A 71,652-nucleotide genomic window follows, 5' to 3' on the forward strand; every position below is an offset into this window, starting at 1 on the left:
TTTCACCTTTTTTTGTTAAGTACATAACTCCACATGTGTTCATTCATAGTTTTGATGCCTTCAGTGAGAATCTACAATGTAAATAGTCATGAAAATAAAGAAAACGCATTGAATAAGAAGGTGTGTCCAAACTTTTGGCCTGTACTGTATATATATATATATATATATATATATACATATATATATATATATATATACATATAATCTGAAGATGTATGATACATTTATACAAGAGCGCACACACACACATTAGAGCACAAGCAGCTATTGTCTGTTGAGTACATGCTGTTCTCAAATGTACTCTGTTTTCCACTCTGAAACCGGTGGTGGAGATTGTAGGTGAGGGACTTGACTTCCTACACTGATACACACAATGGCATGGGTAGTGTTTGTCACCACGGAAACCATTAGTTTCTTGGCAACATTCCTATCATCTCTAGCCGACTAAAATCAAATCTAATGATGGGATTCCAGCAGTCGGCTGAAAGAGGAATGTTTGCGAGCAAAGTGCTGGTAAAGGCTCTGGCAGTATGAAAAAGCACACAGGTGAGAGGGAAAATAATGATGAGGTACAACAAACTTTTTCTGTTTTTGTCCCTGCATAATGGGTCGACACAGACTTCCTGCTGACAGGTGGCTTTCTTAAGACCAGACGTTTAGGCTTGAATCCTGTCATCTGAAATGTTCTTGAATGAAAAGTGTGAGAGGGTTAACATGCATCTCCATCACTGAATGTTAGCCTATAAAATGCAATAACATTTTTCGTATGCAGCAGTAACAGAGCCACAAGTTGTTTACCCACATTGGTAATTCACATTCTCACACTGACCTCTGCACCTCACAAGCAGATACATGTTTTTAATTAGTCATTTGTAAGTAACTGCACAGAGAGAGATTAGGGCTGATCCTCTCAACTACCACCATCTCAATCCACTATGGAGTCAACATAAGCCTCTACATTCAAAGATCCATATTTCTGTCATCATCATTACTAATATACATTTATTTTTGTTTCAAATCTCTTTATTTGCATAAAATGTTGTGGAAGGTCCTCTCTTAAATACATCTCCCTGCGTATTTCTTCCCTGTAGCGCCATCACATTCCCTAAGGGTAAACCAATTTACATTCTTGTTTTGCTCTTCAGATCCATGCCAGTTTCCATGACAACATAGTTTCACTTTCTCATCCTCTCTGTCTCACTCTCTCTGTCTCCCACCTCTCTCTCCCCTGTTCTCTCATTCCCCACTGCTCCTTTCTTATGTTCTCTTGACCTTCCTCCAATGTTTCATTTTCTATCTCTCCAAATACCGGGCTCCAAATTCCTCCTCTCCTCATTTCCTCACCTAATTGAGCTCATTCCTCTGCTTGCCATATACCAGCAGAGAATAATGGACTCAGATAAAATATATCTCAGGGGAGAACGGCGAGATAGAATTCCCAGCATTTTTTTGCATTTTCATCATAAAATACAAATGCTGCATACTCTGTCTGCAGGCTGTTTTATTCTCTCTTAAATATCCCTGGGCTGGTCTATTTGGCAGGAGTGATGCCTCAAGCCCAGAATTATTGAATCAAAACAATGTGGAGCAGAGTTTTCTTTCTTCTGATTGAAATAATACTCTTGTTTGGCAATTAGTGTCTACACAATAGCACACACAACTTAAAGCGGGGTAGGACAATGATAAAGACAAGATGCCTCAGTCAAATAACCATATACGTTTCCTAATCTGTTAATTTAGTTGTCCAAACATTAACAACAACAACAACAACAACAACAACAAAAGCTTTCATCCTAAACCCAGCCTGAGCTTTTTTTTTCATTCAGTTTGGCATATAATGACAGAACAATATGAAGTGCACATCTCTAACCAATGACATAATTAAAATCTCAAGCTATTTAATTACTCAATGATTAAAAATGTCTGGTGCCAACAGGTGTGATGGCACTTCCTCGGCTGATTAATGCCAGTCCTTTCTGCCTTGTCTGGAAGGAGAAGGTCATGAAGACAGTGGTCCATCTCCTGCACGACTTTGACCAGTCTGCCTGCTCACGCTCCATGTCTGCAGGTCAGGGAGTCTCAGCAAGGCACTTTTGTGGTTTGTGATTATTTTTGCTTCTCCACTCTGACTCACATCCACTGCAGATTGCCATTTCATTTCTCTTCATCTCAGTATACATCACTGCAGCTCCCCTCTCAATGATCTATGACTTTATTGTATGTGTCCTTCCCTATATTCAACTGGTTGCCTTATAAAAAAATCAGGGTTTCTTATTCATTCTTTCAGCAAAAAAGGGGAAAAAATCCCAATACTAAGGATGGTCTACAAACCTACATCCTAAGCAACTGTTGCAGGTGCAAATCTTTGCAACATCTGAACAAGAAAAGCATATGAGATATGCTCTTCACTTGAACAATGTCTTAAGTTGCCTTGATTTTGACAATTACTTTGGTAGAGCTTAGTTGTAGCCAGTACTGGAAAGGTGTAGATGTTTCATACTGCTCCTACATATAGTCTAATGTAAGTGTTCTTCCTTGTATAAATTGCTGCACTAAAACACATCTGCCCTGTCAGCCTTTTCGAGATAACAAATAATGTATGAAACATAAGGCTCCTTAAACTCCCATCTAAATTCAAAAACACAATCAGTGTATTCGCAAAAAAGGCCTTTATCCCATGTTCACTTGAGTGTATGTTGCCAAGCCTACGCTGCTACCCATACCACCAGAGGGAGTATTCAACTAAAAAAAGAGCAGGTTTAACAGTGAAACAACTGGATCTTCACTCTGAGTAACTTTATAATGGTTCCCCCAAACCTGAAGTGTCTGAATTCAGTTTGCAGTGTCTCTGATTTACTTCTACTTTGAATTTGAAATCTTTTGCAGGATAGTGTCCCATAGGGATGTGGCTTGAGGTGGAGAGGGTGATTTGCTGGATCAGATAGGCCCAATAAAATAGAAATAAAACACCTAATATTTGCTATTTTAATGATTATTTTATTCTTACAAGTTCAGGAAAGCACCTACAGTGTATTTCATGTCTGAAAGACAGCATTTTATTTCAGGGTGTTGCCATGTTCATCATCTGAAAATATTATAAATATCAATAATTTTGAAGTGGCATTCATGTAACCCTTAGTGAGATTTAAAAAAGACTGTCAGCCAGCACAGAAGTCCAGTATGACATATCAGTACAGTGACATACGGATACCCGTGTGGCCACACTAATTATTGTCAGCGGCTGGGAGTGATATGGACTCGCAGAGAAATGCAACGTCCTGCCCTTCTACATCTTGAATAGTGGGAGTCATGAACCGCTGCAAGGTGACGCGTCCCCTGATTTCAACCGAAACTTCAACCTAGACACGCCGTGTTATTTATCACCATTTGAACCTCCCGTCAAACTGCACCAGCTCCTTTCTTATCAAACATCGGGATCGGGACCATCTTGCGCAGTGGTACGGCGAACGGAGCAAGCGGTGGCGGCGGCCACTCCGGGGAATGTCGACTGGCCGTCAGTCCTGACATCGGCCTCTTCTGATCTCACACACCAGGTAGAGTACACAGCATTTCAAAACACTGTCACTGCTGAAGCATGCTAGCTGTTCGCCTATTTCGGAGTCGTCTCCCTAACGTGTGGACTCGTATAACTTTCTCTTCCTTTTATGAAGTCTTCGGGTCGCTAGCAAGCCAATAACAAAGTTCAAATCCCGTTAGCTAGCATTGGTTCGCATGCAGATGTGTGCTACAGCAACGTCAGTTTACAAGCAAGTAGCCTAGCGAAGACATGAATTAGCATGCTAAGTTAGCCCATGGACCTGGCTAGCGCAGCAAGTCTCCACTCATGAGCGCAGGGGTTCACACCAGGGGCATGTGTCCTTAAATTCTCCTAACAAGAATGCGGTGCTTGCTCAACTTCTATGCTTTCACGTGGCGTTACGAACATGTAAATCCACAGTGTGTATATCACTAATATTAGCTTGTCAGGAAGCTAATCTGACAGATGCAGCCTTTGAATGGTTTTGTGCTAAGCAGCTACACCGTGTTCGGTAAGGTGACAGACTGCGTAACGATACCTGTCACTTCAACACAGACTCAGCGTGGGCATGTGGAGACCAACATGCTGTTAATAATGCCGCCGCTGCTTAACACTATCTGCCCCCTTTACTGCCACCGTGGTGAACGTTAGCTGTAATGTTGAAAAATTATGTCTGTGTACTTTAAAAATATTTATTTTCAAGAGGCATTTCCTGTTCCCGCTGTGATTCAGTGTCACAGAGGGGAGCAGAATGTGCACCTGGAGTTTATTCCTGAAAACCTAAAACGTTGTCTGGTTAACTGTCAAAAATATATATGTTGAAATAATTATTACCATTATCATAATTGTAGTTATTACAATTGTATAGATAAATACTGCCATACAGTCTATGAAGTGTCATACACACCCTTTTTCCTGTCTTTCTTCCTCTCTCTCTCTCTCTGTATGTATTTATGTACATATGTGTGTGTGCGTGTGTGTGTGTGTGTGGTCTCAGTTCAGTAACCTTATGACAACCCATGACCCCGCTCAGTTCAGCCTGTTGAATATGGTGTGATAATGCTGTGCTTCAACCTGTTCACAGAGAGATACTACAGCTTTCTTCTTTTGCTACACATCCTTTCTGTGTGTGTGTGTGTGTGTGTGTGTGTGTGCGCGCGCGCGAGCACCCAGGCGCTTCATGCTGTTTGTGTATCTACAATATCCTGGTGAGCTATATATAGCACCTAACAGAGTTTGCAACTTGATCTGAATTGTCTTTCAGGGCTACAGTACACTGTGCGTTGCTTTCCACTGGAGGTCAGATATCTTTGAGTTCAGAGCATCTTCTTTTTTTGTCTTTTTTGTTGTAAGAAAAGGACAGTCTGCTGCCTACCTGTAGGCCTAATGCAAGTTTTATGTTGCACTTTTGTTGTGTTTTATCCTTTGGTATCCCTGTAAATGGGGTTCAGGTGGATAATAATAGAAACTTAATCTAACATGTCAGGGCTTAATGGACCAAATATCATTTTGTTTTTACTCCATCCTGTTCTCAGAACTTTACAAACTAATATTTTAGTAATCAACCATGTACACTTCTGTACATTTTGCTTGGACAAAACGTGACAGAAAATTGGATGATGAACCAGTCTTCTAGTAAAAATGAGAAAGCTAATGTGTCTATAATTGTACAGAAGAGCAAACTGTCAGCCTGCATGAATTAATTAACATATCCTAGGTGTGAAAACTCTACTTCTGCCTTTTTTTGCATTGTCCAAAGTTGATCTGAATGAATTAACATGTGGCAGCCCCTGCATGTCCACACAGACTGCTCTAGTGCAAGCAGAGACAGATTTGGTGAGCTGCTGACAAAGTGTTTCTTATCTGGTTAGGTGATCTGAGAACTTTGGGGTGAGTTACAGGGAGCACTGCTAAGGTGAGCTATGAAAGAATAATGTGATATTGAGAACGTTTCCACACGACAGAATATACAAAGACACTTATGTACTGGACTCTGTAGGTCTAGTGACAAAAGCGAGGCCCCACTCTAATCCCTAAATAGGAAGCATTTAGACAGAGCATTTTCATTACGCTTGCATTATGGTTCATATTTATGTCCCATGTCTGTTTTAGTTCTGTGCCTTTCACTGTGCTTATCTGTTGCATATTTTTGCATACAATTTTTGTAGACAAAATTACTCAGTCCACACTGCTTCTGAGCCTGAACCTTTCAAATTGCATTGATATATTTTGTCACACCAGGCGGTATATTCAGACTATTAATGTTAGTTTGTCTGGTGAGGTAAGAACAATACCACTTGAGCTCAGCTGTATACAAAATAACCACAGTGAAACCTTGTTAGCATGCAGGTCTTGGGCAAACTGTGGTGCTGCTTGCTAGAAGTACGAATGTTATATGAACCAAATACAGGATTTAACCCTCAGATACTGTGCCCAGCTTCATAATTGCAAGAGGACAGATGTTCCCCTCTGTTTGTTAGCACTTACTTGTCCTTGGAAAGCCTTGTGTAACAAATTGAGTCTCAGTGGATGCTTATATTAGGATATTTCCTCATGTGTTCAAAGCTGATGTGAACCCAAGAAAATGTATGATTTAATAAAGAGCAGAGCCAAGTGTATCTCACTTGGTTCCAATTACAGGGAGAGGAATTTTGATTTGTTTTGACTCCTGTCACACTGCCAAATTGTGCTAATATCCAATACATTAGATAATTGTGGGTCTGTGTGACTTTTGTTTACAAGTTTGAAACATGTGACACTAGATGACTCAAACAGGAAAATGCATCAAAGTAAACCTTTCCATACACAAAACCAACTGTGGGTGTGATCACAGGCTTGGTGATCAATACGCTCACATTTCACCTTTACCATAAGGCCTGAGCTCTGATCGGATCTTACCAATCATCAAAGCTTTTTTTCAATATCACAAACAGAGTGAACTAAGTAAGCTAAATCTGCACTGTGAAACAAAAATGTGGGAACTGAGGGTTGGCGTCACATTATGCAAGATTGATATGATAAATACAAGCCTTATTGAGGATGTAGAGAGAATCTTATTTTTGCTGTGGCTGCATGGCACAATGCATTTTCACCCACTGATGCCTCAACACTTAGTCTCAAAAACTTGAGTATTTGAACATAATATCATCATCTTATCTTAAAATCATTTGAAGGATTGTGTGATAGCTCGGTGCTTGAATGTATTTATTGCACATGCTCAGAATGATTAGCTCAAAGCTGCTTTAAAGTCCTTTGCCAAAGACAAAATTTTAAAGGCTCCATTAGAGGCCTCTTGGGTCTAGTGGTGCTTCTTACACCCAAACCAACCACTGTGTTTTGAACAGAGCTCCTCACAGTGCCCTTATTTCCTTTAGCAGGGCTAAAAATGTTTGTATTTGAGGAACTGACATTGTTCACAAGCTTAATACCTGTTTGACTATTAAAAAGACCAAAGAACTGTGAGTGCTGTTGGAGAATCGACACACAAAAATTTAATTCATGCAAGTTACTTCCTGGTATGTGAATGCTGAACTCTTCACAAGTTAACTCGCACTGCCTGCTGTAAGAATGCACAATAGTATTTTATCTTTGCGTGCGTCTCATGAAGCTCTGTGTGGCTTTAACAATGGATACCATTATTCCCTCAAAGCAGTGTGTATTGCATTTTGTATTACATACAAATGCGCAAACAAACAGACTCTAACTGGGATTCTACAGCCAGATGATGCATCTGTCACCACCTCTATCCTCCCTAAGCTCTCTTGCTTTTGTAATCACACAATTACATACAGTTAGTGTGTGATATTAATGTTTGTTAGACACTTTATGTACCCAACAAATATGTTCTTAGAAAGGACACCACTTTCAAATTGAGGTTTATTTCTTTACAAAGTGTGTGTTAGAGTGCATACTGTAAATTGACCAGCAAAGGCCAAAAGTGTGCAAACACTTCGATGATCTGGAGGTAATTTCCCACTTTGTTTATGTCTGTTGCAATAATTACTAGTATGCTTGTTTATCCAGGTGAATTTTCCTCTTTTTTTGGGACTTACTTTAATCTCATCTTCATTTTAAGCTCACAGCTCGCGTCATAGCTCAGGACACTTAGCTTTCTTTTTTTTACCTTCACCACTTTTTATTCAGTTATGCCTCATTGTAGGGCCATGTCTAGTTTAGATGCAACTGGTATCTATTTTGTGCTTCTAATTGGAGCAAATCTGTTCTCCAATTTGTTAAATTCTAGGATAATTTATTTTAGTTAAGGTCAGGTTATGTTTAGGCTAATGTTTTGGTCACTGTTTATGGATAGTTCAGTGTTGTTTTGGGAAAAAGATGCCGTGCACAACCTCTAATGCTCCCCAGGGAAACAACAGATACATTTCTAGTTCTGCTTGGTTAATTTGCCAAATCTTAAAAAAGGGGACAGATGTAAAAAAAATTAAAAAAAAACAAAACAATGTATTGTACGATAAATCATGTGGAGTGATGTGTGGAGTGCATTCTTACATGATGATGATGATGATCTTTGACCTGTGGGAAAAACCAAGACAGTGTATCTAATTGGACAGACTGGTTTTCCTGTCCTAAGCAGACTGGGAGGTGTGTGTTCAGTTTGACACTGGATGGCTTCTGTCCATTCAGCCTACTGCTTCTGTGCCATAATGTCTGCCTTCTGTCTGTTCTAAGGCTGCACTTTGGTCGTTTTCCTTGCTCTAGTTGGCTTTTTTCCCAGAATGTGTTGGAAAGGATACAACCCTTGACCCTATGTACAAAATGAGCCCAGTACTCCCCTATCCCTGAGCTGAGGCAAAGCTATGGACTAGGTGCCCACGGTCTTCTTATGACTTAATTTCCAGCCCATTGAGAAGGTCTTTATTGGTGTTTGTATTGAATCGCCAACAAATCCTGTGTAAATTGCTCACATTGCCATGCCTACTCTAGTTCAGTCAGTCCTGAACACACGTTACAAACATGTCTGATATCCACCCTGATAGTTGCACATATAAACCAGAGGTGGCTTCGTTGAATCAGATAATATTTTAGCTAAAATGTCATCTTTCCTCCTCTGCTTAACTCAGGGCTTTTTGTGCAGTTCATAATGTTTTCTCCTGGTGTGAAAAGAAAGGTACATCTTAGGTCATCTCTTTTGTCATCACTGTTCAGCGAGGCCTGTTACATCAAAAGACAGCGATGCTTTGAGATCTTCACAAATGTCTCACTTTTCCTTTTTTTCCTGTGGCCTTTTCTCTGTTGCAAGCCCTTCACTCCGCACATCGCCTACTGGTTAGCCTATATTTACTCAGCCCCGTGACATGTTTTGTTGCCACAGCAACCTGCCACAGCCCCCCCCCCCAGTGTGCTGATTTTTTTGTTGGCTGTCACCTGTGAACTGTCCCACAATGCATTGCAGTTTAACCCCAGCAAGCATTATGAGCAGACTGAGAACTGCGAGTGCAGAGAAGGCAGCTAGTAACCTCTTGTTATGCTTGTGGACTAATACATTCCTACAACACCAGGCTGCAGAAAAACAAAGTGTGTGTTGGGAGAAGAGAACAAGCGTGCGATTGAAGGAGAGTGGGGAGGAAAGAGAAAAAAAAAGTTATAGCAAAGACGATAAAAAGCAAGAAATAGATATGGCTATGGGGCTGAATGTGGTCAATAATCCATGAACAGGGTTCTCCTGCCTATTATACTCTTAGCAGTCCCACTCCACTGCTCTGACCAAAAATGCCAAACATGCAGTATACTTTTTTTCCTCCTGCAAGACTTTTGAACAAGTTCCAGTTGTGTCCTTTCCTTGCCTACAGCCCCTGACAGCATACAAATATAGTCTTCTCTCAACTTAAAAGTTATGAGTTTTGAATGTACCTTCTCTGTACAAAAAAAACATTCACACTGGCTGCATCAACACCAGATCAGACAGTAGTTTCTCAGTCCCTGATCTGGAATCAGCTGCCATATGATCAGAAATGGGATGGTTGGTGCTTTCCAATGAAGTGACCCTTTAGTGGTCACATTGTTAAGAGATGCTTGAGGGAAATAGGTATTTTTTTACATGCAAAATCTGAACCTGCATTCATCAGCGAGAGTCCAAAAGTTGTATTCTATTGGGTGCTGGCACCAATAATCACTCAAAATGTACTGATGGCTGTAACTTGGAAGCACTGTCACATTATTGGTGTCAGTTGATTTTTCCATGAGTGGAAGTTGGCAGGGGCTTGATAACTGATTAAACATCTTAAAACCTAGCAGAGCTTGCCTGTCATCATCCTTGTTGATTTTCTAAAGTCGCATGGCTTTCAAATCAAGCTGGCTTTTACATCAGAATGGTAGCTGACTGAAACATTTAAAATGCAGTCATTATAAGGAAGTAAAGAAAAGCTCACTATTGATGTCATATCAGAGGAGTGTCCGTTTTGATATTTAAAATTCATTAGCAGATCTTAAGACAATTCTCACTGAGTTGTGGGGTTTATTTTATATAGTGTTTTAGTTTATGGCACTCGAACATGCTTATTTAATATGCAGGAGGGATTTGAACCACAGGAGAAAGCGACAGTACTTTGCTGTATTCTCTGTCCACAGGTCTAATCCAAACTAAGTCCTTATATGAACAACAGGCTAGTCGTAGCTTTTCACTATTGTCCTTGAGCTGCATTTAGCTGTGATCCAGGATTGTAGGTTCTATTGTTGGTTTGTGTTCAGTTGCACTGCTGCTGCAAACTGTAGTTTTGATCATTTCAAAAGTAAGGAACAAAGCAGCCCAACCAGTATTTTAAACAGTGTGGAGAAATGACACCATTCATTGCTTTTGCCCCTAATTTTATTACACTATATCCCGCAGTATCACAGTGCATCCCAATCAAACTGTTCCTCACAGAGGCTTCAATGTGGTCATGGTGTAGCATGGTTATTTCTAACATAAAAGGGTTCAGAGCTGTCCGTGTCACATCACATTTCATAAAATTTGTCACGGTCCACTTAAAGGTTGATTTCATTTCTTAAATAAGGCACACAGGTAGATTTGCCATCTGAAAATGAAAACTGAAATATAGAGCAAGTCTGTCTCAGTGGCAAGTGGTGGTAAGTGTGACAATTTTGGGTTTCTTTGAAACCTTTGTGTGTGGACATGAAGGAGTCATTACACCAGCCACATAGCCCACATTACATGTGTGTAACATAAAAGCAGGCGAGGAAAAAAAAAATCAGAGGTGTGTTGTTTGCTTCATTTGAGCAGGTTGCAAAAAACCAGAGCTGTATCGTTTTTAGGATCCAGCACTTGAGCGAAGGAGGTTCGATGTTTGGTGGCACAATAAAAAAAATTAAGTAGTACAGTGACTTTACATTTAGACAGACTCTATAGTTAATATATTATAACTTTGAAGAACTAAAAGAAAATAAAAGTTTCAAACTTGATTTCATTAATGAACAATGCCCTGGCAAGTGACAGCAGAAAAAAATAACATTTCACAAAAAATATTTATTAATAAGTGTCCACAGTGATAAATAAAAAATTTGCTTTGGAGAAATTTTCTTGCAAGTCAGGATTTTGTGTGTAAAATGGAGCTTTTTGAATGGTACACTATGCGGGATTTTCCCAAAAAATACTGTATAGACTCATACAAAAGAAATCCTTCTGAGTCATCACCTGTATTTTCTTGTTTACTTCTTATTTTGCTGTGTTTGGGATGTATGGGTACAATGTGCAGGTGAGGCCAGGCCATTGTAAAAAGGGAGCAACCAGGTGCCAGACTGTAAGCAGCAGGCATCCAGAAGGAAGCAATGAAAATTGCAGGCACAGTGCTAAAAAGATGCAAATATAGCGAGGCGAAACAGGAAGTGGACAAAGCTTTTTCCAAAATGAGAGTGCATCTGGGGTCTGCTTTCACTTTCGCTGGCAATACTGTTTACAAACATTGGTCAACAACTCCTGCACAGTGTAACTTTAAGTCCAGTTTGAATTCTTCTTGAAAGTGCACTCAGAGTCAGGCACTTCCTCATCACTTTCAAAACAACTAGTTTACTATTTTGTGCAGTGCATGTCTCAACACAGGTTTTCTAAAAATGCTGTTGGTCGAAAAATTTATGCAGTCATTCGAGGAGATATGGCTAGACATTCAGATGATTATGAACATCTTCATGATATTATTGAGCAGAAATTATGCCTTAGGTGGTGAGAATTTGCAGTGTATACCAGAAAACACTACAGAAACAGTGCCAAATATGAATGACAGAGTTCAAATGAGGAAATGTGTATTGACAGTAGACAGCAGGCGGACAGCAGCAAAAACGAGTTTGACAGTTTGTCAGGATGTTGAAACAAAACACACATGAGTGTGTGTTGCAATGTCGATGTCGTACAGAATCAAATATATTATTTGAAATTATTTTGTGTTTGTAGATTTATGTAATTATTCTTGTAATGTCCAGTAATTGTCTTTTTTTTTCTCGTTTTGTGAAGGAGCTACGTAACATGCGATTGTATGTTCCATCGCTGAGGGTAAAATATTTTAACTTTGAACGGCAATGCTGTCTAGTGTTACAGTTGCCGGTCTCACCTAAGTCTACCATCCTGCTCTCTTCTACTAAAATGAAACCCTGTTTGCCATCTACCATGTGCCTGATTCCATGTGAATGCAGCTTAACCGTAAAAAATATTTGGTTACATTGCCTTTGATAGTTATGTGGTCTACCCTCCTCTGGAGAAATCACTAATATTCTTACAGTACTCCAAACAGTGTTTTTAACATCATTTTTATGTGTTGGTGCCTGTCAAAAAAAAACATCCTCAAGTGTTGCATACTAAGTCAATTACAGCTGATAACATTCACTATTGTGTATTTGTGATGCTCTTGAACCTTGATAAAGGACCTTCAGGTCAACCCAACAAATGTCCTCTGGTGATCCTGACGTGAATGTTGGAAGTGGCTGTCCTCTTAGATCACCATATAAACTGATAAAAAATTAAGGACTTGGTAGACCCTGCAAGGACATGTTTTAATTTAAGAAGTCCTTCACAGAGCATTTATTTTGTTAACAGTCACACATGTTGTGTTAGCTGTGGCCTTGTCCTCAGTTCAAGAGAAAAGTGGCTAAGCACATTCAACTTATTTTTCTTCTTCCAGGCTGTTTGACTGGCGCCATGTGCAAATGAAGTTTGTTAACTGTCAAAAAAGTCTTAACTGTGCATCTCTGTGTAACTGTGTGGGCCTCTGCATCACACACATTATTCATTCATCAGTACAGTTAAACACTTTGGCCTCAGTGTTTACTGGTGTCGATCCACAGTGCAGCACTGTGGCATCTGTGTTTTGGATTTGCCGTCATATTTTGTTCTCACTGTTGGCCCTGACTTCCCAGGACTCTGGGTCTATTAATACCAGCTCACTCTAAAAATACACAGTACTGTGTGACCCACTGGGACTAAATAGGAGCTCAACCTCTCACCGTAGGCACACTGACATAGACATAAACAGCAGTCATAAATTCTGACCTGTAAAATAGTTGCTGTACTGTTGTCCTGGGATTCACACTAAAACCTTTTTTTTTTAAATACCTGGATGGTCAACTGAAAAAATAAATAGTATATCAGTATTTTTCACTCAAAGACAAATAAATAGCTTTTGGGAAATTCATTTAAATCATTCATCAAACCTTTGGGTCTAACTGAGAACAGTGATGTTTTTTTCCATTGATGTTGAAGGAATGTAGGGGTGTGTATTTGTGTGTGTTGGCCTGCTTTGTGTGTATATGTACTTATCATTATGGCCCTAAATGAGTTGGCCTCATACGTAAAGACCATGTGCTATGGATTCCAAAACTCATTGAATTATTTCCTGTAATTTGTTTGGAGCAGCAGTTAGACGCATCTGGACAAGGTCCAATTATTAAATTGAATTTGTTTTCCAAACAACTTGTGAAAATGTCAAACGAGGAAAAGGGAAATGGAGAACATTTTATGCCCCAACACATTTCTTGATTGGGTAACAACTCACCTTTGCATAAACGTGGCCAACTGATCCTTTCTTTAGCAGGGGCAACATGTTTCATTTATAAGTAACTCACATCCTTTAAAGAAACCAATAATACAAAACAATGTACATCAGGGTGTGAACATAATAATGCCAGCCCTCATATTTTTGTTTTCAGTTTCTCTGCTGGCTCCATGTCGTATGGGCACATGCTGATTTGTTGGTTTAGAAAGCTTCCTCCATGTAATCAACAGGTCAGTTGGACTGGATTGTCATGCATAGATACATTTTGCTAACGTTGGCAGTTAGACATAGTCATGAATACATTTTGTGAGGCATGCATGATGCTTTGGTTGCTGTGAGACAATAACTTTTTTGTTGCAACTAAAGGCACCAGCCTATTTGATACCATTTAATCCCAACAAACTGTAATTATCTCTCTTGCCTTAGTTGGAGACATCTTTTTCTGTGTTTATAAAGAATTGGCTTCCCCTTGACTTAACACCTCTGGTGTTGAAATATGCTAAATTCAGAAGTGGTGTGAGACTTGCTGGAAATTTAAGTAAGCTGTTCTCCCTATACAACTTGACTTTACTGACCTGTATAACTGCTGCACTATACAAGTTGCTAGGGATGTGAATCACCAGTTTCATCACGATAAGATATTATATGGATTCTTTGGACAACGATCCGATATTTGCCGATATTACAAAGTCTGCCATGATATGATTTCGATTCGATGTGATTTAGGGGCTTGTGATCGAGATGAGATGATATTAGATATCCATTTAACATTTAAGGGGGACTACATATAAGTAAGTATGATCCATATAATTCAACAGCACCATGCACTGCACGCCCCAAAATGACCATTTCAACAAAACCTGAACATTATAAACTTCACTGAGGTCAGACTTATTGTATTAGACCACTCAAGTTTAAGCCAACAGGGTAGTTTTCAGAGATAATTGAGTTGAGACAGTTTTAAAAGGAGACATTATTCCATTCTGAATCAGTCCACACAAGCCTAGTGTTGTCAGAAATATCAATTTATCATTACATATCAATTTTGAAGTTTGAAATTGTTTTTATACTCATTTTTTCGTAGTATCAATACACCAGTTCCAGCTGAGCTTTCTTACTTTCTCTCTTATTGTTAATATTTACTACCATCATTTTGTTGTCCTCTGTTCCTCTGCTTGTCTTTGTCATATTATAGTCCTATATTTATCTTTTAATAAACATTTTAAATGCTATGCCCTCAATGTACCAATAAGATTTGGTATGAAATATCAATATTTTCCAAGGTTTGTATTGAAATTCCAGTATCGTGACAACACCATTTAAGTAAGTCAGTATCAGTCCACTGAGTGTACATTTTATTGAAATAGCTGCTCAGACAGACTTGTTTGTTGACATTCTCAGATGACTGAACAGACGCCTGAATGGAAAGCAGGATTTCTAGGTTATCCAGATAATTTGTCTTTGCAGAGGTAGGTTTCAAGGGTAACATTTTTTGATTGGGTGCAAGAAATAGTATTTCCTACCTCAGTTACTTTGATCATTTGTGCCGTTAAATCCTTTTTAAAATGTATAGTCATTTATCAGTTTTCACAAAAGAACACCATCAAGCCTCTTAGCAGTAGGAACTGAAGTTACACAACTTGCTACTTAAAAACCCAGAGCTGCTTTTTTTTTCTTAGTTTATATGCCAGATTTGAAGGGATCCGAGTGTTGCTTAGCAAATGCATCCAGATAATGGACACTGCTTTTGTGAAAACATTAGTGTTTCCAGGTTGTTTTCATAAAGAATTCTGTACTCATATCAGTAGAATGCCTGAACAACATCAAGACTGCTAAATCTCTTCCTCTTCACCCTCTGTTCAGTTGGCAAACAACAAAACTGCACATCACAGAAAACATCTGGTAAGGAGTGGGACAGACCGCCCAGCTGTCCAAATCATTATTTCATGGTCGAGACGTCATCTGACAGGATCAACATAATATATACAGGTTAATGACAACATCTGTGGTGTATGATTGGTTATACTGACGTTTGAAATGCGTCATTACAGAAAAAGAGACGAGAGGACGTTGTCTTAATTTTGCTGCCACAAAGCCTGTTTCTGTGTCAAGTGACAGCCTGTTGCACCTCTGTTCCCCTGCTTGATGTGGTCACCTCTACTGTGGTGGTGAGGTTTAATATAGATGAATCCACAATATAGTTGTACTTGTTTACAGATTTTTTCTGTTTTTGTTGTCATACAACTGACTATTAAATAGTTGTTTAATTGGGACCCATATTAACATTATCATTTGCAGCTGCTGTGCTGCAGTTATAAGACCCCTTATTTTATAATTATCTTATGAAATAAACATGAATCCAGATTAATGGCACCAGCTCTGATGTGTATTTAACAATCACAGAGAAAGTTAGAGGCAACCAGAAGCTGCTAGCTAAGGTCATTGTTTTGCAAAAGCTGGTGTTTTAAGTTTCACACACACAGGAGGCTATTTTAAAAGAGTTCCGTTTGGGGGGGGGGGGCAGAAAGATGCTGCTTTAGTCTTGATGGACTGAAACAAAAAAGAAAAATGTACATTTACTAATTAATCCTCTTAAAGTGGATGTACTCCCAGTAATTCGTCTTTGAAACAGGCCCGATTTCTTCTTCTACACAGCTTGACCATTAGTAAGAGTGGCCTTGCAGCAGGTGTGGCCAGGTACTGTTTGGCATGACACAGGATCCCTGCATGCGTAGACCTCTACAGCAGACACAGTTGGCTCTGGTCTGTGCCTGGTCTCCCAGGGCATTTCTCAGACTTTCACCACATGATGAGTATCTTCTCTGTTGGTTCTGATTTTAGTTCTTCTCTGGAGAACTGTGGAGTTGGTTCAGCATTCAGCATCTCATCCACACATTTCCCTGTGCTCTGGTTTGATACTGTTGGTTCTTAAATGTTGAATCTTCCATTGTTATTATTACCTTAAGCCATGGAACTGTGGAACAGGTTCACCACCTATGACCTTCATCATGAAATGATGATAGCACATACAGTTTTACAGTTACATACAGTTTGTTTTTTCCCCTCTTTGAATAGAGCAGCAGACTTCAATAAAAGGACCTACAGGGGTCTAATTATGATTACTGGTGACTGCTATACAAGACTATTTTCTCTTATTTGTCACCATGAACCAATAAGGTACGAGGCAGTCCTGCACACATGTGTTTGCACCTTATTAAGAATTACGTTCTTTTTTTTAATCTAGCTACTGTGCGCTTGCAGTGTCTTATCTACTGAGCAGTGTACATTTGAGCAAGAGTCACATGTCACCCTACTTTAGCTGTAATTATTTTTCAAGCTTTTAGTGGTGTGAGCAAAGATTAACATGGTTTCTTTTTCATGTGTTCTCTCAGTAAATGGCCAGCTGGGAGTCAGTATCAGTGATGCCAGGGCCTTGATTAGTCAGTCTCTGTACACACCAGGTATGTGTGATTATTAATCATAGGAGTCAGTGCCCTTTACATACCAAGTTAAACTGCGGTTTGTACATTTTCAAACTGTGTCAGCAGGCTCTTTTCCACAGTAAGATTTGGGGTTTTTTCAGGTTTCGTCTGTCTATCCATTATCGCTTCTTGCTTATCCTTTTCAGGTTTGCTGGGGGCTGAAGCCTGTCCCAGTGCAATTAGCATTTTGGACCTGCAGATTCAGACATATGAGAGCAACATATTTTCTTTGCCATTGAGAAGTTGTTAAACCATTAGAAAAGAACTGCAGGAGACCTTGTTTGATAAGGAAAGCTTCAGTCTGTCAGGCCAGATGGAGATCTGCAACCTTGTCAACATGAATACAAAAGCTACACTCAAAAAAATGAGCATTCAAACCTGCTTTGGCAGAAACTGTTTAACTGGATAAGGGGGAGGGAATGTGAGAAAGTCTCCCTTAAGGGACATTAACTTTGATTTTACAACCTTGATTTTATTGTAGATTAATTGCATAGCAGCCTGGATGATTTGATTTAATTCATCATTTAAATGTCACCATAATTAAGTGCTAATCATTTCTCAAGCTTAGGTGTAAAATGTCGTGTTAGGTTCATGTGTTGAGGTCAGAATGTAATGAATGCAGATGACACCACTTAGGTTTAGTGTTGGTTCTCTAAGTGTGTCTTACTAATCAGCGCCTTTTTATAAACAAAAATGAGAGCAGAACATGCAAGTCAGATTTTGCTTGTATCTGTACTGCCATTCAATGTACAGTACAGTACTCAAAACAACTATTGAACCCCTGGACTTTACTTTTCAATTTTGCAGCATTAAATCAAAGTGGATACAATTTGGCTCTTTAATGATGATCAACAGAAAACAACTTGAATATCAAAGTGAAATTCATCACAATTCGATGTAAATAGTACAAATACAATACAATAGTAGTTCATACTCTCCCATGACACACCCATGTCATCACCGGTGCGACCAGTTGTTTTAAGAAGTTGCATAATAAATTAAATGGAGATTGCTCTTGTGTAATAAAGGTGTGACAAATAAGTTTTGGATTAATAGGCCTCAAATGAATAACATGTACAAACAGATTACTTAATTTGTTTACTCAAGGTAATTATTTGTAAATTATTAGCCTCTTACAGATCCAATGTGTAGGATTTAGGGGGATATATTGGCGGAAATGGAATATAATATAATAAGTATGTTTTCTCTCTCTCTCTTTTTGTATCTTTGAATGGGCCCTTTATATCTACATAGGAAGTGGGTCCTTGTCCACAGAGTCCGCCATGTTGCACTGCCATGTTTCTACAGTAGCCCAAAACGGACAAATGAAACACTGGCTCTAGATAAGGCCATTCACATTTTCATGTCAGACACTGTAGTTAGCAGCCCCTTTGACAAGAGCAGCATTGGAAAAACAATGATTTTTTTTTTAACGTGAAACTACTTTATTCAGTGTTTTAGCATGTTTAAATTAACGGGTGTGTTTGTTTTGTTTCTGAGACCTCTGTGGTTAATTCAGCTCCAGGTAAAAACCCTCAGAACTTTGGATTTTAAGTTATCCAAGAGAAAAGGTAAGCATACACATGCTGCCCATTTGGGCATGCCGAACAGCTTCAAAGAAACACTTTTGTTGTGTGAAACTGCTTTATTCATTATTTTTACTAGTTTAAATTACTGGGTCTGTTTGTTTTAGAAAGGAAGAGACCTCTGCGGTTAATTCGGCTCTGGGTAAAAACCCTACTGAATAATGAACACTGGGAGTTCACGCTTGGCACATGGCAGAAGTTTCAGCTGGTTGCAAACTGCAGTCCTCCCAACTAGATGCCACTCATTCTCGGAACCCATTGGCTGTATTCGGCGTCTGACTTCCGGTAGGCGGCGATACAGCCTCTGGGGGCAGACCCCCGATTTTTTGGCATTCCGGTTTGATTTGGGAGGCGGAGGCGAATTTCCGTTTCCGACTTCCATTTATATATAAGTAAATATGCTGAACCATTGCGATGGATTCAGAGTTTGCAATGACGCCAATTATGTTCCGCCTCGTTAGTTCACCGCACAGAGCGTTTAACCTGGCAACAACTGCAGCCGGCTCAAACGTGATTGGTCAATATCACGCGGACTACAAACAGCCTACAACCAGAAACCAGGGCTCTTCCGCTCTTCTTCCGGAGGCAAGATCTGTATAGAGTTTGTATAGAGACTAGATGCCACTAAATCCTACACACTGTTCCTTTAAGCCAAATCTACCATGTTACAGGTCTAATCTTAAGTAACAGTTTTGATTTTTAATTGTATTTTCCTGTCTGAAATGCATTTAAGCACTTTTCTCAGTTGTGTCTTGCGACTCCTCCAAATACATTACATTTTTAAGCCTGTAAACAGCACTATATGAATAGAATTTCTTGGCATTAATGGAGAAACCTGCTTTGATTGAGACCTGTGACTGTAAGAGCTCAGTTAAACATTAATATTCTAACCAAAAATTGCCAAATCATTGCAGCACCTTGTCTAGCTACTTTTGCAGAAGGTCAAGGAAGAGCATTTATTGGTTTGATTTAACTAGTTGTAATAATTTTCATACATTGATGTATTACCACTTCACCTAAAAAAAACACTCTCAAGTAAAAACCCATCTACTACTAAAAAGGCTTTAGCTGCTCTAAAGTCCCTGTAATGTTCCTTGTGGCTGATTACCTAAATACAGGCTTCATTCACATGGCAAGGAGTGGGCATAATAGTAGTGCAAGGCCTAACTCCAGGTTTACAAAATGTTCAAATGAGACACACCATTTACTCAAGCCTTCAATGACTTGTACCTGCTTTAATGTTCTGTTACAGTCCAAACTGGACTCACTTTGATTTCTTCAGGCTGTTGATATTATCAACTACAGCAGAAATGACTGAGAGTCTCCTTGATATCTACTAGACTGGCATTCACTTTAGATAGGCCTGTCTTTTCTTTACTGTCCACTCGAAGGTCAGCGACTCACCATATGATTAGTCTGCCTCCACTCTGTGTTGCACAAAGCAAATGAGTCACACTTTGTCAACAGGTGCGACGTCTGACTGTCCCTGTTTGGGTTAATGAGTGATGAAGCTCTCAGCCGACGAACAAGGCACCTTTCTGTGCTGACATGAGCCAGTGGTAGTTAATGACTAATTACAGCATTATGTTTACCATTACCTGTCAAGGTGAGTGAGTGGTACAGATGGTTTTGTCAGAGCGTGACAGCTGACCTGACTGACGACACTGTGTGCAGTGGTGAGATTGTGTCATCGCTCAAAATGGAAACCAGTGGAAATGTTTGAGATCTGCATCATGTCAGCCAAATATCTCAGCTAGATGTTTTTTGAGCAGGCTGTGATGACTGTTTTGACCAACTATTGTTCACAGCAACAGGTGTGGAAGGGTCTTGTTGAGACCTGCAAATACTGAAGAACTCCTAAATGCTCTGTACACAAGCAGCTTTTGTGGGATGCACAGCAAGAAAACTTTGTGTTCAGCTAGTTTGTAGACTGCATACAAATTCTTCAACACAGAGAAGAACACCCCAGTTGCAAAGGTTAAAATCAGAGCCTTGGGGTTATGGACACAGGCAGGTGGTGGTGTCAAGAGGGCGTCAGCTTGCAGCTATGGACTTGAACCCAGAAGGAAGCCTCATGTGCTGGGAAGTGTCCTCCATTCTTAATGTTGAGCTTGAATCCTGCTCAGTTTACGGCTGGTTTTGTTCCCTAACATTACCAGTAAATGTAGAAGTAGATGTCTGAGAGCTGAGGCCTCGTCATCTGGTCTCTTAGGTCACACCAAAATAGATTAAAAACAAATGCTGATAAACCCATGAGGTTTGGTGGTGTGTCTAAATAGGCCTTAACTAAAATCTGTAATAAGCAGGTAATCAGTTTTTGCCTGTTTGTGCCTTACACTCAAAGTGTGAAACTGAGAGAATGAGTCTCTGAGTGGGTAAGGGAGGGAGGGAGAGACAGGTATTGCTACAGACAGTGTTGTGGAATGTGTGGTGGAGTTTTTGTGGTTTGCAAAGTGTTTGGTAGGGGGAGGGACCTAAAACACTGCTGAGCTACTTCTGAGCTGCAGGTTCCTCCCCCAGCTCAATCTCACTTTCTGCTCTCTTTCCCTTAAAGGAACAGTTACCTCGCAGTAGGCCCTTATACACAGCCTGTTCAAGGTTTGACTGTTATGCCGTTATTCCACCTCACTGTTCTGTATAAAAGGTACAAACACAGAAAGGGGGGGCGGGGGGGCACAGAGTCACAGAGGCGAATCAAAATCTGCATAAAAGGGACAGCTGGCATGAAGGGACTACCCACACACACACACACACATACACACACACACACTCACTGTTGTGTTTACACGCCTTTTTTGCTTCCGGAGCGCAGGCGTGTTGTCTCAGTTCACACACTGGAGCATTATCCCAGGTGATGTTTGGTTCAGTGTAAAAAAGCAAAGCTGGCATAATGGCAGTATTGCAGATTCTTTGTTTAAAAAGGGTTTGTGTCTCTTTGGCCCTGCTGTCTTATCAGACTTTTAGCTCCTTTTTAGCTCCTCTTATCTGTCTTTGCTCATGAAGTTGATGGTGACCCACAGATATCTCTGACTGTAAAGGTTGCTATCTGGCTCCACTGAGATGATATTACTCTCTTGCTGTCCCCCAGGTCCATGTGTGGTCAGTGAAGTGTCCTGGAGAGCAGCATGGCAATGTATCAGTTAAGCGTCTGGTTGAGATGAGGTGAGTGACCAAGTTGAAAAGTTTGCTCTTAAGGCCTAACCCTAAACCAGAGTGTGCTGCCTATCATCCACTCAGTTTAGGCAAGAAATAAGGTTGTTTTTCAGAAAAAAAAGAAAAGAATTAAATACATGTCTAAACTCTATCCAGTACCTTTTCTAAATTTGTAGTTTCACATTTCCTAATTGCTGCTTGTGCGTCAGCCAGATTTGTCTCAGATCAGGCCTCGTAGAGAAAGGGGCTGAAACTTTCTTTCAACTCATACAGAATTTAAGTCTGAAATATTGATACTGATTTTTCTTCTCTCCATCAGTGTCGCCTGTAAGCAATGTGAGCTCCACTGACAAACAGCTTTTCTCCATACCAGACCTCCACCTCAATCACCAGCCAATCAAATGCACCCAGACAATAAACTGGCCAATCATGGCAAGCAGGTCACCAGTGACAGCCGATCTCAAATACCCAGTGTAAACCAGCAGGCTCAGCAGCAGCAGGGAGCTGCTGGCCACCTAGGTCCAAAGGGCGTTGGTGCCGGGAACCATGGAGTCAAAACCAACCAGATGTCCCCCGGCAACCCTGGACTGAAGGCAGTCAGCCAATCAGTGAGCAGCGTTGGAGGGATGCTGAAAACCAAATCCAAGCGAGAGCGGAGCGTCTCAATTGACTCTGGTGAATCAAGAAATGCTGTTCCTCCAGCGCTGGAGACTGATGCCAAAGGAGGTAAGGCCATTCACACACAAACAAAACTGTGTTAGCATCTGGGACATATAGACAGTGTGCCTCTGTTCTAAGTATGCAGAAGTTCACTTCCTTTACGCTCCTATCAGCCAAATCTTTACCCGAAATACCAGATTACGTGCATTCACCTCCTCCACAGCAGGAAGTGAATGCAAGGACTGAGAGGACAGAATAACTTGTTTTCTCTCTAGCTAAAATGCCCTGACCTTTCAGTGAAGCGTCAGAATTTCCCCCTGGCTTTTGATAGTTTGTGCCGTGCCCGCGCGGCAGTGACGTGTCTCAGATGAAAAAGTATCTGGGCTTTCTGTAGTGCTCAGAGGGAGAGACAGGTCATGAGGTTGCGAAAACTTAGTAAGCCTAGAGAGGTTGTTATTAAAGCAGAGACAGCGAGTGGGTGGGAAGAGTTAAAGTTCTCTTTGTGAGTGTTTGGTAAACAATTGTGTTCATGTGGTTCAGTACAGTGTTTGATTTGCATTTGTTTGCTGTTGCTTACTTAAGCGTTCATGTGAGCGATTGACTGCAGATGACAGTATGATTTTGTGAAACTCATCTGGGCTTCCTGTACATGACTTGAACCTCTTTAAACACACACATAAACACACACAGCTTGACACACTCAGAGGTGTGGTTCCAACACAAAGAGCAACAAGCTGAAAGATGGAGAGAAAGAAAGATAGGGTGGATCATTTGAGGAGAAATCTCCTCTGGCTCCATTTGACCTCCACACACACACACACACACACACACACACACACACACACAAACATACCACACACTGCCTCTGTCTCGCTCTTTCTGTCTCACTCCCTGTGATCTAATTTCTGCTTGTAGAAAAGTGCATTCAAATGAAACCCAAGCCTCCCTACTCTTCACTTCAAATCAATCCGCCATCAAACCCGCAGAGAGTCAGTGACAAACAGTCTGAACACGGTTAAGTTTCTTTTTCTTTTTAAGTTTCTTGTTAAGATAAACCAGTAACTGCTGCAAACAAAAACATTCAGAGAAGAGGTCAGCTCTTTCAGACTGTCTTTCTGTGTCAAGGTAGTAGCCCTCCCTCTGCTGTCCTTTTCTCTGTACTGTCACTGCACACTTCCTTCCTTCCTTACTGTACATTTGCACATTTTATATGTGTATGGTTACCCAAGCTCATCCGATGTGTTTATTGGAAGGTAGTTTTCTGCCACAAAGTCAGTAAGATGTTGAGTAATGAACCTGAAAAGCCTTCACTGATTTGTTTAAAAAGTATCTCTAAATATGTGACAGTAATCAGGGATATCGCCAGTATACCTTTTTCTCCCGTCACCATTTAAGTGAGATAAACCCACAGTTGTATTTGCTGTCAGAAGTTAGTTTTGCCTCTTCTACTGTGGGTTACCTTCTGGAAATGTTTAAGCTGCTGCATATTTCCTGCAGCTGCGTGCACCCACTGGTACACAGCAGCTTGTGCATCCACAAAATCATAATTACACCATGTGAGAAAGCTCAGCACATGCTTCTCAAAACATTGCATCTGCAGATGTGATTAGTATGCATGGCATTTTGTTGTGAAAAGAAAAAAGAACCAATACAGAGACGAACAGAACTGCAAATGATTCTAGTGTTTCATTTTTACCCGCAAGCATTTTTGATAATTCAGGTGTGTAAATTTTGGTAGCTCTGATTAACATAATATGTGATTACATGACTATGGCACATTTTACCAATATGACTTTATATTGCAGCTGATTTCCATTTTCACTGAACAACATTTGATGATTGATTAGAAGTGATTCTGACTTCCTGTTCAGGTTTAAAGTGATTCCTTACCTTTGCCAATGCAGCTGTGGGGTGGGATCGTATAACTTACAGCACATTAGACAAACTGCATTAGCATGTTAGCTTCTGGCTCTGGGAAATATGGGGATGGCTTTTGACCTTTAGTGTTGAATTATAATAACAAAATTACATTGATGTGCTCTTAAAAGAGACAATACTATGACAGTTGTTGTCCAAGTGTTGATGTGTGTGTATTGTCCTCTAGAGGGTGTTATGCGCAGCAAGCGGCGCTGTGTTCTGGAGAAGAAACAGCCATATAGTGGAGATGAATGGTGCTCTGGACCTGACACAGAGGAAGATGAAGACAAGCCACACACTGCGACCCACCGTGAGTCTGCCCGCCTCCACAGATGGGGAAACACACTACCAGTTGCTGTTGTCTGAATGTAGCATAGTCCTCACTAACAGTAGTGTCATTGTGACTACACCTTTGAAGGCCGCATGACTGACATGTAGAAATCCCCTGCTGCGTCTCAATTTTATTTTCTCTGAAAACAACAGGTTAAAGCCATAAATTATCCAGAGCTGTTCTCAGATCCTGCTCACACACACTGAAAGGAAGAGGCTGTCAGCTTGACGTGCCACACTACTACTTTCCACTGATTTGACTTTATATGTGTTTTAGCTCCATCTAGTGTTTAGATGTTGTAGCCAAAAGGATGTACTGCTATTAAAATTATAAACCAGGGTACCACTTTAACCAAATTGTGTGCTGCTGATGTTTTTAGGAGAGTGTGGGCTGGCAGGTCCTATCCAAGGGCTCTCTGATCGCCTGTCTGCAGGGCCTGTGTCTGAACCTGCAGGTCCTGTAATGGGATGTGGAGTGGGACCAGGGTTAAAGACAGAGCCACCTCTGCCTTCACAGCAAGTGGTGTACGTTTTCACAACGAGCCTAGCCAACAGGTAAGAGCTATTTGCAGGCTGTACATGCAGATGATTATTCACATCGGAAATGGAGATGTCGAGATTGTCTTTTTGATTTTGATCAGATCTCCAGTTAAACACTGAATTATGTAATTGTAGTGATGATTTATTTTGTAATATTGCTCTGTTTTTTGACAGTGCTGCAGAGGCAGTAATGAAAGGACAGACCGATTCCATCCTTCTGTTTCACCAGCAAAATGTATCACACACCAAGTTGGAGCAGGTCAGTGGCAAATTAAATAAAGGGTCAAGTTTGTGTTAAACCACGGGGAGGTTAAAAGTGTTTTTCCACAGTAAAGACCACAGATGCAAAGCATGTGGGGAGGTTATTTCTTTAGCTATTTTGGTCTTAGAAAACTGCTTGTTCCTGTTTCCATCAGCAGCTGTTATGACTGCTACAAATGCTTATGTTGAGAAAGTGAAGTGCACTGTGTTGTTTAGGCAAATCAACAAATGGACAATATACTATATATTCAATAACTAAAATTACTACTGCTACTAGTGAAATAACTATTATGCACTTAATGTAATTGTTTCTTTTTTCCTTTTGTCTGCTACAGGGCCACACATCAGGAAAGCTTCCTAACCAGTCTGAGAAGGCAAACTCTAGCAGCTCTCCACCCACAGGCACCCCTAAATCCCAAAGTGGAACTCCACGGCCAGCCTCTGCAGGAGTTGGAGGCCCATTGCATCCTGCAGGGACACCGTCATCAGCGGGACACTCTGATAATGAATCCTCTCAGACCAGACCTGGCGGAGTTTCCAGCAATAACAATATCGTTGTCCATAGGTCAGAGGGAGGAAGCACGGCCACACCTGCAGGCCCAGTCCCAGGAACTGGAGATGGGGAGGGTGCAGGGGGTATGTCTCTTCCTGTTGCTACTGTTTCTCCCTCGGGCAGTCCCTCCATTCTTTCAGCACACCTACAGGGTGATACAGGCCAGAGAGGTGGCCCAGGGCACACGGATGGTCTTTCCAAAGAGCAGCTGGAACACAGGGAACGCTCTTTGCAGACACTGAGAGATATAGAGAGGCTGCTTCTGCGCAGTGGGGCAAGTGGAGGCCCAGGAGACACAGGAGGCTCCAACAACAATTCTAGTAATAATTCCTCCAACCTAAATAATAACAACAATACTGATAGGAGCGGTATACTCGAGGACAGTGACAATGGTACTAATAACTCTGGAAACTGCAGTAGTGGTAATATGCTATCCTCAGCCTTGGCTCCAATGGGGGGGATGAAGAAATATGAAGAACCCCTTCAGTCCATCATATCTCAAACACAGTCCCTTGCTGGACCTGCCCTTGACAGCCCTCAAATGGACTCTCACCATAACCTACCACAACACCCCCATCACCAGCTGTCTTCACCTGGGGTGGACATGGGTCCATTACTTGGACCAGAAGGGCTGACCCCAGAACAAATGGCATGGAGGAAACTTCAAGAAGAATACTACCAAGAGAAGAGACGACAACAAGAGATACAACCCCCCACACATCCACAGCACTTTAGAATGATGACAGAAATTGGCATGCATGGAGGTCCTATGATGATGAGAGGACCCCCTCCTCCCTACCACAGCAAGCCTGGAGACCAGCAGTGGGGTCCTGGCAATATGATGGGAGGAGGAATAGGTGGAAATGCACGAATGATGGACATGCACCAAGAGGGACCCCGTGGCCCCAGGTTCCTGGGACAAATGCAGAGAGGGCCACCGGGGGGAGGCGGTTTTCCTGGTAGTGCAGGGGGAGTTTTATCAGTGGAGGGTCTCGGACCTCAAAGGCCCACCAGGCCAGGGATGATTTGGCTTGATGATATGCCCAACAACATAGGCGGCGGAGGTCCCTTTCATGGCTGCTACCCTGGTGGACCTCCTCAGCACATGCAAGGGGACCCAGAACATCTGTTAACACATGAGGAAATGTTTCGCCTCATGGAGAAACGGCAAATGCAGGGGATTCCCAGGTTTGAACTTGACAGATTGGCTAAACAGCAGCAACAGGGCAACCTTGGTTCAAGAATAATAGATAATCCTGGAGGGCCAGACTTCCACAGTTTGGGAATAGGCCGGGGTCTACCCTCAACTCGAGGTGATCCTATGGACTTTCCTGGTTCACGGGAGATTATGGGCTCTCCTGGAGGGGGTCCTCAGATAAGAGACCTGGTGGATTCTCATTTAGGGAGCAACCTCCCAATGAACATGAACCCACAGATGAATGTTCAGCAACAACAGCAGATGATGCTATCTCAGAAGCTCAGAGGAGGTCCTGCAGGAGGAGGGCCTTTAGGTGACATGTTTAGCCCTGGAGAGATTTCACGAATCAGGGCTTCACAGAATGGAAGAGGAGCAAATAAGGGAATGATCCCAGGACCTGATGGCCCCTTCCAGTTTCCTCATCAAGGTCCCTTCTCTGGAGGACAAGTAGATGGGCCTTATCTTCAACAACCTGGGCCTGAGATGTTTGGGCCTGAGCAGCAAGGTCATAATCAAATGGGAGGTACATCACGGCTTAGTCATATGCCAATGACTGGAGGCCTCAGGGGAGTAGACCTTGGTCCTAGGCACCCCTCTGACCTATCAATCAATGTTAACCCGCTGACCTCTCCTTCTGTGCCTCGTCCCCATCAACTCAAATCTCCATCCCTCAACCAAGAGCCATCTCCTCTTCTACCTTCCCCCTCTGCTCCAGGACTGAAGTCACCCTCACAGATCTCCTCTGCAGGGCATCACCCCACTCTTCCCCCTGCGTCTGGTGCTGGGACTCCCTCCTCTTCTTCCATGAAGTCCCCCCAGATAATGGGGTCTACCAACCTTGGGTTGCACTCTCCATCTGCTTCTCCTGGACGACTCAAGTCCCCTGCCATGGCTGTGGGCTCTCCAGGGTGGGCGTCTCCCAAAACAGCTCTTCCAAGTCCAGGTGGTCCAACGAGTGGGAAGGTAGTGGGCAATGGAGGAAGTAGTTCCACTGAGACAGGTACACTCAAAATCCAAGATGATGTTTGATCATTATTAAAGCGGTTCCTTTCATTAATGTGACATTAATTCTTTTTAATGTTCTTTGCAGGCCAATCACTTCCCCCCAGGAGTTCCAACTCTACACCTATTAGCCAACCAGGCTCTATGAATCCTAGTATGCCATTTACTTCCTCTCCCGATAACCCTCCATCTCAGAATCCTTTATCTCTTATCATGTCTCAGATGTCCAAATATGCCATGCCCAGTTCTACTCCTCTCTACCATGATGCAATCAAAACAATTGCCACTTCTGACGATGAGATGCTGCCAGATCGACCTCTTCTATCTGGTGTCAGCATTGGAGGTATGAAAGCGAGGATACATTGTGACACATACGGAAAATACCCTATACAGTTCTGCAGTATGTAGAGAGGAAGCAGTAGAATGACTCTGGTTCAGTGTGTCATTAGTAGATGCTGCCATGCCATCAGAGAAAGACGGACTGACTAAATAAATAAATAAAATGTGTTTATTCGTAGATCTATATTGCTTTTCCTGTAAAAACCTTCTCTCAGCCAAAACCCTCATATTATAGTAGTGCTGCTTGAAAATATGAATAGACCCCCAATTAATATTTCAGTATAATGGGTTGAGGAAAAGGGCAGTCTATTTTCAAATGTTAATAATGTGATTTTCCACATGTTGGTTTTGTTTTATCACCAGGAAACATGGGGAACTCCCAGACCTCCCAGATACTTGTCTCCCAGGGCTCCATCGGTCCCCACAGTGATCCACAAAGCCCCATGGGTATTGTGAGCCAAGGTCAGCAACACCTGCCCCATGATGCCTCAGGACCTGTGCTTTCATCCCCAAACCAAATGGGCATGCCTGCCATGAATTCTGCCATGATGGGAGGAGGTGCACCTGAAGGAATGGGGCCCTGCAATGTTTCACCTATGTCTCAGAACCAGATGACAGGTTTCCCTCGCATCCAGCCACCACCTCATGGGCACATGCACTCACCTATTGGAAGAATGTCACAGAATTTCTCTCAGTCGAATGAGGATATTCTCCCACCTCAGCAGTTACACCTACTTAGAAAAGGTCATCCTCACCAGCGCCCCTCTCATCCCTCAGACTCATTTGCCTCTTTGCCCATGGGGGATGGCCCAGATCTAAGTGAAGTTATACGACCCTCTCACACAGGGATCCCTGAGTTTGATCTCTCCCGCATCATTCCTTCTGATAAGCCCAGTAGCACTCTTCAGTATTTCCCAAAGAGTGAGCCACATCAGAATCCACATCAGGGGCCACCATCCCAGCAACCTACTCCACAGCAGCTCCTCAAACAGCTATCATCTTCTGGCCCATCGTCTAACCCCCACTTAGCAAACCTACAGAATATGATGGCTGAACAGCAGCTGCCACTTCACCCCTCACATGGTGGAATACGCCAAAACATGGGCATTCCTCAAGGGGGCACTAGGGGTATGGTGTCTGGTGGGGGTATGGGCCCCATGTGCCCCCCTGGACATATGATGGGAAGGACAGGCATGGTGCCCCAGCAGCAACTCCAGCAACAGCAAGCCATGATGGCAAACAGCCTTCTCCACCATCCTTCCAATCCTTACCCTGGCATGATGTCCTCTCAGCAGCACCCACACAATCTGATGGCACAGCAAAACATTATGATGATGCAGGCTAAGCAGCGAAGCATGCCAATATCCGGGGATCCCTTTGGTCCCCAGGGTCCTCTAATGTCCCCTCAGGGTCCCATGATGGCCCCTTCCCACCCACAGTCTGGTATGATGGGCCCCCAGTCTCTCAGACAGCGGGGAATGTCTCTGGACAGTCCTATTGGCTATGGCCCTGGAGGTATGGCCAATATGCCATTCTGATCCAGCTAACATAAACTGTATAAAAAAATCATGTCCACTAGGTCACCTTCCCACTGAGTCCAGTTTTTTCATTAATGTTATTCTTGCAGTTATTTGAAAAGAGGAACTGTAAAAACAATAAATCAGTGATACTCTTTAAATTTTGGATTACACCTGATGAAAACTGAATATTTAAAAGCACTGTAACACAGTTCAATAACAAATCTGAAGCCATTTTCTAAAATACTGTAAAATATGTATATTTCAAAGATGTGTGTATTTGTTGTGGGAACAGAGTGGCAGTCAGGAGAGGAGTGCCTCAAATTTCTATTTGTTTTAATATCATTGATTTATTTTCTCCAACTACCAAACTGTTGTGCAAAGGAATTATATATAATATATACTTGCTGTATATAAGATGCAATTTGTGATTGTTTGCAGTTGTTCTGTATAACAGTGTTTTAATAGAAGTCTAAAAATAGAATAATACTGATCTCTAAGGTGGTTTTAGTTTTGGTTATTGTGTTGTCAATTATTGTTGTTTGATAACACTGACAAGGGGACACAGTTGCTGTATAATATATGAAATCTTTATTAAGTTCAAGTAGCAGAAGCTAAAATACAAGCAAAAAACAGTTTCCGGCCAACAATAACATTTTTTTCTTGACTGGGTAAATAAAACATCTTTTAAATGCAATCAAAGAAGCAATGGGTACTGTATTGTCAGAACATCTGATAAAATTTAAAACATCATTACAAATGAAATATTGCAGAACCAAACGGAAGCATTTTAGTTACAGCTGACATTGTATAAGAGTTAATTAGATGAGGATGGTGCTGGTTGTTGTTGCTCCATCAGAAATGGAAGGGCGACTGTGACCTTGAGGTCTAATGAAAGATAGGCAAACTCGGCTGCAGCCCAGTTTACAAATTAAGCGTATAAGCTCCCTGCGAAACCGCACCCCAACAAAGGCGTACAAGAAAGGGTTCAGGCAACAGTGTGAGAACCCCAGGCTCTTCGTCAGATCAAGGGCGGGAGGCAGGTTGACCATAAGTTCACAGTTTATATTATATTGGTCACTCACAGTTTTTATCAGTAAGGTGATATTATAAGGCAGCCAACAGAAGAAAAAAATGAGAGTGACAAGGACAGCCAATCGAATTGCCCCTTGCTTAGCTTTGCTTTTTTGACTGTTGCGCAAAGTAACTACCACTGCTGTGTAACAATAGCTCATGACAGCCAGAGGTAGGAAAAAGCACAGATGATCTAAAACTCTGTTGGCCAAAACCCAGTTGCTTGCATGGATAGAGAAATGATGATAGAAACAGGAGAGCCTAGGTGTGCTCGTAGGGTCTTCCTTTACAGAAAGAAACACAGCATTGGGTACTGATAAACCAAAACAGACCAGCCACAATAACATGCATGTCAGGTGCACTGTTCTTGGACGTCGACTTTGCATACTAGGAATAGCATGAACAATAGCCAAATAGCGATCAAACCCAATGCATGCTAGAAGGAAACACCCACAGTGGAGGTTAAGATTTTGCATCAGGCCAATAAGCTTGCAGAGAAACTCCCCAAACAGCCAACCATTTATATTTTCAACTACATAAAAAGGAAACGTGACAAGGAGCATGAGGTCAGCCAGGGCGAGGTGCAGCAGGTAGATCTCAGTGATGCGCAGGAGGCGCCAACGTCTCAGGAGGACTGTTATCATCAGGCCATTCCCTGCCACACCCAGCAGGAAGCTCAAGCTGTACAGCAGAGGTTGAAACATGGCATGAAAGGTCTGCCAGCCAATCCCCTTATTGTCCTCACAGAAGGTTTCTTCTTCTTCTTTTATGTTGCTGTAATTGTAGTCTGTGTCATTCCCCAAATCATATGAGTCACCCAGCTGTAAAATATAAAGAGGAAAATGTTCATATGAAGTATTTCATCACAGTTTGAGAATTATGTTTGTGTTGTGGAATAATACACAATTGTATAGTCAATTGATTTGGGCTAAGTTCTAATAGTTGTTTTTTTATAATGGAATGAAAAATTAGTTGTAACATAGTCTGTTAATGTAGCTTTAAAAGAACTACCTTGATTTGTGCTTTGTTCCTTGTGGTTTTCTCAGTCAAATTATTAGGCAGGAAACACCGAATATGCCGCTTTTTTCACTTCCCCTTCACAGTAAGTAGGAAACATTTTGTGGTATATATGCCAAAACATCATACTTTGGCTGTATACTAGTAAATGAATCCTGTTGACTTTTAACCCCACAATCAACAAAATAATATTACATCTGCAGGAGAAATCAGAGCTGTTAAAACCTTTCTTGTTACTTTAAATGGCTACTGCTCAGGAAAAGATTTAGTGACTGAAGGCCTGCGAAAATTGCCATTTCTCTATGTTTAGTAATGTGTTAGATCAGTGGCCCAGAAAAACACATCTATCTATCTATCTATCTATCTATCTATCTACTGTCCATATTATTAAAAAATGGGTAAAATGTTATATACAAACATTTATAGTATTACACATACTGAATATATCCTCTTAAATTTCATCGCATTCCAATGTATTATTAGTAACAGATTGCTGTGCTCTGGTGCTCTGGAGAATAACGATGTCTTTGAATAAGACCGTAATACATATTTTTATATTTAAATATATTCATGATTCTTTGAAAAAGTATTCTGTTTGATGAAACAAAACTTTATGTTTCAAAACTATAAACTGTAATTATAATTTATTCATGTAATAATTGTTGCCGTTACCTTTAATGTTATTATTGAGCCTAAAATTCATAGTGACAGTTACACTATAACTTGCACTTATATCACTTTTTTTAATGTTAGAATGTAACTTCTTTACAATAATCAAGTTTGTAAATTACATACATTTAGATTCATATTATAAGCAATAATCATCAGGAAGATAATATGTTTTGCTGAACGACTCTGATTTGAAATCAGAAATAGTCACAGATAGAATTGAATTGGTTTAAAATTATATTATTTTTTACCATATACACCAGTGTCATTATAAATGAATTGGAAGCTATTTGAAGCTTGTGATTAGATCCTCTTTTCACAAGAAACGTGATGAATTACAGTGTTTTCTCTCTCTCTTTTAATTCCCTAGTGAGTCAACGGGAAGGACACAATATGTAACAAACCCACATCTGTTTAGGTGCATTTTTATGGTTCAGTAATTCAAGCCACTCTAGTTCATGAATTATGTTTCTCAACTTTTTGGCAATTTTAAAATCCTATAGTTTAAGCTTAATCATAGAGAGCAGCAATATGTTGCTTGCTACCTTGAAAAATGCCAGATGCTGCAGTGGAGGCTTAGAAAATGTTAAAGATTTATGCAGAGTTATGCTGTACTGTTCTTAATAGTAAGCTGTAGCATCTGGAAAGTGCCTACTAGAAATTTAAGGATATTTGACAACAGACCAAATCAAGCCTTTTGCTATGACACCCACTCTTTTAAGACTAAAAAATACAAACTAAACATACACACAGGCAACATTTCAGTATCTCAAATTAGATTTGAATCAATCTGTGACCTGCTATAGACCTTTACAAACATCTATAGCAGTTCACAATTCACTTCAACAATTCTTACTTATGTCTTACCTCAAAAGCTTGAAAGGTGTTTGTTACAGCCATGTGGGTTAATCTCAGTCACTTGAATGTGTATCTTTCACTGCCGTAATGAAATGTGCTTGTACTTCCTGTTACTGCTGGTTCTTCTACATTTGCTTCGCTGCTGTCTTCATTAGCGGTGCGTTTGGCAGAAACAGCAAGTCAAATCTGACAAAAGGTTTCAATACCAGGCTTCTTATACTGTAGTACACATGAGAGAGAAGTAATGCAAGTCCAAGTAACCACACCCCACAGTACATTGTAGCTTTGACAAGCTAGAGTCAATCATACAGAACTAGACAGATTTATATGGGTATTTTTGGCAACACACCCTTATAAATCTTATAACATCCAGCCATCCTCTGACAAGAAGAATATGTTAATGTGGGATAATCATACACACCATCCAGCTTTGTCACTGGTATCAGTTCTGTTTTTGATTGTAATTAATAATTTACCTCAAGAAGCTATCTTGCAAAATTCTGGGGGGCAGTGAGAAATGGGTTTGTAACCAAAAAGTCTAATTTGTTGTAGGTAGCTGGTTTGCAGGATACATTCAGGTGGGAAAAGCCACTGAGGAACCGATCCTCAACCCTCAACTCTTCCAGTGAAACTGCTCCGTGGCTGTATTAGGCATCTCTCTTGAATGTCTGAGTATGGACCTGGCGTTTCTGAAAAACAGAGCACATTGCTGTCAGTGATATGCCCATTAACTAAAGTTTTCAAAACAGCTGTACATGGATATTCAGTAAATATTACATATTGATTCCAGCACTGGTATAAAACTATAGAAAATAAATAAATAAATAAATAAAGACCCCCTTTATTATCCACATGCCACCCTTAATTCAGGGCTACTCAGCTGTTGAATCGTAAAGCTTCACAATTGTATTTTTTATGTAGCTATGTCCTAAAACTTATGGTATGATAGGCGATAGTGCAAAGTGAAGGTTACTTGACTGTAATAAAATTAAAATACAGCCAAGTTATTGCCTATTTAACTCTTAAGTTTGGTAGAAAAAAAACAGGGTACACACAATATAGCTTTGGTAATTTGACTATGGAAGTACATTGCTTTGACCTAGGGTAATCTAGTTTACAGGATTCCCCTCCACACAAGTGATCACAGTGTGTCAGAGTGGGTAAAGTAAGTAACAACAGCGGTGAACACTGTGTGCTGTGTTATTTGTTTACTTAATTTAAGGTGGCATTAATCCCAATAATATAGATGGACGTTGCGTACATTTGAGTGAAAGACGATGGCACTGATGGTACACAAATTGTACACTGGATTGTGGAGTGGAGTTAGTAATAGTCTAAAAGTATAATTTTGACAGGACACCCTAAAGTAAATCCTTGATTTGAAATGAAATCAGCTGATTAGTTGGATGGGGGCGGGTTCAAATACGAGTGGAAGCCATCTTGAACGCTTGGTTGACAAGACTCTTTGGTAGTCAGCTAAAAAATTGAGTACACCTTACAAACACCGCATAGGGAACCGGTTATTTCAGTTATCCAAGGTAAATGCATGCACATCTTAACTATTTCTTCTTCTGGATAGTTCTTTACCAGATATCCCAGTGTTTTGTGGGGACTTTTACGATATGAGTTAACTGTAAATGGTATTTCGCCATCGATAGCCAGTTTGTTAGCTTGCTAGCACACCTAGCACGGCAGTTGAGTCGGCTGAACTGGCTGATATTAGCAATGTGATTGTGGAGATCCTGTTTTGTTTGTTAGCTAAAATTGAAAACGGTGTCAAGTATCATTTGCACTAGCGCTGTAACATACGGACTGGTTTACAAGTATCCTGACTCAATTATGTCAACGTTGCTTACCGAGCAGCACAACATTAGCATGAAGCTAAATCTTCATGTGCTAGTTAGCCGGATGTCGACTAGCTGAAGGGTAACATTAACGTTAGCTTGTTTTCCTTCTAGTTGGTTGGCTTTAACAGAATAGGCTTCTTGTTCGTCATGTGGTTAGATATTTATCCGCTAGACTTGTAATTTGGCAAAGTTGAAGTAACTGGACTGATTGTGTATTTCGGTGATTGACTTTCCGTAAATCAACGCCGTTTCCACATTGTTAGCAAGGGTTTACTAAATAACATCACGGGCCATCGCTGTGTCGGCTAACTTTTGACGTTAGGCCAGCGCAGTACTGTCACAGCTATTGATGAACTAAATATTAACTCGATAAGTCACCGTACACTCAAGATATAGGATATTTTCTTCTGCCACGCAGCATCATTGTTTTTTTGTGAAGTATGATGTTTCTGATAACTGTGTCTCGTATGTTTCAGGGTTGGAGAAACCTGAGAAAGGACGCAGCGGCTCAGTCAGGCTAAAGAAGCTGGCTAGCTAAACAGTCTGCTAATACCTGAAAGCTAGTCAAGACCTCCTAGTGTGTGGTTTTCCATATGACAATGGCAGATTACATCTGCTTTAAGCCCTAATTTGCTATTAAAATCTACCCTTAGAAGTCTTCTAAAGATTGAGAAGGGGAATTTTTTTTGACACTTGAGGTCCCAGAAAGAACAATATTGTTGAGACAAAATACTTGAAATACTTTTATTTGGATAATTACAAAAGTCTTAAGAGGGAAGGACAATCTTAAGTATTGAGTGGTCCCAGCAGAGTGGACTCACTCCATCTTTTAGTTTTATTGCTATTGTAACAGAAAAGATTAGCAGAGTAAATATGAGTACAGCCAGGACAGAGAATCCACTAATTTTGGGCTTGTCCAACCAGAATGGACAGCTCAGAGGCTCGGTAAAGCCTGCCGGAGCACCAGGTGGAGGTGGAGGAGGCCCTCAACAACAACAACTTAATCAGATGAAAGGCACAATCAACAATGGCAATTCCCAGCCAGCCCCCACAACTAACGCTGTCATCAAGTAAGTTATTCAGTACTAGAAATCCAAGACTTTGGATATCATGTTTTCTGCATGTTGGCACAATTATTACTGTCTGTCAGTTCTGTGTTATGCTTATTGCTTACAAGAATTTTACCCTCCACAGGCCTGGAGATGACTGGAAGAAAAGTTTGAAATTGCCCCCTAAAGACATGAGGATGAAAACTTCGGTTGGTACAAGATAGTTCTCCCTTTATTGAGCTGAGAGTCATCTAGATTGGAAGTTGAAATTACGGATATCTATTTTACTTGTGCTTTACATGGGTCTGTTTGCAATTCATGTCACTGTTAGGCAGTCATGCTAGCAAATCCTGCTAAGCTTGGCTATATATTTGTCACAAAGGAATTTATGGTACATACTGTTACCACAAAGTGTGACTGAAAGAAGTTTTACTTTTGTAAAAAAAAAAAAAAAAAAAGACTGCCATGTAATGCATGTTCAACGTGAACTTGCAGTCACCATACATTTGGATCTCTGTACTCTGATCTTGGGTGCTTAACTATTTATGTGGTTTTCTTTTTTTAAAGCATACATTTTCTTGCCACTGTTGTCCTCACAGTCTTCTAATCACTTAAAGTCATTTAAGTTTTCCTCTTCATTGGAACTGTTGCAGTGGTCCAATAACTGTTCTTAACATGGTTTCTAGTTGACCTCTAAGAGAAACTTGCTGCATGACTGCAATTTACAGATTTAAGTAAAAAAAAAATGTTTATATTTGTGTAACTGAAAAATCTGGTCAATTAAAGTAATGCACTGAGACATTATCACTTATTTTACAAGCCAATAATCTGTTTACATCTTGTCAACCAAATTCGAATTATTATTTTAATTTTATGATTACAGGATGTGACTGCAACTAAAGGCAACGAGTTTGAAGATTATTGCCTAAAGAGGGAGCTGCTCATGGGAATCTTTGAGATGGGCTGGGAAAAGCCCTCTCCAATTCAGGTACATTCAGACATGCAAGTCAAGATTTGATCCCTTTCAGCAGCTGGACAAGAAGGTGCTTAAGGAAGTGCATGTTTTTATAATTAAAGATTTGGTTGTGCTTGAAAAAAAAATTTGGCAGACATTACAGTACCTAGACTTTGACACTTAACCAAGCCTTACTTTGATACCTTTGCTAAATTAAATTGATAAGAAGTCACACTGTGATTGTCTATCATTAAATGACTTCAGTGTTATATAAATATAGTATACTGGGTTTTGGTATGAAAGAATTGTACTACCTGCTTCTAGTTCAGCGTTAATCATAATGATTTGGATTCCTTTAAAATCATGTATGTATCGGGTTCAGGGGTTAAACATTGGAACGGGTTAGAATTAGGTTTGATTGTAAATTAGACTCTGATGAAACAAATAAAAAGGTGACTCAAAGTTAAACTATTTTTAGCCATGATGGTGGCATGACAGTGTCAGTCAGTTGGGTTGCCACGTTGGTCCGGACTGAAATCTCAAAAACTAAACGATTGAGTGCCATTAAGGTTTTTTTTAACATGCATAGTTCCCAGACTATGTATTCTAATGAATTCGATGGTTCCCTTAGTTCTCATCATCTGACCCATTCAGATAGACCCCCTAAGCTTGTTTAACCTGGTCTAAATGAGGTATTAGTGGGCCAATGACACAGGACTTTAAAAATGACTGTTTTACTTTTCATCAGTCCAGTACGTGTTATTTTATGTGACCAAACCTTTGAATTAAATGTTTGAATGTAGTTTGTTCAAGTAGACGTAATGTGGTATGAGCCAAAAATGCAATGACTGTACCCAGCCCCCCAAAAACAGTACTGTGTATGAATCTATTATTACTGCTTGTGGCACAGGAGGAAAGCATTCCCATTGCACTGTCAGGAAGGGATATCTTGGCCAGAGCCAAGAATGGCACGGGAAAGAGTGGAGCCTACCTCATTCCCTTACTTGAACGCATTGACCTGAAGAGGGACTGCATACAAGGTGAGTAAGCTCATTTTCTGCCATAGCAAATGCTGGGAAGTTGAAACTGGACTCTCACCCCAAACTTAATCAAAGTCATCCTTAATTTTCAAGGCAAAATTCCTAGATTTCAACTTTTGAAATGTCAATATATTCATAATACTATTCTTATCTTTGTGTATATTGAATATCTCAAGATCGGTTGATAATTAAATGTTAGTTGCAGACCTATTTTTCTATATATTCTCTACATGTATATTCAAATGGAGTAATTAAAAAATGAATCGACCATCTACAGTGTGTAAAACTACTTTCTTTTGGAACTGTGTGTAATACCTAAATAAAAACACTAATCAAGGTATCTTTGTTACAGTGCGTTTGAAGCTTCCGTGCAGTTTCTATCTGTAGTTGTTGTGATTTCATTGTTTTAATGGTTTGGGAAAGCTGTGTTCATGTCTCCAAATTAAGACTAAGCTGGTTTAATAATGTTGAGTACTCTATCACAAGATTGTTTCTCTTTTTTTCAGCTGTTGTCATAGTGCCCACCAGAGAACTGGCTCTGCAAGTAAGCCAAATATGTATCCAGGTCAGCAAACACATGGGTGGAGTGAAGGTAATGGCAACCACAGGTGGCACCAACCTACGTGATGACATCATGAGACTTGACGAAACGGGTAAACTTTTTGTCTTCATTGGAAGAACTGTGTTCATATCTCTCTGGAATGACTAAAATAATCATGCTGGTACCTTAGCTGTCAGTCTAAATCATCCTCTTTGACAAATGCCAATGAATGTGTAAATAATATTTCAGTGCACGCAAATGAAAATCCCTATTTGATCTGTTCATAGAAACATGAAAACATCAAATGAAGGCATTATCATTTAAAGTGGAATTCTAATTTATACTGCACTTTGCAGAGGAGTAATCTTAAACACAACATATATATATATATATATATATATATATATATGTGTCCAGATGATAGATGTCAGTCTGGCTCATGTGTTATGTTTGGAGTCTGGAAAGTCCATCTGATCTTGTCAGTGTTTAACACAGATAATGAAGGGGCTCTGTCCGGTTTGTTTGAATATTGGCAATCTGAATGTCTCAAAAAGCAATCTATTTAACTTACTGGCCACATCACAAAACCACAGTGTGAGGTGGTTGTTTTTTTCTTTTTGTTTAAGGTCTTCATTATTGACTGCACTATTTGTTGTCACTACGGAGTATCAGGAAAGAATTGAAATATGTCGTAATAGCTAACATATGCCATCAGCTTGGTTTGTTTTTTTCTAATACCTGTGGTGGTTGTACAGCTGTATTATTGGCAAGCAGGGGTTGATAATGATTGAAGTATGGCAGCCAGTCAAAACATCTGCACTGTGGCTGAGTGAATATTGCCAAATAAATGGAGATTTTCAGTGAAGTACAGCTTTCTATACTGTGCAGTCACCATTTGCTGAATATTACCAGTACAACAGAGACGTGATCCTTTACATTCATAGTGCTACACTCAAATCTATACATTTTTAAATCCTCTGCCAAGTGATAAAACTGCATTACTTGATGCAATTCTTGTTTTATGTGTTTATGTATAAATTAATTTACCGATATTTATTGTTGTTGTTGTTGTTGTTGTTATTATTATTATTATTATTATTATTATTATTATTATTATTATTATTATTATTATTATTATTATTGTTGTTGTTATTGTTATTATTATTATTATTATTATTATATTTTTATTTTTTTATAGTACATGTAATTATTGCCACTCCTGGGAGAATTTTAGACCTCATCAAGAAAGGAGTGGCCAAAGTCAATCAAGTGCAGATGATCGTTCTGGATGAAGTGAGTTAAATAGTTCATTTTTTTATTCTGTATAACCCATTATACCATTATATAACCCATACTTGTTTTATAAATAAACCAGTGAGTTTAAAATTTAAGTAGTCGCTTCAGACAGCTCTCAATGTGTTTTTCCCCGATCTCCCTTTGTTCAACAGGCTGACAAACTCCTGTCTCAGGACTTTGTGGTTATGATGGAGGAAATGCTGGGCTTCCTGCCCAAACAGAGGCAGATTCTGCTTTATTCTGCAACCTTCCCTCTTAGCGTGCAGAAGTTTATGGTGCATATTTCTCATTTGTTATTTAAGTACTTGTTTCATCATTTCTTATTGCTGATAAACAAAATCAGCCTTCATAGTCTTTAGCACAACTTGAACATAACTCCTGTTATCACCTGCTTTGTAGAATGCACACTTGCAGAAACCCTATGAGATCAACCTGATGGAGGAGCTTACACTGAAGGGTGTGACTCAGTATTACGCTTATGTAACTGAAAGGCAAAAAGTTCATTGCCTTAACACCTTATTCTCCAGGGTAAGTGTTGCCTTTATGCAATCCATGATCCTGAATTAATTTAAGCTATGTCGTCAAAACAGCTGTAAAAGACTTTTATTCGAATGCCTGTCATAAACAAAGGGTATTTTCATGAGTTCATTTCTGTACTTTTGTTTTGCATTGGACACTGGAAATGTTTATTATTAGATAATGGCTGGAAACCTCACAATTCAAACAAATCGATTTCACCAGGATTTACTGCTGTTGCTGTTCTGTTGTTTCAGCTCCAGATCAACCAGTCTATTATCTTCTGCAACTCCTCTCAGAGAGTGGAGCTCCTTGCCAAGAAGATCTCCCAGCTTGGTTATTCATGTTTCTACATTCATGCCAAGATGAGACAGGTCAGCTCAAAGTAGTGCCTCAGAAATACCAGCTCTACCAGCTTTAAGACCAAAATACACACAGGTGGCAATGGATGCATGTCAGAACAGCTGCTGCTATTACATTTGGTGTGCATTCAAGTGGTGCATCATGTAGACATGCATGTACCTCTGCTTGATGTGCTGCTACAGTTCACACCAATGCTCTGTTTCTGGAGTGTTGCTACCACTACCATTATCCTTTCCCCAGTGAGAAACTGTCCTGTTGACACTTGGCTAACTGGACTGCATGTAATATGAACAGCAGCTTTTGAACTGTACCTTATTTGTCATCAACAGTATTGGCATTTGAGCCTTGTTTTGCAGCTTAGCTTGTACTTTACAATGTATAAAATTTTACATTCCATAATAATAGGCTACATGTACATAACGTGGTGCTTTTTCACAGCAAAACAAAAAAAAATGTTGTACTGCAGAGTCCATCATTTATGAGGTTTTCATGTTATAACATTTTTTCTCTCCAGGAGCATCGCAACCGTGTGTTCCATGACTTCAGAAATGGCCTCTGCCGGAATCTCGTCTGCACTGGTAAGTGCCATGTGGATGTACCTGTGCTGTATTTTACGTAAGATTGTGATTATATATTTTGAGCTTGTCCAACCAGAATGGACAGCTCTTTGGTTGGAATGGGTAGCTATTGTGAGACTGGCTAGACGACATCACCACCAGGCGGTCTGGGCCCACTTTGACCATTATTTTCCACATAGAGAGTGGTGATGCACACTGCTCAGATTTTGAAACTTCACCACTGAGCTTATAGTTGAAATGATATTATTATCAACCCTGCTTGCCACTGACTTTTCAAAGCGTGTCCAATCAGATTACAGCTGACCTAGATTCCTGACTGAGTGACTGAGTCACCAGAGATGTAATTTTTGTCTAGTTTGAAAGGTAAGTGCTTGAAGTGCAGGAATTTCAGTTCTTGTCTAAAAGTTCTGTGATGACGTATCAGCATGAGCTGAGCTAATGGCACTAACGCAGCAGTGAGTCCAGCTCATATCATGTGAGTCAGTCATTATTTATTTGAACTTGAGAGCCTTTAGAAAGACAGAGCATTGTTGCATCACTCAGCTTAGTGGGTAAATCTATTTAATTGACAGACATTTGGCTGCTCCTGCTTGCAAAAAATATATTTTTAAAGGTTTTGCACAGAGAAAAAATGACCAGAACACAAAGTACATATAGATGGGATGGCAATGCACTTCAAGCTGCATCGAGATCTCAACAAGATCTGGTTGCCACAAATTAGGGATGCACCGAATATTCAGTAACCGAATATATTTGGCTGAATATTGCAAAAAAACACACATTCGGTATTCGGTGGAATAAGTTAAAAGCAAGGCCGAATAATAGTGGCGCCGTTTTGATAACGCAATCAAACAGCGTGCCTTGATGCGCGGATTAAAATGTCGGCAGTGTGGTGACCCCCCCGTCACCGCACTTGCATTTGCAACTAAAAATAGTTTTGAGCGAGCAAAATAGGCTTAAATCATTCAGCACGCTGTGTGAGCAGCCTACGGATTTCAACCAGCAGCAGAAACGAAAGGCGAATCCCACCGACTGTGGGTTGAATGGGGGTCACAGACACAGACAGTAATGTATTCCTGTCAAATACGGCGGCCATTGGCTTACCGGTGAGGAGAAGTCGGCTCCAATAATATCCTCTTCTTGGTGTGTAGACTGCCCAGAAGTACCTGAACAGCTGAGCCAGCCGAACACAGGTATGTGATGTGTCAGAGGAGAAACGAGCCGTTAACGGTCCACAAACCTCACCGCACTTTAGGGACTGTTCTTTACTTATGAAGGGACTTATCAGGGGAGGAGGGTGGCTGGTTGATTCTTATTTTATTTATTTATTTATTTTAATTTTATTTTATTTTGATCCTCCCTATGTTAATCACTGATTGATGCTGTTTTTGAAGTATGAATAAGTCAATAAGTAATTTATTCCATTGAAATATCATTGATGTATTATAGAAAAGTGATTTATCTTTTCATAAATGACAAAAGGCACTTCTGTCTCAATTTCGGTGTGGTATCGTGATACTACTCAGAACCATGATATTTTCATTGGTATCGTATAGTGGGTCCCAATTTTGGTACCGCGACAACACTAATCTGGAGGGGGTTCATCTGCAAAACCTAATGAAAAACTAAACAATGATATTTGGTGCTCGGTATTCGGCCAAGCGTTTAATATTATTCGGCTTCGGCCACAAATTTTCATTTCGGTGCGTCCCTACCACAAATCCTTTAACTGGAATCACCCACCTGATCATGGAACAGTGGAAACATTTTGATAGGTTTAGCTAGCCAGTCTGTGCACACGGATTAAAGCCAAATGGGGTGCCACAGTTCGACCATAGTAAGCTCATGTTGCCTGTGGGAACACATCAAACAGCTTTGTTCAGAGTGTGCTTTTGGCCTTGGTTTTGGTAATGGAAAGGTTTTGCTACAATGATAGGGCTGTGTGAGCCAAAACAAAGTGAAACGAAAGTGAGACTGATCCTCTACGGAAGTGGGATGACACATGCACACAAAAACTTTCGTGGTGCCTTGTTTGGTAGACTGAACTTGTTCCACGGATGTGTCAATGTTTTTGTTTTCCAAACAGAACTCTGTATTGTTTCCATTTTATATTCAGTTTGTAGTGACTCATATGGGTTGAAATTAACTACTGCTTGTCTTTTTAAAAATTATTCTACAGACACTGTAAGGTCTGGTGTGTAGGATTTAGAGGGATATATTTGCAGAAATGGAATATAATGAGTTTGTTTGTTATCAGTGTATAATCATTTTTAAAATAAGTATTGTTGTGTTTTTGATACATAGGGAGCAGGTCCTCCTTTATGGAGATTTCCACGTTGCACCACCATGTCTCTACAGCAGCCCAGAATGAACTAACCAAACACTGGCGCCTAATAGGGCCATATGTGTTTTCGTGCCAACCGCCATAGTTAACAGGCCCTCCAAGACCAGCAGCGTTGGAAAAAGTTATTTTTTAAAACATGAAACAGAGGGGAAGAGGTCTATGAGGATATTTCAGCTCTCATAGAAAATATCCTAAATGTATGGATCAGAAAAAAGATGAGCACACATTTATTTACTAGAGAAAAATGGTGAGCACACATTAGTAGGTGCTGGGCTAGCGGTCCGTCTTCGACGAGCTGAACAGCATCTGGTCCATTTATTTTAGAGAGGAAGAGATTGCAGATATTTCGGCTCCCGGTAAAAACCTCCTGAACACTTAACACATAAGGAATTCTAAATAGGAGAAGTTAAATCTGGTTGCAATCTGTGATCTTCACCACTAGATGCCACAGAATCCCCCTAAATCTTACACATAGCTCTTGATATTTTGCTCCAGATGTATACGTTTGTGTTGATGTAGGTTTGGTTTCTTGCTTTTTTTTTTCTCTCTAGACCTCTTCACAAGAGGAATTGACATTCAAGCTGTGAATGTTGTGATCAATTTCGACTTTCCCAAGCTGGGAGAAACGTACCTTCATCGCATTGGTAGATCTGGTAAGAGAACATGTTGTGTTTTTTTTTTTTTTGTTTTGTTTTGTTTTTTTTGTGCAGGATCTTATCTGGTACAAAGATTTATTGTAGGTGGCAAACAATAGAGGTAGGGATAAAAAAAATAATTAAAACCCTCACATCTTTAATATCCAGGCCGCTTCGGACACTTGGGTCTCGCCATCAACCTCATCACATACGATGATCGCTTCAACCTGAAAGGGATTGAGGAGCAGCTTGGAACAGAGATCAAGCCCATCCCTGGCATCATTGACAAGAGCCTATATGTGGCAGAGTACCACAGTGAGAGTGGCGAAGAAGTCAAGCCATGAGCCAGTGAGTACATAGACATTGACGGCTAATATGTATACATATATTAATTCTTTCAGGATAGTCCTGGGATGATTAAACTACTTTTCTGTTTTCTCATTTTCTGTCTTTTTTTATGCCAGTGCAACCATTTTAACACACAAATGCATGGATAAAAGACATTTTATAATTAGACAGATTAATGGCAGACATTACATTGTGCTTTGCCAGTGCTGTGCTATGTTGGGCATGCTGGGTTACTGGTATAACTCACTGGTACAACCAAAGGTATTTAGTCATTATAACTGTCATCACCTTGATGGCGCGTTTCCTGCCGTGCCAAGTATAAATGTTCCCGATGAGAAAAGTCTTTTACCTTTTTAAACATGACAAAAGATGAAGCAAAATGAGCAATACCTCCAGTCACTCTAAAACTGTCCTTTTAATGCAGTTGTCACTGTGCTGTGACAAAGTTGCAGTTTTTAACTTGAAAGATTGTGTTAAAATCCCATGTAACAAGGTGTCTGACCTGAAGTGTCCTTGATTCAGACACTCAATGGCTACCAGGTGCAGAGGGGATATTCTTTGTCCTTTTCAAGAGTTTTCTTTTGTAAAAGTCGAAAGAAAATCTGGGATGTCATCAAGTTTTTTTGGCCCTGATCTGAGTCATTTAATATTGGGTGTCAGCTGATACCAGGACTGATCTGCTACTTGGTTAAATTATGTATGTGACACATTGAAAAAAAGTGTAGCCCACAGAATTTGTCGCACCTTATTTTTCAAGGTCTTTTAGATCCAAATACTGAACTCAAAACTTATTTATTGTGTAAGCTTAATTTATTAAGATATGAATGAGAGTTAAACTCGAATGTGGCTGCTCGAGTTGTGGAAACTAAATGGGGTATAATTAGACTGATTGTGTGCTACAAGTAATCTGTGAGGGAACACACGATCCCTAGCAATTGAATGCAGTTAGAGGGTACTAATGTAAAAAAAAAAAAAATACCAGGCTTTGTTCAAGTAACTAACTTAAGGTCACTCTTCTCTCGACAGATCAGTCCATTCTCCATTCCCCTTTGTATCTTTTTTTCATCCCCCACCCGTCTTGGAGTTCTTTTCTTTTTTTTTTTTTTTTTTATTGTACAGTGTCTGTCTGTCTTCCTTTTTTGGATGCCACCGTAAGGAATGTGTATTTTGATGGACGCGTTTCGGAAGAACTCATTTGCCTTTTAATAGGGCTCTGTGCTGCACCACCACACCCTGAAGACATAAGCACCAGGAGGAAAGCACGGGACCAAGTCGAAAATGTATCAATGCACATTGTGAAGATTCATATCCACCAATGACACAAAGCCAGCACCAACAGACCGCTAAATGACACCTTCCATTCTCCACGTGTTATTTTAGAAGTTTTAACCAATTTGTATCAAGTGCCTTAACAAGCAGTTCAACTCGTTCTAAAGTAATAACCCTCCATCATCCATCATCTTGCTCACTTCATACCACACACTCATGTTCACCTAATTGAAAATTTGTTACACTAATTTAATGTCCAACCACATAGGTGAATTCATTTTTGGTTGGCTCATCCGTTTGCAAGGAAAGGAGATAATAAGGACGGAGGCTGGTCTGAAATATCTTTTGCTGGCTTGGCTGCACTTGAGTCTGGCTGATAAATGAGGACAAGCTTGGATGTTCCATGGACAGAGATGCTGGATTTTTTTCCAAGAGACAGCCAGACTGTCCAGTTGCTTGTGAAGGAGCTTGTGCTTCAAAAAGACCCAGACCCTTTCCTCTGTCTTCAGCATCAGAACACTAAAAATGAATAAGCAGCCTCTCAAAACCATGAGTCATGAGGATTCCTGTTTTGGTGGAGTTTAATTGTAGGGAACGCTTTTTGTTTTTCCTTCTTTTTTTTTTTGTCCTGTGTTTCACCTTCCAATGGATGGCCATACTTCAGTCTACGAGATGTGCAGCCGACATGTGTGGTGCATCTTACACCTTATGTATATAACTTCATTTTAAGATTGTTTTAAACAAGTTCAAAAGGCTGGCCGACAAACTGAAAAGCTTTTTCCTCCCTTCTCTCTTGTTAGCACTGGAGACTGTGTCCTTAACTGCCAGTTTGTTTGTTCTGCAATATTGGCCTGTGAATTTATTTATAATTTTAGAAATTGCAGAATTTATTAGAACCCAAAACATTTAAATCCCTTTGTGCATGATATGTTTTTGGAGGCAGAGTTCATCACTGATTATCTTTTAACCCCTCCAAATTTGATGGCAAATGCAATTTTTCAAAGCTGCACTTAAACTGAGATTGTTTAAATTGTTGCCCTTATTCTCCTGCTACCAGTGTTAACAAGTGTTCAGTCTAGACAGATGGCTTTGTTAAGCTTGTGCATTTGAGTAATGAATTCTTTGTTGTCACCAGCCTTAACTTGTGAAACTGACTCTTGAGGCACACTGTAAGATCTCCAGTTATAGAGTGTGTTGTTATTGGAAGAGAAAATAATCATAGTAGTACTACTTGCTGCAGTGCAGCTGAATTGGCAGAGAATTTGTGTTATGGGGAAAGTTTAGCTGTTACGTTGATCTGTGTGCTCTTTAAGCCCAGCTGCATTGCTTCACAAATCTTGAGGAGGAAGCTGTGGATTTATTTTCCCCTTTTTCAAAGAATGCTGGCCAAATGCGTCAAAATGATCTGTCTGACCTAACATGTAGCAGGAATTCATTCTCTGTGCATTGCAAGTTAGCTGGCTTTACTAAAAACCAGCTAACAAAAGATGCCTCACTAAAAACAACCTGAGCAGGTTGGGCTGCACTTAACGCACAGAGAGATGGGTTCAGGCAATAACAGTGACTGCACTGCTTTTTGTACACCCATGATGCCCACATGGAAGGGGAGTGTGATGCAGAACATTGAAAAAATAATAAAAAATTGGCACGGAGGGGGGAATGGGCATGAAGGATAACATTACTATTAGTCGGACTGCTTGTTTAAGAAAATAACTTGGGCACCTCAGAATGCTGAGTTATGGCTTTTGTCTCTGCCCTTTATTGCTTTGATATTTTGGGTTTTGGTAACGTTTTTTGCATTTTTATGCAACACAGCCTTATTTTTGCATTAAGGTCATCTGTTCAGCTGAAACCTTTCTGCAAATGAGGTTCCCTTTTGTTATGGTGAGATGCTCTCTTAACTGTTCTAATCAATGAGAAGTATTATCCCACATTTAATTTAAGCTCCTTTTAAAAATATACCTGTTGCAATGTTGATTAGTTTAAAATGACCATTTTATTTCTCATTGGTTAGGACTGTGATCCCTGTTCACTCAGCTCTATTGTTGTCCCCTGAATACTTGCACATGTAATTTGGCTGTTTTGGCTTATGGTTTGGGTGGGAGGGCTGTATTTGTTAAAAATATTCAAATTAAGCATTGGTTGAATGAATGGGGATCTAATTGTTCAGGCACTTGGCAGCTGCCTGTCTCTTGTCAGTCCACTGGCAGTAATCACCACAGCAAATGCTTTCATGTCTAAAATTGACGATCCCTCAAATTTTAGTGTATTGCTACCTTTTGATGGAATGCTGCTTTACTGCCAGTGGCTGCCATTTTGAGAACCTTAAAGACTGAGACAAGAGCATCTTGCCCCAGATTGGGTGACTAAATTGGATAGTATGTGTAACTAAATTGTCTCATTCTTTAAGGCCTTTTTTTTTTTTCTTCTTCTTTTTTTTTTTTTTAAACTTGTGGGGAGGTTTAAATTAGCGCTTTCGCTGCCCAGATGCACATGTTAATCTTCTCTTGATAGTTCCAGCACATTTAAGGTAACACAGCTTTTGTGTACAATTTGGCCGTCTTATCACTTATCTATCAAGGAGGATGAGAAAAGGAGTCCATTAGGGATTTCTTTCAAAACTGATGCATCTGTAAAATGAAACAGAGAGAAGCTTTTGGGCTTTACAGAAACAGGATAAGATCTAAAGATCCAAAGTTATGGTAATGGGTATAAAAACGTTTCAAAATGATGCCCTTAGATTTGGATTTTTTTTTTCTTTTTTTTCCCCCCCCCCAAATGGAATGTTCAAGTGGAGTAAACCTTATTTATAAAGTCCAAATTTAAGTGAAGAATTTAAAGCCTAGGTTCATTTTTTTTTTTTTTTTTGATGGAAAATTGGTTGTTATTTAATTGGCTCATTTTTTCAGTGAAGCTAATTTTACAATGGACTTAAGTTAAAAAAGATATCCTGAATATTACTGGATACAATTGAAAGTTTTGTTGAGAATAAAGCTCACTGAAATTTATTGTGTCTGAAGTTTTTGTTTTCATTGGCAGCCACTGCAGAGTGCTGTTAAACCGCTCTTTTAAAGCTAGGTGTCAGTATGTTGCTGCTCTTTGGTTCAGACGTAATGTCTTAATATAACCAGACCACAGGCTTACTTGTTCCCTGGTGTCACTTAGTTCATTGCTTAAGATGCATGTGTTGGTTGTGTTATGCATTTCGTCAGTGGTTCTTTTTGCCTGTGTAAATGGCGCTGTTCCACCGTCATGTGACAGGTAAGATAAATGACTGTTTTTCTTTAAAAGGTATTTGTATAGGAGACTGTATGAATCAGTCTCCTGTTACTTCACTTCTCTTAATTATAAAAGGAAAAACTGATTAATGTATAGCTGTAATACTGATAAGTTAATCCATAATTTGTCTGAACACCATGGACAACCCTAAATCTTTAAACTTTGCCCTTTGGTTTGAATTTGCTTCCAAAAACTATTGATCTGTTCAGTTTTAAACTACTGCAATGCTTACAATCAAAAATACTGGAATGCCTCCATTTTGTCAAATGACCCATCTTTTTCCATCACATTTCCTGCATACTGTGTGCTTGACTTCCTTAAAAAGAATTTGCACTGTAATGGCAAACATGTCGATAATTATCTTGGCATTCGAGAGCTATTTATTCATCTGGAGCATTATGTTTGTAGGATAACATCAGCCTTCTGCTGCGGCTGAACTCCTAGAAGTGGTGTTGTTTTTTTCATGTCTATCTCCTTAAGCACATATTAAGTTGTTAGCAGACCTTTGCCCTCACCTGCTTATTATTATTGATATGGTTTTATTACTTACTTGCAGGACTCTGTAACAAGAGGTCAGTATATTGTAGTAATACACATAATGTCTTTCCTGTCTAATGATTCACAACTCCTAACAATTTCAGTGAAATATACTGCACTGGGCCCATCTTGCATCAGGTACAGGAAGCTAAACTGTTTGACGATGACAAGTACTTTGTTGACATGAAACTGAGGGAAACTCCTGGTGAGTCATAAATCAGTAAATTAGCTTTTTTTTTTGGTTTCTTTTGTCGACTATGTGACTGCTTTTGTTGCTCACTGTGTCTTTTCCTGTAGATGTTGTTTTGTCTGCGTTTCACAATCTTTCAAATGACTCACCAAACACCACTGTACCGCCTGCCAAACTGCAGGAGTTCCTCAGTACTTACTTTGAGAAACCAGGGACTGAGTTTGAGCCATGGACACCACCAGACTGGCATGAAAAGTGAGAACCAGTTATTAGAGGACTCTTGCTCAGATGGTACTGTATTTTTTAAGTGTGCTTTGCTGGAATGAGTTGATTTTTATATGCAGGCCAAAGTTCCTGGGAGGAATAGCAGACCAAGAACTACGCAGCTGGGCTGAAAAGATACACGATCTGTGGAAGCTTCTGGGCAGAAAGGTGATGAGCTTAAATGATTGGTTGCTTAGTAAATCTGCCTAATTTTGCTTTATTTCAACTATTCAGTAACTGAGGAAATATTGAGGTAATTTAAAGTAAAAATGCCAAAACTATATACAGTATATATGTATATATCTTCAGATTTTGTTCTGTCTGTTGAACAATACAAGCTATTTCAATATGTCAGATTGACCTTTAGGCAAATGTTATTCACTATTTTGATTATTTGTGGACCAAATGACACATTGAAAAATTATTCAGGTTCATAAATAATGAAAGTAATTGTTAGCTGCAGACCTGATGAGGTTAAAGGATCCACGTACATGTGAGTCCAAAGCTTTTAAAATGAAAAATAATCTCTCCTTCAGATCCACACTGGTGTTAAAGATCACCCAAACTCGCAGATATACACCCCACATCCTGTTGTTGTGCCAGGAGGGCGCTTTAGGGAACTCTACTACTGGTGAGTGAACAATGAGGCCTGTCTCTCAGCTGTCTGTCTGAGAGCAAAGTGTCACCAGGTCAGAGTGAGGAGAGATCACAGCCAGGCTCAGTCAGGGGTCTCTGCTCAGAGCCCACCTGGGTGCCATATGCCGACAGTGATGTGAGCTGTTCTGTGCCTAACAGGGACTCCTACTGGGTCATCAATGGGCTCCTGCTGTCAGAAATGACAGCCACAGCCCGTGGGATGATTCAAAACTTCCTCTACCTTGTCAACAGGTAAGCTTTAAAGTACATTTCATCTTTCATAGCACTTACAAAGTCCAGCTCGCTGCAGGTTGTTCAGCAGGCTCATTTTGAATAATAAGTCATTTAGCAACCCAAGTTGTACACTTGGATATGGAGCTCTCGGGGGAATTCAGGATTTGTGGAATAAAAGATTTTTTTCAATCACTCTCCTACAGATATGGCTTCATTCCAAATGGTGGGCGGATTTACTATGAAAGGCGCAGTCAGCCTCCATTCCTCACTCTAATGGTGGAGAGCTACTATCAAGCAACCAAGGATAAAGAGTTCCTCAGGTGATATTTAGGTCTGAGCTGATGTCCTGCCAGACACATTATCATTCTTCAGCTGCCTCGTGTCTCTTCCAGAATAGAAAAAAGGCGTATTCAACATCAAAACCTCAGTGCTCGTGTCTGTCTGCGCCTCCAGTGTTTTGTTTCCCCTAACACGCTTAATTAGAACATGACACCCAAACTTTTGTGTGTAATGATATTAAGGACTGTGAAAAGTAGTCTGAATTAAACCATAGCTCTCTGCTGTCTGTACAAACTTTCATGGTTTAGAGCAGCTTTGCCAGCACTGGAGCAGGAGTACCAATTTTGGATGCAGAACCGCTCTGTGACTTTGAAATTAAATGGGACAGAGCATGTGCTGAACCGATATGATGTAAAGGTGGGCTTGCCCAGGTAGGCTACATTTGAAAGAAATCTATTGAATTATAAAAACAAATTTAAGATGGGGGTATTGTTGATTGTGCTACACTCACCATGTCTTTTGTTCTCTTTAGGCCTGAATCCTACACAGATGATCTGGAACTAGCGGAAGGACTCACCAATGGTAACGGATTAATAGTGTTTATACTGTATTGTTGGTGGTTGAATGAATCCCCCTTCATGAGCCCTGCTATGGTCATTTTATTCCATGAGAGAGAAAAAAAAAGGCTGATGCTGTGGGATGGATGTACTGTAGTTTATCAGTGCTCCTCAACAGGAAAGGGGAAATATTCCCCTCGATTTAAAGATCATTACCATGTTTTGATGTATATTTAATATGTTAAGCACATCCATTTTTGCGTATTGTGGCTTACAAGCTGAGCATTAATTTCAAGAAAAGCTGTTTTAGGGAAAAACACTGTTGTTGTTTGCTAAAATGTTGAATTTTTCTGCCAGCAAAGTGTGTTTGCTCAGATTTCTGAAGATTTTATGCAAGAATATATTTATATTTATTAACAAATAGTCAAGGTCAAAGTCAAGTTATTTCTCCTCTTTGGGGGAGACGTTTAATTTTTTTGTCTCTAAAGCTTTTGAGAATTGTTGCAAAACTGAAACAACAATGTTATTCAGAGGCTGCATATTTTACTTTTTCCACATCCAGTTGACAAATGACACATACATGAATAAATAACAAAGTTTAGATGCTGATTTGTTATGGCTCTACTAGTGAATTCATGTTGTTTTTTTTCTCGCCCCCAGACCGTAAGGAGAAGCTGTGGATGGATCTAAAAGCGGGTGCAGAGTCTGGCTGGGACTTCTTATCCTGCTGGTCTATAAATGGTGACGGCCACAACAACGGCACCCTGGGGGATACCAGCACCAGTCAGATCCTGCCTACTGACCTCAATGCTCTTCTGTGCCTCAATGAGAAGACTCTTGCTTCCTTTCACAGGATACTGGGTGACTACATGAGCAGCCTTTGACCTTGGAACTAACTTTGGTCTTCACACTGCTTTTAGCTCCTAACTGGTGTTACATAACGGTGATGTGCTGTTTCCTGACAGGTGATGGTGACTCAGCTGCACTGTATGACCAGGCTACAGCCCGCAGGCTGGAGGCGATAGAGTCTGCGCTGTGGGATGCTGAGAGGGGTGCCTGGTTTGACTACAACCTAGTGACGCACACCAAACACTCTGAGTTTTACCTCTCCAACCTGGCACCTGTTTGGGCACAGTGCTATTCTCAGCCTGAGATGGGAGAGAAGGCAGTACAGTATCTGAAGGTCGGTGGACAATCTTGCCTTTATTGTGGTTTCAATTCATAAAGGTGGAAGAAGGGATAACTTTTAATCCAAATCACAAAAGATGCATATTTTCCCCATTCACCTTTAATAGAATCCAGCTATGCAGATACTGCATGTTGTTTTTTCTTGAGTAGGTTTTGAGGTGTGTATAATTTTAGTGAATCCAACAAAGATTTTTTTATTTTTTTTTTTTAACAGCAGCTTTTTTTACAGGATGAGTTTCCCTGTAATCCACAGTGCACACTGTCAACAGTGTCATCAGGGACTGTTTTTTAGTTGTTGTTTTTTTTAAGGTTTTAGTAACAGATTGGCAGTGGGTAGTACTTCCAATAAAAAAGCCCAAACAGCCAAATCACTGATTCAGTTACCCTTTACCTCTATTGTATTGAAGGAGCATCCAAAACCTGGACAAATAAAGCTTTGAATGCAGTCATGCCAATAAAGCAGCTTGAACTGAACTGAAGTGAACTAAAGCCAAAACTGTGTGGCTAGAAACCATTAGGGTTAAATGAGAAAATGCCCTCAGTGACCACTTTAATAATGTGATAAGATATGTATAATCCATTGCAATTAAATACAACAGCTCTGCCACAATTTCTGCCTTTACGAAGTATATAATGTTTCTGTATTTGTTTTAAGTTATGCTTAAAGGTCCAGTGTGTAGGATTTAGTGGCATCTAGTAGTGAGTCTGCAGTACTGAACCTTCTCCCATGAGCCGAGCCTGTGAGAACTACAGTGGCTGACGCAAAACAGCGAATGGCTCTATCTAGAGCCAGTGTTTGGTTTGTTGATTCTGGGCTACTGTAGAACAACATGGTGGACTCCGTGGAAGAGGATCGCTCTGTATGTAGATATAAATGCCTCATCCTAAGGTGAAAAAAAAGATTATATCTATGGAAAAATAGTTATGAACATTACAAAAATTCATTCATTTCTGCCAATAGATGCCCCTAAATCTTACACACTCGACCTTTGATACTGAGGCCACAGATACGGTAGGTGCTGTACTGGACTACATTATATTGTAAGGTGTTTTCGTCCTCCTTATTTACATACATAGGGGGGGAAGAATATTAGAAACAATTCTGAATATGGCAGATCTGTTATGTACCTAATAAAGTGACAACTTAAAATGTGTATTCGTGCCATTTGTGTGAAAGAACCCTTTAACCTGTATTTCTCCTGGTTGGTATGACTTGTCTCCTCTTCTGTTGACCACTGCAGCTCCACTCTGTGAGTTACAATAGATCTAATTAGCTGCTCAGCTGCAGCACATTAAACACGTAAACATACCTGCAAATGTCACTTCTGTCTGGTTAGATGCTGGTATGGTCCTTACTCTTAAATACCAGTAACATCACGTTGTTTGACCATGACATGTTGACATTTTTTATTACAAAAAGGGTTAACTGAATGTGATTTTAAGCAGACTTTGAATGTTTTGCCTAAGTGCCTCTTGACAGTTGTTGAGGACGAAGAGATTGTTGCTCATTTATTTCCCCACCACCATTTCCAACCAATTAATCCTCCCTCTACTCAGAAGCCCACCTATATGTCACAAGCTTTATGAACTGTGCTCATTTGCTCCAGCAGATGGAGCACACACACTGCACTACTTTAATCCATGCATGCTTCTAAGGTTACTGGTTTTCCTGTGTGTGCAGGGGAGTGGTGCTCTCCAATTTCCCAATGGAGTTCCAACATCGCTGAGAGAGTCTGGGCAGCAGTGGGACTATGCTAACGCATGGCCTCCTTTACAACACATGCTCATTGATGGTAGGTGGTAATAAATTGATCTACCATCACGATAATTCCTTGAGACACATACTGATGATGCACCAACTGTTCAACATGTTGCTCTGTTGATTTTGCATAATAATTTGTGAGAATGCATAGTGCCTGTAGTGTGGTGCTTTATTTTTTTGCTCTTGCTTTGTATTCCAGGACATGGATTTAAAATGAAACAAAGCAGGTTAAACAACTGATCTTCAGGTTTATTTGAGGGTGTTTACATCTGTTGATTGTTACTCACCAAGGCGTTGTGTGCATCTGTGTGCATCTGTGTGCAAATGTGTGTCCTTGTGCATGCGCACAGTACAAACTAAATGGAGACCCACTTGTAAAAAAAAAAAATCTCCAAAGTGCAACCAGTCGTCCAAAACTCCACAGGATAGCTTTAGGTTACATAGAGTCATTATATTTTATATTCTGCTTGAAATCCAACCACCCATAGAGATCTGCAGATACTTGATATCTGCTCTGATGATGCTCTGCTAGGCCCTTAATGTACCAACCTTCACTTCTTGCTTTTTTAGAAGGATTTTTGTCTTAGTTTGGTCTAAAGCAAGTGTGACTAATGATAAGAGAGTGACCCTTCAAAGTCCTTGGTTGCCTGGTCTGTATGATCACTGCCCTGCTGAATGTTTCTCTGCCTCATGTATGTTTAAAAAAAAACTTTCTTAGGCTTGTTTAGTGATTTAAGTGTTTCCAGGTTTATTAAAACTGCCTTCAGAGGATGCTCAACAACTAGCATTTGATTTGGCCCAGCGCTGGATCAGGACAAAGTGGTTGGCATACATGAAGTATGATGCCATGTTTGAAAAGGTGAGTCTCTTTAGGTTTCAGTGTGTCAGAGCTTGTGTTGCATGGTGATAACACAGCTGGCTCAGAATGTGTAATTTTCTTCCTCCTGACAGTATGATGTGAATGGCGATGGCAAACTTGGTGGTGGAGGAGAATATGAAGTTCAGGTACTTCTTGTGTTGATGGTGTAAAGCTAATGTGCTTATAGTCTTTCTGATTTCACGCAGAGCCCTGTCAATTCTTTCTACCTCACTTTTGCTTCTTAATTTGAACACATTTGCATTTACACATATACTGTCACTCCTCCTCACTTCTTTGTCATTATCCATCTTTTTTTGTATAATTTTCTACCCTGTTGGGTCTTGTTGTCTTTTACCTTTGACTTGACTCTTATGTACTTCTATCAGCACAAATTAATCACTTGTTTTTCTCAGATCACTGTGTTTTGCTGCTTTACTAAAGTGTTACATAAAAATGAAAACATCTCTTATGCACCGCTGTGTTGCCCTTGCTGTAGCTGGGTTTTGGCTGGACCAATGGCGTGGCCCTGCAGCTCCTGAACCAGTATGGGGCGACTCTCACCTCAGGAAGCGGGCGAGTGTCTTCTGGCCTCCTGCTGCCTCTAGTCGTCTCAGCCGCTATCATGCTCCAGTGAAACAGAGGTGACGAACGAGCCTGACTGGAGGTCAGATTTTATTTTTTCTGGTTTCACTGCACTACAACACTCCAGTCCACTGGCTGACTTCAAACAAACGGATATTGACATTAAAATGAGACTAAATTGTGCATATTTTAACAAGTTCTGATTTCTTTCTAAATCGTATATGATCAGGATCACTCTTCTTTGTAGAAGGAACAGGATGTGATTTATCATAAACTAAAAATTCCTTTGATGAATATTTTAGTATGTATCCTTAGAGATAAATGATCTCTGATGATATCAGAAGATGCAGATCATGTAGGCACTTAAATGGACTCTCTCCAGTAATTCAAGCTGTTAGCGCTGGCTGCTGCTTGGATCACAACATTAACTTGTCCCAGATATTGAACTGACATTACAAACAGTTATTCACCTAATTCAATTATAAAGTTTATTGCTATGCTGTAGCTTAATTCACTCCGAGGCCTTCTATTTGCATGTATACTGAAGTTGGACTGTAAACGAGCTCATGTGAGAAATAAAATGCGACATACAATAATGAATACAATAATGATGTTTAAAACATACAGTTTTTATTACATCTGTCTACTCAAGACACCTTTATTCATTTTTTACAAATCAACCGAGGAATTCCAGGTTGCAATGCTGGTATGATAATCACATGTTCAATATAGTGATGAATTCCTGCTAACTGACAGCACTAAGGTTATTTGAAATGCAGTGTGTTTTGGTCTCATACCTTCATTGGGCATGGGTGGTCTATGACCATGAAGGAAGGAGGACGCACAACTCCAATATGATAATATTATATTATATAAATATTTCCAATCGTGATGGGTGCAAGTTGCAGAGGGATTCCTAAGCCTTCTTCAGTGTATCTTTTGATACACTGAAGAAGGCTTAGGCTGAAATGCGTCTGTCATTTTGTTTGGCCGTGTGTCGCCCTATTAAAACATAGATTTTGACTCTAGTCTTTTGTGAGTGCTGTTGCCTAATAGTTTCTTTGGTCTATGACCATGACATTGCATTTTCAATAAACTTTGTGCTGATTTAAATTCCTGTGCACCTCTCTACCAATGCCTATTTATGTATTAGACAACACAGAGCAAACATGGCAGACTCCAGGAGAGAGGACCTGTTCCATATATATTAGCGGCTCATTCTAAGGTAATAAAAACACAATGCTTATTTTCAGGGGAGTATTATAAACTAATGAAAACATAGTTATGAATATTATATGTCATTTCTGTAAATGGATGCCCCTAAATCCTACACACTGGACCTTTAAAGACACTTTCTTTAAAGACAGAACACTGCTAACCACAGTGATGAATACATTGCCTGTGGCTGCTTCACAATATAAGCCACCTGTATTCCACTTCAGTGTTTAACAGTAGGAAGTTTGGTTTGCATTATTGTTAACCTAATGCAGCTCTGACATGATGGAAATAGAGAGGACAATAAACAGTGAGGCCCATATCAATGACATAAAATTACGTTGGATAACATCTATGCATTGTTTGCCTGTGAATCCCTGGTGCATGTGAAAGTAATACGAGTCTAAGATGGGAATGACAGACTCTGCCACTAACAATGAAAACTGTTTTTTACTGAATGTAAATACACTGAAATGCTATTGCAGAAAAAAGACAATGACAATGAATAGTATCCAAAACTGGGTTTTATGTATTTATGATCCTTCAGTATTTTTCAACCTAGACTCTCTCAATACTGCACCTATATAAAAATTGTTGTCTGGGAAAACAATTTTTATATAGGTGCAGTATTGAGAGAGGCCCCTGCAGCCAGCAGCCGCAAAACGGGCTGCAATGTAACCACTCAGGGCAATAACGCCCCATCAATGCACATCCACTAAAAGTTCTTGTTGTTATCACTGACAGGCTCAGATTTTTATTTTTAGTGCATAATTTATGGAAAGAACCTTTACAGAGAAATAAAACATTTTTCTTTACCTTTCACCTGATCTGATCTGTTTGTGATTGTGTGTAACAAAGTCTCGCTCATGGAAAAATCTTGTTCCAAAATGTTGTGAGACATGACTTGTTGCATACAACAGTGTAAACGTTGGTGGCAGTTGGAGAGGATTGCAAAGAATAGTTTGTTGTGTTGGAGTACAGAAATTGTAGTGTAGTGTTATCTAAAGATTTTCCATGTCATGGCTGAATATTTAGCAGATTTTGACTGTGAAAAAATCAGCAAGATTTAAAGATCAGACTACTCCTTGAGTGAGAACAAACTGACCGGATCAGTGAATGTTAATGAAAACATTTAATTTCTCTGTAAAGTCCCTTCCATAAGACACTAATAATAACAATCTTAACCTGTCAGTGGCAAAATAAAGCACTTTTAGTGGCTGTAACTTGATGGTGCACAATTGCTCAAGTGGTTACAATGCAGCCCGTTTCATGGTTGCAGCGCTTCCTCTCAGTACTGGGCCAATTTCAAAAATGACTGTCCCCACAAGTCACTGAGACCCAAAAACATGGGAAAACAGGTTGAAAATACAGTAGTTTCCCTTGAAGAATGATGAAAATGATGGGCACTTTTTCCCCACTTTCGGAAATGTGTTTTCTGAAATGTTGCGTTTAGCACTTAAAGGCCACCATAGTTATACAGTTAAACATCTTTGACACTAAAATAGTCTACTTTGACATTTCGGGTAATTGTGTTCTCACTTCAGTTTGAACTCAGGCTCACAAAACAGAGTGAAAAAAGTCAGGGACCTTGAAAAATTTATGAAGGCACAGTAAATGATTGACTGTAACTCACACACACACATACTGCTAATCTAAAAAGAAACAAAGACAAGTCAACATTTTTATGCCATTTCTGATTGTTCCAAGCAAGTCATTCTCTCTTTTGCATTTCTGCTTACATCTATGGTGAAATGCAGGTCAAGCATGAAATTAAGTCCATATAGATATTCAAATGGTTGTGGGGGAAAAAGTAATGAGAAATTTGCTCCTTAAAGAAGAAAATGCATCCCTCTTGGCTGTGAAGATATGAGGCCCAAGCAGGGATTTCACTGCATCTCTCTCCTTAGCTTGAGTGCACACAACGGATTGACTGTGCAACTTAAATGGGCAAAAGGCCAATAGGTGCAGTGGTCCGTGCAACCCCAAAGATCACACTCTGGTAATGCGCTAGTGTGAGTCTCCATCTACAAGCCATATCATCATCTTTTTTTTTTTATCCCCATGCATAACTGTGACACCCACACAGTAGCAGCCATGTGTATTATGCTGTGTTTAGAGAGGTTTAAGCAGTAGGCAGCAGTCATTATGTTTTCAGCCCTCGCTGACAGCAGTAACTCAAGTAGAACCTGCGCCTTTTGATAACTTGCACATTACCATGCCATTTTAGTAGAAATATGTTGTGTTCTGGTAATGAGATGGAGCTGTAAAGTGTGGAATAAGTTGTCCGGCAGTTAAGTGGCGATGAGGTGAAACTGCAATGTGTTTGTGGGTGCACGTGCGTGTGTGCCTTTTAATTACACAAATTGGGGGACGTTATTCTGAGAGGCACGTTCCATGGGCGGTCTATGAATTGTAAGCAGCGGCGACAAGTGCATTACATGTTGTTGTGGAAGTAAAGGTCAGGGTGTCTTGTCCTCATCAGTCATCCAGTAACTGGCACTGCATACAAACTAGCATTCACATACAAACTTGCTTTTTCTTTTGAAAGTGCATCACATTTTAGATTCATTACTCTTTGTGGGAAATGTACAGTTTACAGACAAGGAGATATGTTTGAAGTAACGTGGCTAGAGACAGGAGTCTTTTTTTTTTATTCGAGATTTCATTTATTCTCGTGTCTTTCAAATTCTACGTGCATCTCTATGGGTCTTTACTGTATGAACCTCTGGTCTTAGATATGTTAAAAAAAAGATACTACTGTGGCTAACACACGCCCTGATTTCCATAACGAGAATAAGATGCAGGATTATGTGCAGAAATGTGTAAAATCTTATGAAACAGCTGTGGAAGTGAAAAAGTAGATGCATAGGACAATGGAGGTGGATTCATATCCCTGAATGTCTGTGTGGCTTTAGATGGAGGCCTGGGCTTCATTACTCTTCCCTGGCTCAGCCTTCACTAGCCCCTGCAGCACACATCACAAAGACTGCTCATTATCCACTGAGTCCTCCTGGTGCCGCTGAGTCCTGCTTGGTGCTGCAGGAACCCTGCTCTGCACTGCCAGTATAATCCCCACCCCACCCACCCACATCCCCACCGTGGTGAAGACCCACGATGGGGATGTACAGGGCTGCCTGTCTGTCTGTTCTCTGATGGTGAATCAGAGAGCCAGAAATCGTTCTACTGACTCCCATTCAATATGCTCTGATCGATAACTCATTGAAGGATTATGCCAGTCTTCCTGTGTAATTATTTCCCTAATTATGACCATGGCCTCCGCAAAGAATTGGTTTGTCTCCGGTTTAGCAGGCAAATTGTTTGGAGAATAGGCCAACTCCTTGACCTCTAAACTGGAAGGATTGGCTAACTGGAGGCATTATAGGGATAGATATGAGATAGCTTAGTAATATTGATTCGGCACTGTCCAGAGATGTCAGGCTGTTTATAATCAATAAGTCTTGAGGAATCATTCCTATAGAATTTCTCCTGCTTAAGAGAAGATTTTAAAATCCAATCTAATGGAAGGAAGAGCTATCAGCGAGAGAAAATTTAATATTGTCTCAGCTGATCTGCACCCTTGAACTCCAGACTGGGAGGAATCTCTCAAAAAAGAAAACTGCATCAAAAGCAGTTCACCTTGCTTATGCAGTTACAAGTTTTATATCCTTTTGTGAGGGTCCTAGGTGGCTCTTACATATTTCTCTATGATATGGTGAAGTGCAGCTGTGGATATATTCATGCCTTTATGTTTTGAATAAATGCTGAATAAAGCTCTCACACAACACGTCTGATTCAAAGAAGAACCATAAACCTTTAATATGTTTCACATAATGCTGTTAAGGGCTCGCTGTGGTCTTGTCTAAATATTCAATCAAAATGGTCTGTAAATGAAATTATAATGGCTTAAAGACTTTGAAAACTTTTTGTTTCTTAAGTATTCCTCTCACATAAACATATTCATGGCTAAATATGCAACAATTAAAGTTCAGAAATAATATCCTCAGTTATTATCAGTTTAACACTCAGAAATTCAGCTAATCTGCTTCCTCAGGATTGTGTGGATGCGCTTTGATCAGATTTGACAGTGCTGGCAGCACAAGCAAACAGCTCTACATCTATCATCGCATTTTGATTCAAATGTAGCTAAACTCTGATTTGTGCACAGAAGTAACATCACCTTTTTATGACTGCGTCGCACTCAGTGAGAAAAGCTCAGACAAAAACACAAATAAAGAGATCTCTTGTGTGAAATCAACAAAGCTTTTCTAACTTTGGCAGAAAATAGCATGTTCATGTTGAATCACATCGCTCAGAGTGAGAGGCTGATTGAGAAAATAAGTTTTCAGGGCCTGCTTTACTTTTAAATCCCACTTTGTTTGAAAATGAAGTGAATATATATTAAAATAAGGGAATTAAACTGATGAAGACTGTATACAGAGATATGACAATTCTTGATTAAGTAATGGAAAGGCCCAACAAACCCTTATTGCTCTCATGTTTGTGTTTTAAGTGTTTCAGTCAGACAATTGTTATTGAAATCTTCCAGACATTTCCTCTCAGAGGAATGACCACACAGTTTTACTACGTGATGTCTCTCCTCCTGTCCAAAACTTGTGAAAAAAAAAAGGGCTGTTGCCCAAATGTGCCACTGTGAGGCGGTAGAGCTCTTTGTTGTATTGGATGATGCGCCTTGTTTTGCCAGTCATACCATTTCGTTCTGATGGGCATACAATCAATATGGACACCACAAAAGCCTATCACCATTTGCAGTGTGGCACAGTGTTCTTGCCTGCTGCCTGAAGGCTTTTACTCGACACTTTACATGGTTAAAGAAAAAACGAATCACATTCTGTGAGTTTGTCTTCGAAGACGGTTCTGTTATTTGAACCATAAGCCAAGAGAATCACACGCAATATTTCACACTGATTTTTCCATTACCCAGCTGAGTGGGATGTCAGTATGATGACTGGCTCAGATCAATAGTGTGCTGTTGGTGAAGACTTGGATTGTTAGATCTTGGGCTGTACACTCTTCACTGGAAGAGGGAGTTTTTGTTTTGTTGGAGTAATTGAGAGTGATCACGCATTGTGTACATGCCACAGAGAGAGCATGAGGAAAGTTATCACATTTACGCTTGCAGCATGCCTTCAGCAAAAGATGAAAGCACTGTTGTGTTAACTGGCTGGGCTTGCTGCATAATGGCAGGACGTAGTGTGTGTGAGAAAAAGTGTCGGAGACATTACTGCACACAGGGAGTCTGACTGCATGGTAGCTCCATCGTGAGACGCAAACAAGTCAGTCAAACAGCCATGCAGGGGAGGCCATGCCTGGAGAGGGGGGATGAGCCAGAACCAGGAGGGAAGAGAAAGCAAGGGAGTGAAAGAGAGCACATGAGGAGTCCTGCTTATTACAGCTGCACAGATGGTGCAGCAGATGAGATGGGAGGGATAGATGGAAAGATAAGGAGTGAGAGTAAGACAGGGAGAGAGAGAAATGGCACGAGAGCACGTGTTTGACAGTGTACATAAGGAGCGCCGGATTGGAGAACTTCCAAGGGAAACACTATAATATTTATTGTTCTGTGGCTGGTCGGAAACTTTCTTTCCACCTCCAATTCCTCAGCAAGAAAAATCGCTGAGGAGTCGCCTGTGAAATATTAATTCCATTGCAGGGAAGCGGGATGCTGAAGGTATGCAGGATAGAGCGACATATGGTGGGAGATCCTGAGGGAAAGAACACCGGGAAGGAACACTCCACAGACAAGAGAGGGTCGGCGCAGTGAGGACGCAAGGCGGAGTGAAGGAAAAGAAGGAGGGAAATCAAATTATTGGGAGGAGGATTCAGTGGTGCTCATGAGTCTGCATTTGCAAGGGATAATAGGCCAGACTTTGTGCTTTGTAAGCTATTATTGCAGGCACAGTCAATATTCATTCAGTCTGTCAACCAGGGATAAATGCAGAAGTAATAAGGAAAATGACAGTTCTTTCTTGTATTAAAAAAAGGCAACCTCAGCTGACACAAAGGCTTTACAGTTCTCCTCTCTAGACTTAGGTAATATGTTTGATGATCAACACTGTTCTGGGTTATTTGTTAGATCTTAAGAGTGAAATTCAGACACTGAAGATTTGGGTAAGTGGTATTTGTGACAGATATAGACTGTACACTTCAAACAGTAATGAAAACAGTTTTTGAGTGTTATTGTACAGTTTTTGACATAAACATAGTCGGTTAGTACACCCTATAGAGAATTAATGCTCTCATCCCACTGGAATCTTCACACTGATGGTGAAAAAACTGAGCATATGGCTTGTGGGAGTGTACCTACTTTATGATTCATGATAACAGCCCTTGTTTCCTCAACATACAGTACAAAGAGACATAATGTCCATATGTCTAGTATTAAGTATTTTTATAAATATATAATTTCATAGTAGATATTATGCAAATAATTAAACTTTGTGTACAAGATGCACTTGTGCTGCACAATTAAAAATGTGGGAGATCTCATATATGTTGCTAATGTGTAGTGTTTCATAACAACTTAAGGCTAATATTCATGCTGCCACTAATGCCAACTTTGTTATTGTTTGTTTGTTTTCTGATTCATGGAAATATTTTCACGAGATCTTTGTTAGCAGCTCGTAAATTTATTGAACGACTAACATAGAATATACCACAGGTGGTATTTAAACATTTTAGGCAAACCATTTCATCTTGTTTTCCTGAAATAAAAAAGCACAATTTACATTTGAATGTCAACAGTATTTAACCGCCACTAAAACCTGACAAAGATACAATTGCAGAAGGCAAATCCTTTTTTTGTTTGATTTTAAGTTTAACAGCTAAACTGAACATTTTGAAGTATTTAGAAACAAAAATCCTAGATCAGGGATTCTCCAGGTGCCATCTTGGGGAGCCAGCATATAACTGAAGGCTGCAAAGGCTCTGTCATTCTATGACATACTATACTATGAATTTTCATGTCATTTTTTATTGCATATTATACTAAGGCGTTTTTTTAAGTGATAAACTATACTGTGTATAGAATATATATATATATAGTATATATATATATATATACTAGTATATAGTATATAGTATATATATATATATACTGTGAATGTTTGTGTCATTTTTTATGGTGTACTACACTATGGCTTTTTAAAATATATTCTTTATGATATACTATAGCCTACTTTGACTTTTTTAATGATTTTTTTTATGATACACCATAATATGACCTTTTATGACATACTATACTATGAATTTTCATGTCATTTTTTATTGCATATTATACTAAGGCGTTTTTTTAAGTGATAAACTATACTGTGAATTTTCATGTTTTTTTATGGCATGACTTTTTTGATATAATTTTTCATGACATACTATGCTATAGCTTTTCTTAAAAAAAAATGTTATGACATACCATAACTTTTTTTTTTTTGGTAATTTTTTGTTAAATTACATATTGTATTCATAATTTTTGTGTTGTTTTTCTATGGCATATTATACTATGGCTTTTTATTGCATGACTTTTTGTTTAATTTATTTTTTTCTACATATTGTCAAACTATACTATGAATGTTTGTGTCATTTTTTATGGTGTACTACACTATGGCTTTTTAAAATATATTCTTTATGATATACTATAGCCTACTTTGACTTTTTTAATGATTTTTTTTATGATACACCATAATATGACCTTTTATGACATACAATACTATTGAGTTTTTTTAAATGAATTTTTTGGCATAACATACTGTTTTTTGACTTTTCAAAATGATTTTTTAAAATGTCATTTTCATGACATACTATATGATTTTTTGTGTCCTTTTTTGTGACACACCACACTACTTTCAGCTGGCCTTTAATGCTGTTCAAAAATTCTATTCAAGTTGAAGCTCGTCCTGATTGCTGAATAAAAGTGCACATTATTTACAAAGGCCAAAGAGAAGCTATCAAACCATATGAGATTATAATGTGTAACTATTGTTACACATATTGAACTACTTGTGAAAAGTATAAGGGTACAACTGGGATTTTATTTTAGGAATAGGAAGTTTTATCTCATATCGTTAGGATAAATGTCAGAGAACATATAGAAAACGACATGTAAACGTGTTGTCTTACCTTACCGGTGTGCTGCCATGTTTGTTTACCATTTAGCTATGCTTTCCAAAGCGCGGCCGAAATATTGCGAGAACAAGCAGCGATCTCATACTGTGCCTGAAATCTTGCGAGAACAAGCAGCAACAGCTGCAAGGCAGAACTGGACAGTAGCCTGAAAAGTTCATTCATTTATTTTATTAAAGATTTATAGAATTATGGCTGACTTTTTGCCAGACTTCGACTTTGTGGAGGAGGAATTTGATTTTGCAGAGTTTGATGGCCACCCTTATTTATTTGAGGCAGAATACACTGACGAAGAGCTTCGTGAAATTGAAGAATGGAGGAGGAGAGAGAGAGAGGTGCAACAGGTAGAGGATGAGAGAGGAGGAATGGCTGCTGCAAGGCTGCGTAGCTCTGGAGATTGGTGGTGTACCTGTGAATGCTGTGCCCCAGTGCCCACAGAAGAGGAATGCCTCTGTTGCAAGGAATGGGACTGGTTGCAGCCTTATTTTCAAGGTCTGGATGTGACCGAGGACGAGACACCTCCACCTGGAGTAGTATCAAGATGGGCTTTATCTAGAGCTCGCGAGATTTCAGGCACGAGATCGCTGCTTGTTCTCGCGATATTTCGGCCGTGCTTTGGAAAGCAGAGCTAGAGGGATAAACAAACATGGCAGCACACCGGTAAGGTAAGACAACACGTTTACATGTCGTTTTCTATATGTTCTCTGACATTTATCCCAACGATATGAGCCTGTTTTTGTGTAAAAAAAAAAAGCTTGTTTAGTGGACTAACTTTGCACTTGAAGGTTGCCTGTTCACTTACATTTTAACAGGTCTGACGCTACTATGCACCCTGGCTGTATCTAGGCTAACGGCTAACATGCTAACTATTATTTGTATGTCACTAGTCACTTGAAACAAATTTAGGACGATATGAGACAGGTTGAAATAAACTGAAATTTCTCTTTAAAGTTGAACTTATTGGTTCCTCTAGATGGTTAAAGCTGTAGCAAGATTCTTTTTAATGTCATCATCTATATGCCAATATCAGAGTGTATTTCAGCTGGTCTTGTTAACTGTTCATAGTTGTCCGTTTTCTTGTTTTGCCTGTGATTCACTTAACGCATTTGTGAATATATTTTTTAGTTTTTCTTTGCAGTCATTTCATTTTATGTTTTTTTGTTTTATATTGATTGCTCTTGTGTTGCATATTTGATTATGTATTTTTGTTTTATGTGGTCTGTAACTTATGTTGCTGCTTGTCTTGGCCAGTACACTCTTGAAAATAGATTTTTAATCTCAAGAGGTATTTCTGAGTAAAAACAAGGTAAAAAAAAAACAACAACAAATAAAAACAAACTTTTGGTGATTTTTTTTTAATGACAAACTATGCTATAATTTTTTGTGTCATTTTTCATGGCACACATGATTTTTTCAAAATTAGTTTTTATCGCTTACTGTACTCTATTTTTTTTTTTTTTTAAGATTTTTTAATGACATGCTATGCTATGCTATGCTATGCTATGCTATGCTATGCTATGATTTTTGTGCCATTTTTTATGGCATACTATGGCTCTTTTTAGCTCCCACTAGGTCCAGCTGAAATAGGTGTCACCAGGACCACATTTTGCCATGATGACACACACAAACACAAACACTCACATGGTGAAAACAATACCAGCCATTGCAACATTGTCGCAGCTGGTAATGATGGAAAGGTTAGTTGCCACTGAGATGGTAAATGGAGTTGCATTTGTATAGTGCCTTTCTAGTCTTCTGACCACTCAGAGCTTTTACAGTATGTTCCATATTCACCCATTCACACACAGTCATACAGTGGTGACCCAGGCTACCATACATGGTGCCACCTGCTGCTCACCACTCACCTACCTGCTACACATTTACACACTTACACACACCAATGGCACAGCCATCGGGAGCAATTTGGGGTTAAGTATCTTGCCTTTGACATGGGGACTGGAGAAGCTAGGAATCAAACCACCCACCGATCTTCTAATTAGTGGACAACCCAGTCTATCTCCTGAGCCACAGCCCCAGCCACATCCTAAAAGAGGGGATGGCATGCAGCAAAGGGCCCGGGCCGTACTTGAACCTGGGGTAAGGACTCAGCCTTAATGGCATGTGCTCTTCAGTAGGTCAAATGCAACCAGCCCTCTGCTAGTTCAACTCTATAAAAGAATTTTAATGGAATAATAAAAATAAATCTAAATTAATTCATCAAGAAAAGCAAACAAAAAAGAACATAGTGGCCATCAGAGTTGTCTTTGAGATCCCAGCAATCAAATTGGCAAGGGAAATGGTACAATTAACAGAGAAAATAGCCAAACTTACAAAAATAAGTTCCACATTGCAATAACCAACCATCCTTTCACTGAACCTCAACCAATTGTCATTTTAAAACATATTTGCAGCAAAAAAATCAGAAACACTACACAGAATGTAATATGAGCGCACAGAATCTTCCAGTATTAACATTCTGTTGGGTGAATGGGCTGTGGGAACACAGGACCTTGAGAACACTGAGATGACCCTGCGGTGACCGAAGACACTCCTCCTAGTGTTGATCTTCATCTGAGGGGTTGGATAGACCTGGAGCAGGGCTTCCTGACAAGCATGTTGAACAGCACTTGGAGCTTTATTCCACTTAGGCTGGTGATGAACACAGAAGGTGGTAGAGGTGTCATGCAACCGCAGCTGTCAACTTCTAGCTGACATCTAGAAACAGCAGAGAAGGAAACATTTTTTAAAAAAAATCTCACAACAGCATGAACATGAATAAACATAAAAATGAAGAAGCACGCATGAAAAAAGGTCTTCTTGAGTGAACATTTGCTTAGTTTGATTTCCTGCCATCTGATTTAGTATTCAAACATGAGCTTACAGGATACTGGCAGCATGCTCTGTCCCTATCATTTATATTACAGGGAAGAAATAAATCAATGTACATTTTAAAGCAAATTACTTCTATTCCAGTTGCTGTAATCAATAACACAATTAGTGTTCTTGTGTACCTGTTTATGAACAAATGTGTGTTTCTGTTTTAAAGTGCAGGCCACATCATCCTGTAATTAACATGCACACCTTTAGAAAAACCTGTATTTGATGAGGAAGCTAATTTATTCCCTCTCCAGAAAGACAACAAAGGATGTGCTGAGGTGATTTCTGTCACTCTTCCTCTCTGTTTCATGCCTCTCATCAGGAATGCACGACATTTGAATATTTACGAAGGTCAGGTCAAGACCATCTTTGTCCACTGGAGACCTGTTGTGTCCCAGTGGAATAGAATAATGAAGAAACCAATTTCCTCTTTTGTCAAAGCTATGTGAACCATGTAATCAGCAAATCCTGCCAAAACACCCTTCAGGAGGAAAGAAAGGGGGAATTTATTTTAAGGAAATATTGCAGCTTCACAGCTTTTATTGCCTTTGATTGTCATCTATTCTAAATGAAAATAAGCTGGGACTTTACATATTACATCCCAGCATGTTACTCTCTGATGCACCTTTGTGATTTTTGTATCGGCCACAAGGAAATCGCTCATGGTTCATTTCCAGTTTAATATCTGATATCAGAACAGATAGAAAAGATTTTAAAAAATCAATTTTCATATCAGATGTCACCTCTACTCTACATCTCTGGGAGACAGTTAAAAAGAGGTGCATGAAAAGTTAATTCTAATGATTAACAACTCATAATGACAGAGGTATTACGTATTAGTGTTGCAGGGCAAGAGTTTCCCTCCCCGTGTGGGCTGGAGAATCGGTGAAAACGCTCTCCCAGGTGTTGCTTCACCAGATGGGCTCAGGATGCGATGATAATATATTCCCCAAGCATTGGCTCTGCCTTTGAAAAATGCTGGTGCTGGGAGAAGATGGCCTTGCGCTGTTTGAAAGGCAAGCCGCAGGGGGGACAGATGCTCTGATATTCCAGCAGGGGTATAGCTGCGGGGCCTCGTGGCTGTTCTCTGCCTAGCAGGGGGAAGTTCAGTTGAGTCACGCCTACGCAGCTCAGCAGGAGAAACCGAGAAATGGCAGGCAAAGAGCGGCGGCATGCTCTTCAGGTCACACTGCTGGATTTCCCAATGAGGGCAAGATGGGAGATCTGATCATAGACTACATCAATTTATAGTGTGAGTGTCAGAAAGTCAGTCTTCAAATAGATGCTAAAAAGCAACATTTTAAAAAATTATAAGTTTAAAAAAAGGGGGCAGAGAGTTAGATTTGAGTCGACATGAAAGAGGAGAAATAGAAACTGAAAATCTAAATTTCATTAATTGGTTTGCCCTTGCTGACATTTTGCCATCCAACTGGTGAATCTATGATTACATATAAAAGCAAAATTGTCAAGCTAATAAATATTTTTTATGAGATAAAACAGATAAGACAATCTAGGAAAACCAACCATCCAGGGTAAGATTTTCTCACATCATTACACTAAGATGAAAGAGATTTCAACGTCTCTTTCCCTGTAATAGTTACATCACATTGGTCCCAGTCATCCCTTTGTATCTTCTGAAGTATCAAGTTACATTTCCATTATGTTGGAATAGATAAGGTTTGCAAAGTACAAAAAAAAAAAAAAACATGTGACCATGACTAATGATAGATCACTGAGCTCTTTTTATTCCACTGAAGGATTTTCAGGATGTGGTTTCACTAAACTAGTTAGGCAGCTTCTTGGGGCCTTTAAATTTCAGAGCCACGTCTCAGATGAAGATGATTAATTGTGGTTATGGACTTGCTCACAGCTGCTTAGCCATGGGGAGGGACACAATTTTCTGAAACAACATGCAAATACACGATATAGACTCAACAATGTAAGTACCTCAGAGAAAATGACTTAGGTGTGAAGTGAAACTGGCACAGAGGCGGGTTGCATGAAGCTGAATACCAATTAGTAACATTTAATAGCTATTAACAAGATCTGGCAGTCAGTACATTGATATGAACTGACTGCCAGATCTTGTTAATAGCAGTCAGTACATTGATATGTAAGTTTTCAAAATCCATTAAATTCACTGGAAAGCTATCTGTTGCTTTTTGGTTGCCTTTGGCTTTTCTGATCTCAGAGACGGATTACTGTTATGTTGCGTTAGCCAGACGGTGAAAAGGTGCAACTGTGTATGCAATCAGCACTTAAATGACATAAGCCTGTTTGTTTGTTAGCTGTATGGTAGTTGTTAGCTGGCTACTTAATCTGTTTTAGGTACATATGATTCAAAAATCCTTCACTCACAAAATGATCATTTGTATATCAGTAACTCACCCCATGTGACGTTGAATTTGTGAAGTATTGCACACTTCCATGGTGAACAAAGAATCAGAAAACTGAGAAAGTTCTTAATTAATTGGAGTAGGGGGCTGCGTTTAACAACAGCAAAACTATATCAAAACATCTGTTGACAAACTCTCACACACCTCATGCTGTGTAATCCAAGTCTCATTTATCAAATTGTATGCTCAGTACT

The 71,652-nt window shown here is 39.9% G+C and overlaps 4 protein-coding genes across 4 annotated transcripts; 3 read left to right on the plus strand and 1 right to left on the minus strand.

The window, feature by feature from the left end:
* The first annotated feature begins 3,233 nt into the window (after positions 1-3,233).
* Positions 3,234-30,568, plus strand: bcl9l (bcl9 like). Its single transcript, XM_033631543.2, has 9 exons — positions 3,234-3,554; positions 21,690-21,763; positions 22,074-22,480; positions 24,519-24,641; positions 25,042-25,216; positions 25,376-25,460; positions 25,798-28,213; positions 28,304-28,558; positions 28,918-30,568. Exons 3-9 carry the CDS (start codon positions 22,156-22,158, stop codon positions 30,090-30,092), a joined length of 4,554 nt encoding a protein of 1,517 aa, XP_033487434.1. The 5' UTR covers positions 3,234-3,554; positions 21,690-21,763; positions 22,074-22,155; the 3' UTR covers positions 30,093-30,568.
* A 77-nt stretch (positions 30,569-30,645) lies between these two features.
* On the minus strand, positions 30,646-33,863 carry cxcr5 (chemokine (C-X-C motif) receptor 5). Its single transcript, XM_033631544.2, has 2 exons — positions 33,699-33,863; positions 30,646-31,966 (listed from the first exon to the last, which is right to left on the minus strand). Exons 1-2 carry the CDS (start codon positions 33,729-33,731, stop codon positions 30,893-30,895), a joined length of 1,107 nt encoding a protein of 368 aa, XP_033487435.1. The 5' UTR covers positions 33,732-33,863; the 3' UTR covers positions 30,646-30,892.
* A 1,249-nt stretch (positions 33,864-35,112) lies between these two features.
* On the plus strand, positions 35,113-49,478 carry ddx6 (DEAD (Asp-Glu-Ala-Asp) box helicase 6). The gene is made up of 14 exons (XM_033631327.2): positions 35,113-35,227; positions 36,013-36,606; positions 36,731-36,794; positions 37,469-37,573; positions 38,451-38,580; positions 39,087-39,233; positions 40,320-40,414; positions 40,570-40,692; positions 40,817-40,945; positions 41,191-41,307; positions 41,811-41,874; positions 44,770-44,871; positions 45,022-45,201; positions 46,228-49,478. The coding sequence occupies exons 2-13, from the start codon at positions 36,410-36,412 to the stop codon at positions 45,195-45,197; spliced, it is 1,449 nt and encodes a 482-aa protein (XP_033487218.1). The 5' UTR covers positions 35,113-35,227; positions 36,013-36,409; the 3' UTR covers positions 45,198-45,201; positions 46,228-49,478.
* Positions 49,479-49,602: 124 nt separating this feature from the next.
* On the plus strand, positions 49,603-57,426 carry treh (trehalase (brush-border membrane glycoprotein)). Its single transcript, XM_033631326.2, has 15 exons — positions 49,603-49,731; positions 50,391-50,491; positions 50,584-50,731; positions 50,821-50,908; positions 51,277-51,371; positions 51,536-51,628; positions 51,814-51,930; positions 52,198-52,320; positions 52,422-52,471; positions 53,107-53,307; positions 53,412-53,629; positions 55,316-55,427; positions 56,143-56,255; positions 56,348-56,401; positions 56,752-57,426. The coding sequence occupies exons 1-15, from the start codon at positions 49,649-49,651 to the stop codon at positions 56,887-56,889; spliced, it is 1,734 nt and encodes a 577-aa protein (XP_033487217.1). The 5' UTR covers positions 49,603-49,648; the 3' UTR covers positions 56,890-57,426.
* The last annotated feature ends 14,226 nt before the right edge of the window (positions 57,427-71,652 follow it).

The sequence above is a fragment of the Epinephelus lanceolatus genome, chromosome 4 (assembly GCF_041903045.1).
Source record: "Epinephelus lanceolatus isolate andai-2023 chromosome 4, ASM4190304v1, whole genome shotgun sequence".
Lineage (NCBI taxonomy): Eukaryota > Metazoa > Chordata > Actinopteri > Perciformes > Serranidae > Epinephelus > Epinephelus lanceolatus.

Bases quoted from the DNA above. Each gene is read 5' to 3' on its own strand.
- bcl9l (XM_033631543.2), top strand. From the start codon at position 22,156: ATGCACCCAGACAATAAACTGGCCAATCATGGCAAGCAGGTCACCAGT. The intron at 22,481-24,518 runs GTAAGGCCATTC...ATTGTCCTCTAG, and splicing joins GGAGACTGATGCCAAAGGAG to AGGGTGTTATGCGCAGCAAG. The intron at 28,559-28,917 runs GTATGAAAGCGA...TTTTATCACCAG, and splicing joins ATCTGGTGTCAGCATTGGAG to GAAACATGGGGAACTCCCAG.
- cxcr5 (XM_033631544.2), bottom strand. From the start codon at position 33,731: ATGGCTGTAACAAACACCTTTCAAGCTTTTGAG. The intron at 31,967-33,698 runs GTAAGACATAAG...TATATTTTACAG, and splicing joins ACACCTTTCAAGCTTTTGAG to CTGGGTGACTCATATGATTT.
- ddx6 (XM_033631327.2), top strand. From the start codon at position 36,410: ATGAGTACAGCCAGGACAGAGAATCCACTAATTTTGGGCTTGTCCAAC. The intron at 36,795-37,468 runs GTTGGTACAAGA...TTATGATTACAG, and splicing joins ACATGAGGATGAAAACTTCG to GATGTGACTGCAACTAAAGG. The intron at 40,415-40,569 runs GTGAGTTAAATA...TTTGTTCAACAG, and splicing joins AGATGATCGTTCTGGATGAA to GCTGACAAACTCCTGTCTCA.
- treh (XM_033631326.2), top strand. From the start codon at position 49,649: ATGCATGTGTTGGTTGTGTTATGCATTTCGTCAGTGGTTCTTTTTGCC. The intron at 50,732-50,820 runs GTGAGAACCAGT...TTTTATATGCAG, and splicing joins CCACCAGACTGGCATGAAAA to GCCAAAGTTCCTGGGAGGAA. The intron at 51,372-51,535 runs GTGAGTGAACAA...TGTGCCTAACAG, and splicing joins TTTAGGGAACTCTACTACTG to GGACTCCTACTGGGTCATCA.